At 39.3% G+C, this 63440-nt stretch overlaps 2 protein-coding genes and 1 non-coding gene across 3 annotated transcripts; all 3 read left to right on the top strand.

Moving 5' to 3' along the window:
* The first annotated feature begins 3238 nt into the window (after nucleotides 1–3238).
* On the top strand, nucleotides 3239–15154 carry LOC124414582 (glutamate receptor ionotropic, kainate 2-like). The gene is made up of 17 exons (XM_046895557.1): nucleotides 3239–3418; nucleotides 8210–8302; nucleotides 8713–8871; nucleotides 9208–9392; nucleotides 10169–10326; nucleotides 10530–10671; nucleotides 10746–11048; nucleotides 11167–11385; nucleotides 11465–11671; nucleotides 11751–11835; nucleotides 12283–12559; nucleotides 12724–12925; nucleotides 13241–13466; nucleotides 13796–13911; nucleotides 14453–14599; nucleotides 14702–14908; nucleotides 15064–15154. The coding sequence occupies exons 2-16, from the start codon at nucleotides 8230–8232 to the stop codon at nucleotides 14891–14893; spliced, it is 2691 nt and encodes an 896-aa protein (XP_046751513.1). The 5' UTR covers nucleotides 3239–3418; nucleotides 8210–8229; the 3' UTR covers nucleotides 14894–14908; nucleotides 15064–15154.
* On the top strand, nucleotides 8930–9001 carry Trnap-ugg. Its single transcript has one exon. It is a non-coding gene; the product is annotated as a tRNA-Pro (tRNA).
* Nucleotides 15155–17707: 2553 nt separating the features above from the next.
* LOC124414581 (glutamate receptor ionotropic, kainate 2-like) lies at nucleotides 17708–44996 on the top strand. Its single transcript, XM_046895556.1, has 17 exons — nucleotides 17708–17869; nucleotides 20839–20931; nucleotides 21226–21384; nucleotides 21517–21701; nucleotides 22478–22635; nucleotides 22851–22992; nucleotides 23052–23354; nucleotides 23535–23753; nucleotides 23832–24038; nucleotides 24122–24206; nucleotides 24654–24930; nucleotides 40567–40768; nucleotides 41016–41241; nucleotides 41460–41575; nucleotides 43779–43931; nucleotides 44023–44240; nucleotides 44563–44996. The coding sequence occupies exons 2-16, from the start codon at nucleotides 20859–20861 to the stop codon at nucleotides 44224–44226; spliced, it is 2709 nt and encodes a 902-aa protein (XP_046751512.1). The 5' UTR covers nucleotides 17708–17869; nucleotides 20839–20858; the 3' UTR covers nucleotides 44227–44240; nucleotides 44563–44996.
* Nucleotides 44997–63440: the final 18444 nt, after the last annotated feature.

The following is a 63440-nucleotide window of genomic DNA, read 5'->3' as shown; positions in this document are numbered from 1 at the left end:
TTCATTATAATAGAATAAATTTACTCGTTTAAGAATTACAGACTCTATAAATTATTACTAATTACGTAATGTACACTTAGTCTAATAATTAGTCTAATTCTCGACTAGTATGGAAGTACCTATAAATAACAAATAAATTCATCACGGCCGTGTGTTTCTCTGGCGAAAGATAATAATGATAAACAGGATTAAATAAACATGCGATAATTCCAAATCCATGATATATATTATATTGACTATTAAGTCTCGACAATTGTAAACTATAAAATATTGATATAAAGAAAAAAAGAACGAAAAAAAAAAAACAAAAAACAAACAAACAAACCATTTGTCAGTTACATGGCTATATTGTTAATTGTCTTGTAATTCTTTCCTGCCTAACTTTACTCCCTTGACCAGCAGAAGGTGAGATGATCGATCAATTCGTATACCCTCCATAAATGTTATTAGATATTTTGAAAAAAATGGTGGTTTAATTTTTTTCCCAAAATTTATTCAACAATCTGCCGATTTGTTTCGAAAAGTACTGATTCGATAGAATTACACAAAATTATCCAAAAAAGTTGTTCACGCTTGAACCTCACGGACCCGTTGGTGCCTCGCGACGTTAAGGGTACCCAGCCGCATGGTGGCGCGCTGTGCGCAAACGAGATCTAGCGGTTGCGCGCGCAGCACCCGCTTCACGCGCGCGCACGATTCACTTAGAATCGAGCGCTCGAGTAGGTAGGACGTACTGCTAAATCTCCTTATTCTGTCCGTGCGTGCGATTACCGCGTTCTTCCCGCGCTCGGTCGGGTGTCGAGTTCTTTCCATCTCACGTAGTTTTAAGGATTGCGTTTTTAGGGTTGGTTATAGGAACGGGGTCCACCTTTTGGTGACCTGAGGAGCCCGTTCCTAGGGGGAGCGTCGACGCGCTGACACACTTGTCGCCCAAGCACAAGAGCGTTGGATCCCCGAGACGTCGGGGGCGCTGTTTGCACGGCTGTCAGCCATTTTGGACGCTCCCCGTTACTCCACTTCCACGTAACAGTCGGAAGTGCGGCGTGTTGATGAGTTGTACGTACTTGGCAGGATGGATTAAGATTATTGAATGATCATTCAATTTAGATTAATTTTTTTAATAAGGAATGCGCCAGCCAATTTATTACTTTGTAGCCCGCCGAACTGATTTTTGTTGAATAAATACAGGACTTGCTTCGGCTTTTTCCTGAAATCATGAGGGTTTTTGTGCCGAAGGAAGCGTTTTCTTATCTCTCGCGAAATTCTGGACTTTATTTATTCACCCTCTCACTCACTTATCCCATCCCGATTAGCTTTGGAACCGAACTCTAGACAAGAACCAACCAGATGTTTTGAAATAAAATAAAATAAAAAAATTAACATTCACGGTCTTTCAGGTAAAAAAAATTTCACCCAGTTTCAAATCGATCATCATTCAAGCTCACAAAAACATCCACTAAGTTTAGATTTGACTATTGGAAGATTTCATACGCAGGAAAAATAATCTACCCAAGAAATTCCTTACGCGATATTGGAAACTTGCAGGTTTTAAACTCGTTTTAAATTACTTATCGGTGTGAAAGTGAAAAGTGAAAAATCTTGTTCGTAGTCAGCCACCCCTTAGCGTTGATTTCCACTCGAACAACGACAAGCATGTGCACCGGTTTGTCTGCGATAAGGCGTTGCTTCACACCTGCTTCGATTAGTTTTTTTTTAATCTTCAAATCACATGAAGGATGCTACAAAAAAAAAAATCAAAACCGCAAAATAAAATAATCTCTGTATAAATCATGCCAATCAAATGTTTGGTTGAAAATTTGCTGTCTTGTTCTCATTATACGCAAGAGAGGAAGTAAGAAAATACAAAATTCCAACCGTTGCCAATCTGGATGTTACAGAAGCCAAATGTACGGTAAATTCTGCATCAAGTTCAAGTCCAGTTGGACTAGAAAAATGGAATGTAGAGTAAAATGTGCTGCTTTACTGAGATAATCTCATATTAATTTTCTAATAGTGATACAGACTTTCTATGGAAAAACGTTACATGCTGTACAAATCGTTAAATGCAACGCTCTCAGAACTCGCGGGACAAAGTAATTTTATCTTGGTGCACGACTTGTAGCCGAGTGAAGAAATTTCCGCTCCATGTGCCAAAAATAGCAAATCAGCAACATCGAGTTATTTTTCTGTTTTTCCCTTTTCTCTCATTCATTCACTTATTCGCCTTTTGCCAGAAGGAACTGTAACACTACACGTACAATATAAATACGCAACTGCACACAGACACGAATGATTCGATGATTCATACTCGGAAAAATTTACTGAGTTTAGTGAGATTGTTTTTTCAAGATGTGCCGTCGTTTTAAAGACGCAATTAGTTCCGATGAAAGTGAAAGAAAAAAAATCATCCATTGGCTCGGGAATTTTTTACTACAACTGTAATGATTCTTTTCGTGATTTTTTCATTTAACTCTAGAAATATTTTTTTAACAATATGAAATTAAATTTTGCTGTATAAAATAAAATTCAAGATTCATATAGCAAACGACTTAGTATTTTTTGAAAAATTTGCCAAGTTTTAGAGGTGACTTTTAATACAAGTCGGAAACGAAGAAAGAATCTAAAGCAACATAAATAAATTTATAGATTCAAAAGTGATTCATTGAATTTCTGATTCGGAACGTACTCGCTGCAAAGTAGAAGGAAAAAGAAAAAGAATAATTGATCATCGATATTCTTACACGATTTTTTATCGGAAGCTGCAAAGCGAAAAGTCTTGGTAAAAATTTCGAATTGATGCTCAATCGTGAAATTGTCAGGTAAAACTGGGATCCGACATTGAAAACAAAAAAAAAAAATAAAGAATGTTATTCCGAAGCAGTCTGTAGTCGTGCCGTAAAAAAATAAATTCCTCTCTGAATAGGTGAAAATATTTTCAGACTATCAAAATTCAATGAATGATAGAAAAGAAGGAATTTTATTTTAATGAAAATTATGCACATGAGAAAAAATGGCGACAGGTTAAATCGGTGCTCACAGATTTGAGGGGACGCGTGACGGCGAAGTGGGTCAAAGGAGGAAAAACGTCTTTGAAACTGCAGGCCAAAAGTAGCAGCGGATCCATCTGTTGTTCCAGTATGCAGATCACGAGCTGAGTTCTAGTGGAGGGGGAGAAAAATCAAAGAAAGACCAGAATAAGAACGCAGATTCTGTGAGCGCCGGGCGTTTCGTGCTTTTGGCATTTCGACTTGATCTCTGAAAGCGCGCGGAGCTGTCGTCTATCTCCGTTTCACTTTGAAGGAAAGGCTTTAAAGCTCGTTTTGCACAGTAACCGGAAGTCGAGAGGGTGCTATTGTTCCTTTTATACGACCACGTATCCATAAGTATCGGCTTTCTTTTCTTTTTTTCGTCTGAATAGGTAAGATGGGAATTTGTGACGGCTTTGAAAAGCTGCTTTAAGCTCCAGATTAACGAGCGATATTTTTTGCAATGTGAATTTTCGCTTCTAAATAGAGAATGCATTTTCAAAAGCTTGTTGTATTTTCATTTTCTTTACTCTACTTCTGGTTTCAATCGGCTAAAACGTCTGGCCACGACGAATGATTGCCCCTAATCACAACTTGTCGATCGATGAAAAACGGTGCGCACGCAAGAAAATCATTTTCCGATTCCGATTGACTTCACCCCGGTTATCAGAATCGATCAGCGATCAAGTTCAAACGGTTTCGATCAAAACTCGATCGAGTTGAGTCGATCGGTATTCGGAGTTGTCAAAAATCTTCAAATGCAGTGTTCGACAAGTCTGAGTTGGAGTTAGATAAGCAAACGTGTGCCAGAATATTTATTCTCATCAGGAAAATCGAAATTTGAAACTTACACAAATTTTGATTCGTCACATCCGGTTATTATTAACCCCTTCATTGGCAGAGAGAATTCGACAAAAAGTGCCCAAAATGTCAGGAAAATTTTTTTTATCACGAAAACTTTTATGAACTTGAAATTCTAAAATTCAAAATGGCGGATCCAATAGTGCGATCGAAAGTGCAAAAAACGACTAAATTTTCACCTGAATCGAGTAAAGTTTTTGTTTTTTGTCCGCTATATTGACGCCGCTATGTTCAATTTCTAAATTTTGACTTCAAATTCGGATTCAGTGATCCCAAAAACACCAAGTGAGATTCGGATTTCATCAATTTTCTGAAAATCACATCACTCATGAATGTAGAAGATTCTACAAATGAAATTAGCCACGATCGATAAGAATTGTTTGACAAAAATGATCAAAAGTAATGAAATTATTCTGTCATTCCTAAAAAACAAATATTTTCCATTCAAATCAAAAGGTTTTTATTACAACAATTAAAAAAAAAAAATTCTACTAACCAAATCAACTTTAAATTCCACTAAGTTCTCAAACTTGTTTTCAACTTCATTTTTTTTTTTTTTGGGTAAATTTTTTTTCTCCATCTGACGTCAAACGAGGACAATCAAATCCAGATTTTTCCCGAACAATAAAATTTCCACCCAAAATCTTGAAGTCAAATACAAAAACAAAAGAGCTAAAAAAAAGTCATTCGACTGAAACGAATTAGTGAACATTGATTTTTCCACTTTAGGTTGAACAACTGTGCAGATCGAAATCGCATTTTGCGTTATATTAGAAACGTCGTCTCTTCTTTCCGACCGGAAGTGATTCCCCGTTTCGTCTGGCTTCAAATCTACCCCCGCAGTCTGAAACTAAAACGTATCTTACGGCACACGGTTTGTCTAGCATCAAATCGTTTGTACAGACTAAACACAAGTGAATTCTCTTTGCGCTGCGAGCTGTTTATTTTTAAACTCCACATCGTTTCGCAAACGTTTTGTTTAACGTATGCCGGCGAGATTTATCTCAATATTTCTATGCTCGACGATTTTTACTGCTTTTTCAAAAACGAAACTCGCGGTAGCCGTGGATCGTTTAGTTTCTTGATTCGTCCTCTGTATTTAACAGAAACAATTCATTTTCAAAATTTACTTGCTTCGGTGGAAAAAATTGCAAAGAATTTTACGGAAAATTCGAAATCGCGATTAATAGTTCAGCCAATTCCAAAAGCTTTGTTTCTGGTCATTCGATTCAATCAAATTAGGAACAGATAATCAATTACTGATGAATCTTCTCTTGATGAATTATACAAACAGACGAAGATGTTGATTTAAAATTGAATCGAACGAGGTTAATTAACGACTATGACAAGCTGATAGAGAGAAGAATTAAAAAAAGAAGAAGAAGAAAACTCGTCCACTGTACAAGTAAATTGTTAATTACAGTTCGAAATTTTTTTTTTTTTCTGCCGTTTACAACAGAACAACGATTTAAAAATCGAGTAATCACCGATAATTTTTAGTAAGTAAATGCAGTCGGTTAAAATTAATTGTACAATCAGATTCGGGATGAAAATTCATCAAAAAATCACATGATTCCTTTCTATGATAAACTATATATATAATATGTATGAAAAAAGTTTGATTGCAGTGTTAAAAACTGTAAAAAAATATGCGTGGCCTATTTTTTTTACTTTCATTTATTTCTCTCGTTTTGATGACACGAGGATTGACACCGATGACTTCGTCTACATTAATGTAAGACCGGAATTGAAAAACGTGACAAAGTGTGGCCGTGGCAGCGGAATTGGGTCGGCGTACGCCGCGACGTCGAGACGCCGTGCGTTGGTATAAATATACCATTCAGGGTCAACGTACGTCTCGAGATTCTTCTTTCTAACATCTGTATACATATATATATACATATATTGACGTTGCAAGGTGTCTATGTAACGAGGCTGAAATATTTGTGAATGGAGAAAATTCTCGAGCTAAAAAATTTCGCGTTCATTCTCAAATCGAAATTGATTAATAAATTACACTGTTCTGCAACGTAATCCTCCTTCAAGCAAAAATATGATCGAAATGATAGTATAAAAGTGCCGAATCTAGATCAGCTTTTCATATTATGCTATCACGTATATATTACGTGATATGATTTTTTTTTTTTTTTTAATGTTTAAAACTTAAGAATGCCCACTTTTAGAATATTTTTTTTAAAGAAAATGACAACGCTTAAATCAATTCGAGTTCAAGGGCTTTATTATTTATTGTTTCAGGAAGATTTTCAAAAATTTTCATTTCAAAATTAACGACAATATCGCGTCATGACGGATACAAGTAGTAAACGATATGCCCCATTCCGCCATTTTGTCAATGTTCCTCAAACTATAAATAATAAAGCCCTTTAACTGGAATTGCTTTAAGCGTTTAAATTTTCTTAAAAAAAAAATCTCCCAAAAAAGATATATGAACAATAAAAAAAAATCATATTACGTTATGATGTATATATTCTTGATGACATAAAATGGATATCTGATCTAGATTCGGCAGTTCTATACCTTCAATTCTATTGTATTAGTTAATCAGAATACGTATTGCAAAAAGAGATATAAAAATTTAACGAAATCGTTGTACGAATCGCTGAGGCTAAATTATTATTATTTATTTTTTTTTCTCAACAGTTATTTCGTGACGACAAAATCATCGTTTCAATCTCCTCCTTCACTTTCGAAATTGTGTATTAATTATTTGTGATGTGATTTGATTTTGATTTTTCTCGAAAATATGGGAGATTTTTTTTTTTTTTTTTTTTTTTTTACTCAGGGAAAAAGACAGACCTTAGAGAAAAACTAAAAGATGAGAAATGATGACAAACTTTTTTGTTCGTTTAACTTATGCTGTTCACGTTATCTTCAATTAGTTATGCTTTTGAGAGAAAATAGTTTTTTTGCAAGGAATAAAAAAAAATCTCGGTCTTTACTCGGTTCAGTACTCGGTTCATTAAATTTCAGGCGACACCCATTTCTGTTTTCTTTTTTTTTTTTCTTCTTCTTCTTCTGATTCTTTCATTTCTGATCAAAAATCCACTCACTGTTCGTTCGAAGCATCTTATAATTTTCCATAACGTTCTTTGAACATTTATTATTCATTAACAAAAGTCACTTCATAATCAATACATGCGGCATTTTTTTCTCAAAACTATTAAAGAACATAGAAAAAATTTATTCAACGCCAATATCCAAAGTGATGTTTTTCATGCATTTTTATTTTCACACGACATTTGACACAGTCGATAGTAAAAATTGTATGCGTCAGATAACACACGACGACAAAAAATATTTACATATAAATGTCGTTCTGTTTTTTTTTTTTTTTTTTTTTTCCTCCAAATTTCTATTGAGATAAATAAATTTCGATTCTACACATTAAATAATTACCTTAACGAAACTTTTATTTACAACTAAATAAGTTTGTTTTTGTCTTTTTTACGTTGATAAATTAGTCTTGAAGTTTTGGTCGATAGCTAATATGTCTGCCCATTTGTAAGAATAAGGAAAACGTTTTCGCCAATATGCGATGGACTTTATCTTTATTAACGTTATCAGGGGCAGTAATAATGAGAGCGTGATTGTGGATTACGTTTGTGGTTTGATACGAGAAAGTCTACACGAAAATAGAATAAATACAAAAGATATTGATTTTTAAACTTTTTTTATCAATTCAATTACACTTGTAGCTTACTATTAATTATTAATCTTTAATAAAACTGATTCAAATACAAAATTGAAGTTTGTTGAATTGTTATTTACATTAAATATTTGAGAAAATATGAAATCTTTCCTAAAATCCAAAATATCGTTACGATTTCTACACTAAAAAAAAAAAAAAAAAAAAAAAAAAAAAAAAAAAAAAAACCCATATCGAATAAAACTTTTTTTTTTATCTATTGGTTACGTAGAAAAATTCAAAATTTGATATCTAGACGCCAGAACTGAAACTTTGTATTGTCAGAGTGATTTCGTTGTAATAATAATAATAATAATAATAATAATAATAAACTGAATTTCCCACGCCTCGTTAAGTCGTTTGCTTAATGTTTGACTAAATGAGTATTTAATAGAGTGTTTCCAGATAAACAGAAACTAATTTTGCATTCAATTAACACCGGCAAAATATATATATATATATATATATATATATATAATGACCGATTTTTATATAATTATATATATATCAAGTGTAGTTTGATTGGTTTTAACAGTTTCACGTTGTGGAAATTCGTTTCTTGTCTTGATTATATAATTTTTTTTCTGCCATTATCACGCAGAATATTGATTTTCAGATAATCCTAATGATCTTAAAATGCTGATGAAGTTGATACTGATGGCATTCTTGCCATCAGGTATTTTCGGATTTGGAAAAACCGTTACAATAGGTAAGCCGATGATCCTTCCTCTCTGTCAGCCGTCTTATCAATATCTCAATATTTACAAATGTCTCTCCGTTACTTTCTGTAACTTTCTAAATGCCATCGGTTTCAGCGCGCGTGCGCTATGCTGCCACAAAGTGTAATTAGCGCGCCATCTTAATACGGACTGAAATACGTATAAGGCATAGAAATAATTGGTTAAAGAATAATTTTTCTTATTCAAAATCACTCATTTCAAACGAGTAATCGTGACTTTTGAATAAATAAATTAGCAAATTCGATTTTTTTCGCGATAAGAATACATTTCATGATTACACAATGCCAAGGTCAATATAACGAGATAAGATTTTATTTGAACCAACGAATCGTCGGCTGAATTTAATAATGATAAATTTGATCGACGATTTTTTCTCTAGGCGGATTGTTCGAGGAGGATGATTTGAGAGCAGCTGCGTTTAAGCTGTCCGTTAATGTGTTGAATAATGAGAGACACGGAAACACCGAGTTGCCCAAACAGTTCATCGAAACGCGGATAATTACCGTTAATAATGATTCCTATGATGTGGCACAACACAGTAAGAATTTTTTGATGAAATGAATTCAAATCATTTATTTCCAAAACAATTGACAAGCGGCTCAATGGTCTAGGGGTATGATTCTCGCTTTGGGTGCGAGAGGTCCCGGGTTCAAATCCCGGTTGAGCCCAACTTTTTTTCTTTTTTTTTTTGCTTCTGGTGTAATTTTTTATCAAATTTCTTGTTCAATGAAAAATTTATTTAACAAATTGACAAGGTTGGTTAATATTTATTTCTGTTGTCATGATTATACGATCGAACGTTTTACGGGATTTTCAACAAAATGTTGGATTAAATTGAAGAATGAATTTAATGAGAACTAGAATTGATTTTCAGTATGTGACCTAGCTGACGAAGGAGTGGTAGCGATTTTTGGTCCAAGTCACAAGATTACCTCCAGGCAAGTGCAGAGCATGTGCGACACGATGGAGATCCCTCATATCGAAGCGAGGTGGGATTCTCGACAGATACGGGGAAACGGACTGCTCAACATGTATCCGTATTCTTATACTTTGTCGGAGGTAAACTATTCGAGCATTCGAAAACGAGAGTGGATGGATTTTACGCAGTCTGACACCGTTTTAGCCGAATTTTTTTTCGAACGGAAAAGCTTTTGTTTGGTTCCTCATTTTTTTAACGTTGAAGAGTTGATTTATGCTGCTTTAGTTCCTACGAAATCGCGCGGCTTAATTCCGGAACGGATAAACTTGACGGAAAAAAGGTAGAGAAGAGAAAGAAAAAGAAAAATCGTCGAAAATGAATCCCGATCAGATTGTATGCTTAAGGCGATGAGTAACGACAGTTTGATAGCAAAATTGCACGCATTCGATTGCTGCTTGTAATTTAGTTTCAAACGTATCACGAAGCTTAAACCGTTGTAGTTCATGGGATGCGGATGCTTAACTCGAAGCGTAAAACGTTTTATTATCATGTGTAAGACATTTCTGTGTCCGATGCATGTACGTTACGCAGAATAAAAAATCGACGGTGATAAAAAAGTAGTTACGTTACTGTGGGAGCCTCTTCTTATTTGAGATCTCCAGATCCAAATATTATGACGTCGGCGTTGATCTCGTGTGATTTATCACCCTGCTCACTGTTGAGATGGTTTGAATCCTTATATCAAGGGTCAATATTTCCATCTCAAACGAATCTTTTTCATTGCTGCAGAAACTATAATTCAGTATAATTGTTGTTCATGTATTCATAGAAAAATGTTATTGAGAAATGAAAATGAAGAAGCATACATTCGCAAACGCGCCAACACAAACCATTTCATTCAAAAACGTCTGCACAGGTATACCTGCAACTTGCTAAGGATTTTGATTGGAAGGCATTCACGATACTCTACGAAAGCACCGAGAACCTAATTCGTATGCATGAACTTTTGAAAATGTGGGATCGCCGGGGATCCACAGTTACCGTGAGGCAGTTATCCGAAGGACCGAATTACAGGTGTAAATTCAATGCTCAAATTACTCGATTAAATTTCCTCTGAAAATTTCCAGAGACGGCAAAAGAAATCAGTCGATGCGGGGTTTGCTTTAGAACTGAAATAATTTCAAACTTTACATGCCCAACCTACGTCTTTTAGCAAAAATCGATGGTGGCGATACTTTTTTGATCGTTACTATAATGTAATAATCGTTTTTCCGCAGGCAAGTTCTAAAACAGATCAAGAAGTCTGGAGACCTGAACATAGTTCTGGACTGTTCGATTGCCATACTGTCAGAAGTTTTGAAACAGGCTCAACAAGTTGGCTTGATGTCGAACAGGCACAGCTACATTATCGCGTCGTTGGTAAATCATAAAAAAAAAAAAAAAAAAATTACAATCCATAGAAAGAAAATTTTCATCCACTTTCTCTCTTTCAGGACTTGTCGACCATCGATCTTGAGCCCTACCAATATGGCGAAACAAATTTTACCGGATTACGTTTGATAAACCCCGATGATCCAGTGGTCATTGAGACCTTTGACAAAAACGCACTGGAATGGGGCGTTGACAGTCCTTCTCTGATTTCGGTAGAGGCAGCTCTGGCTTACGACAGTGTCCAAGTATTTGGAAGAGCCCTGAGACAGCTGGACGAAGCCGTTGTAGCTGACACGAAATCTTTTTTATGTCACAACGTGACTAGCTGGGAGCATGGATCTAGTCTGATGAACATCATGAGATCGGTGAGGAAATGTTTTCTCTATATACGTGCTCTAGAGATTAAGTAGAAAATCATCGTTCAGGAAACTGAGTGAGAAAGGAATCAGGACTTAGTGGTTGAACAAAGTGGTTGGCTTTCAGATTGAGACTACAGGAATTACTGGGCTAATAAAGTTCGACTCATCTGGCTACCGCAGCGACTTCCATCTTGACGTTCTGAGCCTGGAACCAAACGGCCTGGAAAAGGTTGGATCGTGGAACAAGACGAAAGGGATGAGTTATCTTCCGAAGCCACTACTGCCAGAGGAAATCATCGAGATCAGTCTCCGCAACAAAACGTTCATCGTTCTCATAGCGATAGTAGGTGCCTTGAGCATGGAGATCCATTGACAGAATGCAGAATGTTGGATTCGATGATCAATCGATCAATTTTTCCCAGACTCCCCCGTACGGAATGCTTAAGAAGTCGCCGAAAAAGGAAGTTGGGAACGATATGTACGAGGGTTTTGGTATCGATATCATCGATCAGCTATCCAAACTTCTGGGCTTCAAATACATCTTTGAGGTCCAAACCGATAACGTTTATGGTTCGAAGAATACTATTACTGGAGAATGGAACGGCATGATAAAGAAGATCATGGAAGACGTTAGTTGGTTGAATAAATGTTGGATAGTCGATATAAAGAGCTTGCGAAACTGAAATACGGTATTGCTATCTGTCACAGAAGGCGGACCTTGCCATCACTGACCTCACAATCACGGCCGATCGTCAGGAAGCCGTAGACTTCACGATGCCGTTCATGAACTTGGGTAATTGCGAAGTTTTCGCATTATTTACTTCCAACTCACTCCCAGTTCTAGAGAATAAATCGGTCTGTGTGTTCTAGGGCTTTCACGTTCAGAAGGTTTCCTGATCAGTAGAAATAGACTCTGTAACAGTATTCAGTTACAATACTTTCCCATTTGTTCATCAATTTGCGACAAACTGACTATTGGTACATCTGAATTAGTCAGGGTACAGTAGGAAAAAAATTAAATCAATTCTTTGTAGAAACAATCGCATGCTGTTCCACGCCAAATATTACCTGAAATATGGTCAGAGACGATGGAAAAAGCAAAAGTATAAAGGGATGGTCTATGCATGTTATAAATCAGGAATGTAGGTTGGAGTGCATGTAAATATTAGAAATCAGTTGCGGAGCCCCTTATGCTCTTACGGGTAAATGTTTCACTGACAGTAAAGGTCTGTCCTCACAGGGATCAGCATTCTATTCACGAAACCAAAGGCCGAGGGATCCAGCCTCTTTTCTTTCTTGATGCCATTCTCGAATGCAGTTTGGATGTGTCTGCTGGGTACCTACCTCGTCGTCTCCTTGCTTTTCTTCGTCGCCGGTCGCTTGTGTCCGGCTGAATGGAACAACCCTTATCCCTGCATCGAGGAACCTGAGGAACTGGAGAACCAGTTCAGTCTGAAGAACGCCTTCTGGTTCACTATCGGTGCCATCATGCAGCAAGGATCGGAAATCGCTCCCATGTAAGTCCGGATGGAAGTTGAGAAGTTTCTAATTATATCCAGTAAAGTGCACACTGATGTTTCGTCGGAGTTTCTTGCGTTTGCTGAATGGTTCCAAACCATTTCCGGAAGAACTGAAAATCAGTAATTCGATCGGTCATTGTTCAATGTCTTTCCATTTTCAGAGGCATATCGACCCGCATGATGGCTGGTTTCTGGTGGTTCTTTACCCTGATCATAGTCTCCTCTTACACTGCTAACTTAGCGGTATTTTTGGTTATTGTATCGAAGCCACAACGTATTAAGACTGCCGCAGATCTGCTCAATAATTCGTATGGCATAAAATACGGAGCAAAAGTGAGTGGCTCTACCATCGATTTCTTTAAGGTAAGTCACTTTCGGTCATTTTCACTTAAAAACTTCGTGATCTGCGTGATACGATACAAAATATCAACTTTGGCAGTCATAGAGAAGTGCATAGTAAATATATCGGGTGAGACTAGTGATAAAGAAATTTTTTGAGTGAGCTGAGTTTTGCCGTGACATTTTAAATGTTCAAGCCTACTCAAAAATTTCTGTTTTTATCACTAGATTTTCCCATCCTGCAATCTCAAGACATCTCAGTATACATCCCCTCAGATGTTTCTCTGTTTACCTACGCATTTCTTGACACAGAATAATAAATCTCATTCTCAAAAACAGACCTCGAATGATCCGGTCTACTCAGCGTTGAAAGATTACATGCTAAAAAATCAGAAAGAAGTAATGCCAGGCACGAATGATGAGGGTGTGAATAAAGTTATGCATGAAAAATACGCCTTCTTCATGGAGTCCTCAACGATTAAGTACGAAGCGGAAAGGAAGTGCAACCTTACCCAGATCAATGGTCTACTCGACGCAAAGGGCTACGGTATAGCAATGAAGAAGAGTAAGTTCCATTTCCATTATTCTTTTACGTTGTATTATCACAACCTCATTCTTTCACATTTCCCTATTGCTGAATGAAATAGCGAACCTACAACCAATATTTGGGTAAAACGCACAGAAAATCCATCCTTGATCCAAATCACGTGCGTTACAACGAACGTGTTTCAACACTTTGGTAGCAGAATTTCTGGAAACGTTTTTCAAGTTTTGATATCTGTTTTGAACAACATTCTGATAATTATAATCTTAATTTTCAAAAAGGGAAACTCGAATTATCTTTCGACTGTACCATCGGCCCAGAAATTTATCGAACCAATTACTTGATTTCAGATTCAAAGTATCGAAACGCACTCAGCACTGGCATATTGAAACTGCAAGAAATGGGGGTCCTGAAGGATTTGGAGGACAAATGGTGGAAACAGAAAGGAGGAGGTGGTGCGTGTGATGTAAGGATATCGAAAGGCTGAAAAACAGCATTATTTATTTGAATTATAGGGTGAAGAGAAAAAACAGTTGAAAAATTTCCCGCAATGAATTGTTTCTGCCAATGATGGTTAACATGAACAAACCAACAGAATTTATATGTAAACAAATTTGAATAACATATGTGCAATATATCAACAATTTGAGTACAGGTTTCATAATGAGGACGTTTAAAGTAATTACTTTCAGGTGTTTTTCATCCGAATGAAATGTTTTGATCAGACCATTTCTCTGGCTAACACCAAACAGCACTTTCCTCACAAATGCATAGAAGCACTCAAAATCCGGAAACATCCCAATAACATCAATTGGGATAAAAGATATCAAACCCGTGCAATTTGGAACGATTTTTTTGATTGATTGATTGATGGGCCAGTCAATTAAAACGACACCCGATTCGTCAAATCCAATAGCTCAGGATAAATAGAGACACCCTGTATAGGAGCAACCAGTATCACGTTGAGTTTCGTTGTTTAAATGTTTAAATCCATTCAATGTCCACAGGAAAAGGAATCCTCAGATGGTCAGCCCTTGGGTGTGGATAACGTTGGAGGCGTCTTCGTCGTTCTGTTAGTCGGTGTAGCTTTGTCTGGAGTCTACACAGCTTGCGAACTGCTTTGGGCCGTGGGTTGCACATCGATAAGGGAGAACGTGAGAGTCTTTAAAAATCTTCAATTCCAATCGTGCTCCGGTTCCTCTTCCGGTTTAGCCAATTCGATAACCGACCTCCACCCTCGTCATTCCCTTGTCCAGGTTTCCTTCGTGGATGAGATTAAGGAGGAGCTGAAGTTCGTCGTGAAGTGCAGCGCCGCGACTAAGCCGGTTAGACAAAGGAAGACTAGCTCTCGTTCTCATGGGAGCCATGGAAAAGGCAGCAATGGATCCAGCACTCCACCCTACGGCTTCATGCCCACTGTTATCACTACTTCAGCGGAAGACGATTAGCGCGATAAACGTATGGTGAACAAGTATTCATACGCATGGAAATACTTAGTTTGGTCTTTGGTCTCCATTCAACGTCACTGAATCATCATCGAAACTGTATCAATCGATTCGATAACTGGCGAAATCTTGAACAATCGTATTATTTTTAATTTGTTTTTTATTCGTTACAGGGTACATGGCGGATGAACTGCGGGATTACTATGCATTCACTTGAAGAGTTTAAACTGTCTAAACTGGGTCATCACCGCAACATTGGAAATTGTTAATTACAGCTTCTGAGAAATATACTCGAGAAGTAGTCTCGGGTGAATGTAATATTTAATAAGCATAGTGTGTTGAAAATGTCATACTAAAATAATTCCTAATGAAATTTATTTTCGGCTTTCAAGCTCATTTTTCATAACTTTTCTACTTCTTTCATAATATTTTCAAATCTCGAAAAGTAGATTGTCGGCTGTAATATTTGATAAGCATATTGTATTGAAAATGCCATAATACTGAAATAATTTCTAATGAAATTTATTTTTAGCTTTGAAACTCATTTTTCGTTACTTTCTTACTTTTTCCATAATATTTTTAACTCCCACAATGTGGGACTACATCGGCCTCGTGATTGCTAAGTAGGCTGTCCCTGTTTTTAAAACCTCAAGCTCAACAAAATGAAACATGTTTCGAATTTTTCATTAGCAATTTATACATGTCGGATAATGCCATGAATTTCACTTGATTGCATAATTTTCGTACATGTTCGATACCTGAAAGTACAATGTAATATAGTTCGCACCGTGATAGGAAAAAACCTTCATCGAATTTCGATTCGAAGCTGAAGAGTTGCAGATGACTCGTTTTAAAATACCAGTTCGCAAAAAAGTAGAAAATTCTGTTACTGATCGGACGACCTACGCCTAAATTCATATTCACTCAGTGACAGGACTGTACATGCGGTTGCCTGCGAGCAGGCGCATCGAGGCCTCAGCTCGGTAGCGCGAGTGAAGTTTTCTGCGTTAATAATGAATCAGATGTTTTTCAAAAGCCATAGGTGTCTCACGTAGGCCAAAAAAAGAAATTGCAAAACCAGTTTTGAATGAAAGGAAGAGAAATTGGATTTCATTTTTCAAAACAAATCCGCCCTTGACTTTGAAGATAGATAAAAACTGCAGATTGAAATCAAGAAAATTCAGTTATTGGTTACTTTGAAAGAATCCCATTATTCTTCCTTTTGTTCAACACGGAGTCGTACTTGTTTTTAATCGGATGAAATGAAATAACTGAATGATACCAATTTGACAGAAGTGCTTCTCAATAAACTCTCCGTCAAGTTCAAGTCGAATACTTAGTCGTTACTAGATCTTATTGAGTACAACAGCTGTTTGTTGGATCATTTTCTCTTTTAGTTTTTCATAAATGAAGGCATTCCGTAATCGAAGGTAATAACGCTGTGCCAAACTAGTGATATCCACACTTTATATGTTATCAATGGCTTGCACAAGTCGCAGAATAAAATAGTTCATCACCTTGCGCACGAGTTGCAATCGAGCAAAGGAATTTCTGCTACATGTGATAAAAATAGCAACGAGTTTCCTCTCTCTCTCTCTCTCTCTCTCTCTCTCTCTCTCTCTCTCTCTCTCTCTCTCTCTCTCTCTCTCTCGAGTGTTATAGACATAAATATGCTCACCTATTTATCTATGTACCTATCTATCTATCTCTGTTTTTGGTGTCAATTTTCACTATGCAGATCGCTTCGAATGTATCGCGCAACGTCGTGCATGTTTCTAGCCATATCGGCCATATTTTAACTTATCATAAATTGCACCTGACCTACCACACTCAAAAAAAACCTTTTTCTTTTTTTGTTTAAATCAATGGGTCGACGCATTTTGTAGAAATTTTGTTCGTGGGAAGACTGCATTTTCTTGCAAGTACCAAAATTGATTAAAATATTGGTTCAAAATTGCAAATAAATTTCATTGTATAGACAATAGACTTATAAATACGAAATAAAGATTTTAATTTAGTCGATGTAATGAAATAATACTTTTTTATGGTGTTATTAAAATATTGGATACCCTCTGGTAGATTCGACTGAATCGATTCCTACAGCACGCTAAAACTATTCGGTGGATAAAGATTCGTAAAATTTATAAAATCATGAAAGCTATTAATGGATCATCGCTATCAAATAACATGTTACATCGTAGACATGCAAAAAAAATTTTGTTGAAGTGACAGAATCTATGGAATTGTGGTGCCAAACCTTTTATAGCAAACACCCTTGGCATATTTTATGTTCATCAAATTCATCGATTAATCACACCATGATTTTTCTCGTGCTTTTTTAATGTAAGCTTCAGTTTCTTTTAGTCACATCATCGAGCTAATGAAACGGTTTGCATTCTGTTTTTAATATTCTGTATCATTAAGTTTTTTCAGAAAATTTCTCGTGCGATTTTTAAACAAATTTAGCAGCGACGATTCTTCCTCAAAATTTTGTAGCATAAAGGAGGAAGAATTATTTAAAAACAGTTCGAAATTGCCGCATAAAAAAAAATTGATACATTCAAAAAATAAATCGTGGAGAATAAACAGAGCCTGCAAACGTCCGGTAGAGACGGATTTGGGGTCACCGTACGACGAAGTAGGTCTGTATAGGAAAAATGTCTTTTGCGGGCTGAAAGTAGAATCGAGTCCATCTGTTGTCCCATGGAGTGGATAAGGGGGCTGCGGCGAAGGAGGGGGAGTTCAAGAAGGTTCATAATAAGAACGCAGAGTCTATGCGCGCCGGGAGCTGCGCACTTTTGGCATTTCGGCTCGATCCCTCGAAGCGCGCGGAGCCATCGTCTAGATCCATTTTGCGCTAGGGAAGAGCTTAAAGCTCGTTTTACACAGTCGTCAAAAATCAAATGGGTGTTATTGTTTACTCGATATATTCACGCATCTACGCAATTTGGTCCCCTTTACTAATTTCCGTGTGAATAGGTAAGGCAGGAATTTGTCACGGTTTGAAAAAGCTTTTTTGACTCCCCGTTTAACGCGCGAGATATTTAGCAGTGTGATTTATCGTTTTTAAATTAATCTTGTTTTGCTGAATTGTATTTAACCGAGTAATGGAGCGCTTGCTTTTTTTCTTTATTTTTAAAAGCTTGTTGCGTTCTCGTTTCAACATTTGTTTTGTAGCCGTCTGCCCACAAATAATCACTCCGCTAATAATTTTAACCACTCCCAAACGATTATCGTTGCTCGGTGAAACACGATCAACACCTTAGTGAATATTTTTCCAACCCTGGCCGATCCAAGCCCAAAATTTAGTATCAAATCATTATTGAAAGAGTCCATAAAGTTAATCCTTCCGACGTGTCCCAATTAATACTGCGGGATTCGATCACCCGCGTCACGTTTATTTTTTAAACTCAACGAAATTCTTCGGCTTGGCGATGTTTTGTTCTTTCTTTCTTCTCGTTTTTGGCCATTTTCGAAAGCGGAAGTCGTCATTAGCCGCGGGCAATCAGGCAACCGGCTTCGGCCTCCGCTCGACTCTCATATCGCGCTCAGACGAACTGCGGCATCTTCTTTTAGAGCTTTAGCCATGCAGCCATTCACCGGCAGCGATCCGCCGAAACGTTCGCCACTTGACCCAAATTAGTTACTCTAAATACGACTCGAGTTCTGCATCGCCGCTTTTTTACATGCGGATTAACAAATAATCGATTCTCTATCTCATCCCTGATTCCAGGCTTCGATGGGGAATCGATCTCTCTCGTCATTTGATTAAGGCCCGAGTCTAATCGAGCGCATTTAAACTCCTTTTTTTCTTCTACTCAATCAAACAGTCACCGAGGCCGCAGAAATTTTGATTTGTGACAAAGATGATCGGAATAATGTTCAGAATCAAACGGCTGGGATTCAATTCAATTTGCAACTTTTTCATCTGTTTCGTATATTACAAGATGAAATTGATTTCAAACATCTTCTGGCTTATTTGCAAAAATTGTCAAAGAAATATTCGGTGAATTTTCAAGCGCAACTCTCAGGCAAACTTGAAATCATTCGACTGCCGAATTTTAACATTTTCGTTTCTGAATACTCAGCTCAAGAATATTGCGAGCAAATAATTTTTGGTTGTGAATTGTTTTAGCGAATTAACCTTGTGGATTTGGTAACGAACTGTAAATAATTTTCAGATCTTTGAATATTCGTGTTTTATGATATTATTGTTTTGTCGCAAAAACTTCTTCCCATCCAGTCTGAACATTTGAAGTTCTAAAAATTTCTATAATTCACCTTGAAATCAACAAGCTCCAAATTTCTCTCAATCATAACTCGAAAATTATGGATCGTTGAAAAAAATTTCTGCCTCAATTGAATTTTGAATTCCTGCTCCATCATTTTCCAAAAACCATTTTTCTTTCGTCTTCAAATTCTGCAGAATACTATTCCGCGGTATACGTCAAATGTACCGCAAACAACTGAAAAGAAGATTTTGATAAAATTTTTAATTCTACACGGTTTTATTTTTCATTAATTGCAAAGCAAAAAAAAAAATATCCAATCAAAAATTCTTGCCCAAAAATTGAAATAATGGTTTCGCAGTAAAACAACCAACAATGACAGTTTTGTTTTCAAGTTTTTCAATCAATCTAACATTTCTGTCTTTTCTCTCTCCTTCATTACGAAACAGAGTTTATTTCGGGGCGACGCGACGCTCAACGAAATAAAGCCCGAAAATAATCAATCGATCGTTAATTATGGAGATACTCAGGCGTGCGTGATCTGGGATGAGATCCGATATCTAAGTACCTGGGGTAAAGCAGTGTTTGCGGCGATTACGCAAAAGCAAAATTGTGTTGGCGTACGCAGCGACGTCAAGAGATCGTGGATATATAAATACACGTGTCAGAGTCGATATTCGTCTCGGTCGAGTCTCTTTTTCAACGCAAGTCTATAAAATTGTTGAAAAAATCGATAAGTGAACGAATTTCCGTACTTTTGAACGTGTGCCGAATTTTTTTTTTTTTCTTTCATTTCACGTAGCACCGGTTTTACTTTATTTCTGACTATACGAAATTAAATTTTCACCCAAATTGACGAACTAGGCGAACAGTGAAAAAAATAAATGAAGTAGAAAAAACGTAAAGCACGTAAAAAGTGAAGAGAAAAAAACGATATCGATCTGGACATTTTGGAAAACAACGACGAGTGATTTATATTAAGAGTTGAGTTTCAATTAGCAAAGTAAACGCGAACTCCGTGCGAACAAATAATCAAAGCATAAATCCACACATGAGAAAATATTGATGCAACGATCATGCTATCCGCTTTTCGTATTTTAATTTTCAGTCCCCGACGTGAATTTTTTTTCAAAAATATCATTCAACAAAAGTTTTCCCCTCTGATGGATAAATGATCAATTAATTTTCATTTATGTTTTTGTTAATTTTTCCACATTTTTTCTGCTCAAATTCATTTCCCTCCATCTGTTGTACGTATATTTATACTTAGTTCGTTAGAAGCGTATTTAGATTATTTGATTTCTTTTTTCTTGAATAGTTTCTATTCAAAACAAAACAAAACAAAAAAAAAGATAATATGTAGCTACAGAAATATACTCAGGATTTATCTAACAAGCATTCAAGATTTCGGTCAAAACTTGTGCATCCCTGAAACCTGCATGTGTTTACAAATTCGAAAAAATTTAACCTGATTCTTCATCTACGATTTCATTTTCTAACCCACATACGTGCAAAGGCATTTTATAATAAAAATGACGTGCAGGTTCGTCAGATTATCTGCACGATTTAGTTGTAACAATAATAATAATTAAACGCTGCATGAAAATCAAATTTGAAAAGCAACTAACATCAGTACTTTTTTATCATCGATTTTTAGATCAATTTTCTCATCGATATAATCGTTGCGTATAGTTACCACAAAAAAATATTCATTTTCAGATTATACCAATGATCTTAATATGCTCATCGAGTTGATATTGATGGCATTCTTGCCATCGGGCATTTTCGGATTCGGAAAAACGATTATCGTAGGTAAGCTGACTATCGTTCGTATCTACTTGACACAGTTCTCGTTGCTTATTGAGAAACATGTTTTTTTTTTTGTTTTTCCTTTTTTTCAAGACTGATAAAAAATTATGAGTTATTATTCATAAGCAAGTTCAGTTTCTTTCCGCGATAAAAATGCATCTCATGATTACGTAATTCCGAGGTCAGTGCTGCAAGATGAACGTTTTTTTGTTTTATTTGAACGTACGAAATAATCGACTAACTGGAATTCAAAGTTCGATCAAATGGGTGGCAAATTTTTCCAACGTTATTCCACAGGCGGATTATTTGAGGCGGATGATTTGACGGCAACTGCGTTCAGGCTCTCCAGCCAAGTGTTGAACAATGAAAGGCACGGAAACCCCGAGCTGCCGAATCAGTTTGTCGAGGCGCAGATAATCACCGTTAATAATGATCCCTATGACGTGTCAGAATACGGTGAGATATTTCATATTGAAAAAAAAAGTTAGAATCGAAATTTTGTGTAAAATTTTCTAGGCGAATGATTTCCACTTTCAATTACGAGACTTTCACTTTTAATTTTTTGCATTAATTTGACGCAATTTTCAGTCTGTGACTTGGCCAACACAGGAGTGGCAGCGATTTTTGGTCCAAGTCATAAAGTCACCGCCAGACACGTGCAGAGCATGTGCGACTTGATGGAGATCCCTCATATAGAAGCGAGGTGGGATTCTCGACAGATACGGGGAAACGGACTGCTCAACATGTATCCGTATTCTTATACTTTGTCGGAGGTAAACTATTCGAGCATTCGAAAACGAGAGTGGATGGATTTTACGCAGTCTGACACCGTTTTAGCCGAATTTTTTTTCGAACGGAAAAGCTTTTGTTTGGTTCCTCATTTTTTTAACGTTGAAGAGTTGATTTATGCTGCTTTAGTTCCTACGAAATCGCGCGGCTTAATTCCGGAACGGATAAACTTGACGGAAAAAAGGTAGAGAAGAGAAAGAAAAAGAAAAATCGTCGAAAATGAATCCCGATCAGATTGTATGCTTAAGGCGATGAGTAACGACAGTTTGATAGCAAAATTGCACGCATTCGATTGCTGCTTGTAATTTAGTTTCAAACGTATCACGAAGCTTAAACCGTTGTAGTTCATGGGATGCGGATGCTTAACTCGAAGCGTAAAACGTTTTATTATCATGTGTAAGACATTTCTGTGTCCGATGCATGTACGTTACGCAGAATAAAAAATCGACGGTGATAAAAAAGTAGTTACGTTACTGTGGGAGCCTCTTCTTATTTGAGATCTCCAGATCCAAATATTATGACGTCGGCGTTGATCTCGTGTGATTTATCACCCTGCTCACTGTTGAGATGGTTTGAATCCTTATATCAAGGGTCAATATTTCCATCTCAAACGAATCTTTTTCATTGCTGCAGAAACTATAATTCAGTATAATTGTTGTTCATGTATTCATAGAAAAATGTTATTGAGAAGTGAAAATGAAGAAGCATACATTCGCAGAAGCGACAATACAAATTATTTCATTCCAAAATGTCTACACAGATATATCTTCAACTTGCTAAGGATTTTGACTGGCAGACATTCACGATACTCTACGAAAGCACCGAGAATCTAATCCGAATGCACGAACTTTTGAAGAAATACGATCGCAGGGGATACACAGTGACTGTAAGGCAGCTACCTGAAGGACCGGATTACAGGTACGAATTTATTGTTCAAAATACCCGATTGAAATCCGTCCAAAGGTTGCGAGAAGGAATGAAAAAAAGTCAATTTGTTTGACGTATGTATTACAATTAACCTAATTTTGAACTGCTCATTCCTGAGCATGCCATTCAAAGAAAATTAGTTAAATATAAGAAAAGCCAGATTCGATATTTTTCAAATCATTACTGAAGTGACTGCTTTTCCACAGGGAAGTTTTGAGACAGATTAAAATGTCTGGAGACCCGAACATAGTTCTCGATTGTTCGATAGAAATACTGTCGGAAGTTTTGAAGCAGGCTCAACAAGTTGGCGTCATGTCGGACAGGCACAGCTACATTATTGCGTCGTTGGTAAATTATAAAAGAAATTTATAAAACTTGAAATTTTTTTTATCCCCGTTGTCTTTCAGGACTTATCAACCATCGACCTTGAGCCCTACCAATACGGTGGAACAAATTTGACCGGGTTACGTTTAATAGACCCCGATGATCCAGTGGTCATCGACACCTTTCAGAAACACGCACTGGAATGGGGTGTGGATAGTCCTTCCCAGATTACGGCAGAGGCAGCCCTAATTTATGACAGTGTGCAAGTTTTTGGAAGGGCCCTGAAACAGCTCGACGACGCCATTGTGGCCGACACGAAGCCTTCCTTATGTCAAAACATCGATAGCTGGGAGCACGGGTCCAGTTTGATGAACATCATGAGATCGGTAAGAGACTGTAGTTTCTGCATATTTCTTGCAAGAATAGGATTTGATCTCTCGTCCAGTTTCAATGACGAATCCCTGATCAGTGCGAAAAGGCCCTGAGACATCAGGATCCAATGAAAAGTGAAGACAAGAGTCCTGAACGTGGAACACGGAGAGCTCGAACAAGTTGTTTACTTTCAGATCGAGTCCACGGGAATGACTGGGCTGATAAAGTTCGACTCTTCCGGATACCGCAGCAACTTCAAACTGGACGTGGTAGGTCTGGACCTGAAAGGTCTGCACAAGATCGGGACGTGGAACAAGACGCAAGGGATTACTTACCTTCCGAAGCAGTCACCATTTGATGAAATAGTTGAGCTGAGTCTCCGCAACAAGACGTTCCTTGTCCTCATAGCCATAGTAGGTTCCCTGAATACGTCAATCCATGATCTGGACACAGCCATTGAGTTCAGAGATTGATTTATCAAATTGCCTTAGACGCCGCCCTACGGAATGCTGAAGGAATCAGCGAAGGAGGAAGTCGGAAACAACAGGTACGAGGGTTTCGGTATCGATATCATCGATCAGCTATCCAAACTTTTGGGCTTCAAATACATCTTTGAGGTCCAAACTGATAACGTTTATGGTTCGAAGGATACTGTTACTGGAGAATGGAATGGCATGATAAAGAAGATCATGGAAAATGTTAGTTTGTTGAATAAATGTTGGATAGTCGATATACCTAAAGAGCTTGCGAAACTGAAATACGGTATTGCTATCTGTCACAGAAGGCGGACCTTGCCATCACTGACCTCACAATCACGGCCGATCGTCAAGAAGTCGCAGACTTCACGATGCCGTTCATGAACTTGGGTAATGACGAAGTTTTCGCATTATTTACATCCAACTCACTCCTAGTTCTAGAGAATAAATCGGTCTGTGTGTTCTAGGGCTTTCACGTTTGGAAGGTTCCCTGATCAGTAGAACTAGACTCTGTAACAGTATTCAGTTACAATACTTTCCCATTTGTTTATCAATTTGGAAGAAACTGACTATTGGTACATCTGAATTAGTCAGGGTACAGTAGGAAAAAAAGTAAATTAATTCATTGTTGAAACAATGGCACGCTGTTCCATGCCAAATATTACTGGAAATATGGTCAGAGACGATGGAAACAGCGAAATCATAAAGGGATGGTCTACGCATGTTATAAATCAAGAATGCAGGGTGGAGTGCATGTAAATATTAAGGCTCAGTTGCGGAGCCCCTTATTCTTCTACAGGTGAATGTCTCACTGAGAGTGAAGGTTTGTCCTTACAGGGATCAGCATTCTATTCAGGAAACCAACGCCCATGGGATCCAGCCTCTTTTCTTTCTTGATGCCATTCTCGAATGAAGTTTGGATGTACCTGCTAGGCACCTACCTCGTCGTCTCCTTGCTTTTCTTCGTCGCCGGTCGCTTGTGTCCGGCTGAATGGAACAACCCTTATCCCTGCATCGAGGAACCTGAGGAACTGGAGAACCAGTTCAGTCTGAAGAACGCCTTCTGGTTCACTATCGGTGCCATCATGCAGCAAGGATCGGAAATCGCTCCCATGTAAGTCCGGATGGAAGTTGAGAAGTTTCTAATTACATCCAGTAAAGTGCACACTGATGTTTCGTCGGAGTTTCTTGCGTTTGCTGAATGGTTCCAAACCATTTCCGGAAGAACTGAAAATCAGTAATTCGATCGGTCATTGTTCAATGTCTTTCCATTTTCAGAGGCATGTCAACCCGCATGATGGCTGGTTCCTGGTGGTTCTTTACCCTGATCATAGTCTCCTCTTACACTGCTAACTTGGCGGTATTTTTAGTCGTTGAATCGAAACAAACGTTTATCAAGAACGCCGGCGATCTGCTCAACAATTCACACGGTATTAAGTACGGAGCAAAAGTGAGTGGCTCTACCGTCGATTTTTTTAAGGTGAGTCACTTTCGGTAGTTTTCTCTCAAAAACTTCTTGACCTGCGTGACACGATACAAAATACCAACTTTAGCAGTTATAGAGAAGTGCACAGTAGATATACCGGGTGAGACTAGTGACCAAGAAATTTTCTGATTGTGACTAAGCTGACTTTTGTAGTGACGTTTCAAATCTGTGAGCCTACTCGAAAATTTCTTTTTTTATCGTTGGATTCAGCCATCTTGCAATATCATAAAATCTAAGGTTCTTTCCCTGTTTTGCCACACATTTCTTCACACACCTTTTTCATAGTGAATCGCTTTCTCAAAAACAGGCCTCGACAGACCCGGTCTACTCAGCGTTGAACAACTACATGCAAAAAAATAAGAAGGAAGTAATGCCAGACACGAATGATGCGGGTGTGAATAAAGTTATGCATGAAAAATACGCCTTTTTCATGGAGTCGTCAACGATTATGTACGAAGCGGAAAGGAAGTGTAATATCACCCAGATCAACGGCTTACTCGACGCAAAGGGCTATGGTATTGCAATGAAGAAAAGTGAGTTCTACTTTTCGTTAATTCTGAGTGGTGCTTACACGATTTCCGACGATCTCTCGAACCATGCGATTCCTTACTTTTGGCTGTTTTCATCCCGTCGTTTTTTCCATACATCCAATGTCGGACGAAATATTGCACCTAAAACCAATCGCTAAGGTAAATCGAATCGAAAACCCTTCCTTGACTCTTGAATCTATCATTCTTCTCACGTGCATATGTATGAAGAGCTTCATAAAATCTTCTAAGGAGTGATTGCGAGATTCTTAGACTTATTGTTAAATCAATCAAATCAAGTATATGACGTGGTTACATGATATATCCAGCCGTCTGTTACGAGCCTTAAATTTATTGCACCTATCCGTGATTTTAGATTCACCGTACCGGAACGCCCTTAGTACTGGCATATTGAAACTCCAGGAAACGGGGGTCCTTAAGGAATTGGAAAATAAATGGTGGAAGCAGAAAAGAGGAGGCGGCGCATGTGAAGTAAGATTATCAAAAAGCTGAACAAAGGAACGTCAATTATAGTATTTCAGTCTTTACAATATTATCACGATATCACAAGAAAGACTTCCGTGCCCTTAAAACTTACTTCCTATTCCAAAAGCCATGAAAAAGCTAAAAAATCAAGTCACGATTATCTCTCTTCAAATTGATCAAATTTTCACAGGAAAAGAGCGGTGGAACCTCAGATGCGAAACCCTTGGGGGTGGCTAACGTGGGAGGCGTTTTCGTCGTTCTGGTAACCGGTGTGGCTTTGTCTTGCATCTACACAGCTTGCGAACTGCTTTGGGCAGTGGGTTGCACATCGATAAGGGAGAACGTGAGAGTCTTTAAAAATCTTTAATTCCAATCGTGCTCCGGTTCCTCTTCCGGTTTAGCCAATTCGATAACCGACCTCCACCCTCGTCATTCCCTTGTCCAGGTTTCCTTCGTGGATGAGATTAAGGAGGAGCTGAAGTTCGTCGTGAAGTGCAGCGCCACCACTAAGCCGGTCAGACGAAGGAAGACTAGCTCGCATTCTAATCAGAGCAACGGAGAGGACAGCAATGGAGCCAGCACTCCACCATACGGCTTTGTGCCCACTGTCATCACTACTTCACCAGACGACAAGTAGTCACATGTTTGGTGATAATGCAAGCGGTAAATTGACGGTGAACAAGTATTCAGACGTGGTTAAATTTGTACATGCATTTTGGTCTTTGTTCAACTTTATTGAATCCTTATTTGATCCCAAAAGGAAATGGCTAAGTTGACTGAGTGAATTTTCGACCACTTTTGTCTCATTTTGATTTTTTTTACCTCTTTTTTGCAGAGTACGAGGCAGATGAACTGCGGGCTTACCAAGAATCCATTTGGAAAATCAGAACTAGTCTATAATCGTTCGATTACGTGGTAGATATTGACGTCTGGATTTGAGAATAGATTGGACAGACATTCGGAAGACAGAAATTTACCATTTAAATGTTCGATAAATTGAACTGTAGATTGGGAGAATGAATTTCAAGGGAATTTATTGAATATCTGATAATTTTAGAGAAATTTTATAATGAAAAACTGAATCACGACTCGTGAGTTTTTTTTGTGCTTCTTAGTTCATCGCAAAGAGATTGTATAAAACTTTTACAATTATATAGAATATCACAGAGTTATTGAAAATTCATTTTCAACAATTCGGAACAATCTCATTTGCGAACGAAATGAGCAATCATGAATTAATATCTGATACACGATACGATCTTAGTATATCGAAAAACAAAAAACGAAAGAATAATTTGATCTTTTCAATATTAGTCAAGAAATAAAACCTCGTTCACGTACTGAGAATATTTTTTTCAATCAACTTAAAGTCGATCAATTTCACAGCCACTCGTTGTACTCTAATTTTGTAATTCTTTTAATCGCAAAAATTTTCTGTCAAGCTTCACGTCTGATTCATTATTGATATCCCGTATTAAAAATATCGCACCACAGTTGTTTCCAATTTGCTGCAAGATACTTTTGAAAGGAATTTTTGTAGTTCATTTTGTAAAATTCATGCGTGCACATTTATGGAAGTAAAATTGTGAATTACGGTTTTCGAAAAATAGCTGCCTCCTAATGTCACGTTAAATGGCATCGGCTCAAATGGATGTAAAATTAACATATTTTTTCAAATATATTTCCAGAAGCGATTAAGATTTTTCCAAAATTTTATCGTTTCGTTCATTTGCAAGGAAACAATTTCATGTTCATCACATCACACTTATCATCACAAATTGCGAGGGTTAATGAAATGTAAGCACCGGCAAGGTGTTTAAAATTTCCTGACCAATCCAACCGCTTTGGCTTATGAAAAGTTCGTAACATGAATTCTTTTCAACAACGTTAAAAGCATTCCGGTTCCCGAGAGTGAAGCGGAGCTTTTAATAACAAACCATAATTACAATAATAGCGGTGGCTCGTAAGTCAGCGTCTGATTACAGACGTTGATAACACACTAAAACCAGAATTACTTCCTCATTTATACACACGATTCATCGTAAAACGCGAGCAAAACCGCATGCGGTTCATAAGTAACGATCCTTTTCTCCTCGTCTTGTCCTTCTCTTTCTATCCTCTTCTCGATCCAAACCCGTGGATACACGAGTAGCTTGGTCGTAAACTGGCACAACTTACCATCGTTCTTTCACCCAACCTTACCTTATATTCGATTATATTTGGATTGCGTTGAAGCCGGATATACCTCTTAGCTCTGGGTCAGCAAAACAGCCGTTTCTCTACTCGTAATCACCCCTAAATATTGCGAAGCTTCGCTTGCTCAGATCCTCGATTTTCCGTTCATCAGTTCAATTTTCCCCAAGAATGCAATAACGTCTTCGAAAATGTCAAATTTCGTCAATTCAAACGGGGAACTCAAGATCGCAATGGTATAAACGATGGAAAGATTGAATAATGGAATGAAAGTGGGAGAGAGAAAGACGAAGAAAATTATAAATTTATGTAGAATGATTCAAAATTTTTGGAGATTTTGGAATTTTTATTGTATTAAAACTCATTGATGAGGTATTTTGAATAGTACTTGGTTTTTACCAGCCGCTGTGAAATTGTTTTGTTCACTGCGTTCACTACGAAGTCTCCTGTCGAAAAGTTCAAAACCCTTTCTAAACTTTTCTCAATAAAAAATCTACAGATTACTCGCGGGGTGGATAAAAAATAATTACTTACGGTTTTCTGGAGTACGGAAGACGAAAGAATTTTGCTTTACCAGCCTCCTTCACACCTTACCGATCGCTGTAATTTCAGCTACAGCACAAGCCATGGTTACCATCCAACGCTCAGTACCATTAGTCACCGGTTGAACAAAGAAATGTCCTTCAATTTTCTTCTACAACTACAAGTTTCGATAATGTAATAAAATTTCACTAAACACCGTGTTTATTTCTATACTCTTGATGCCTGAAATTACGTAAAGAACGAGAATAAGTGAAAAATATTCATTAAACTTCAACTTGAGGCTTACGCAAACATCGATGAAAAGATAGAATGCAGGTGAATTTTTTTTTACACAGTTCTGGAAACTTGAAGACAACTTGTTTCAAATTATCGATGGACAGTAATAAATCCCGTACGTGGTCAGACGCCCCTTACTCCTGATTTCCCCTCGTACGTTGACAGACATGTACGTCAAGTTGCTTGCGATTAGGCGCTTCGAGGCTGTGGCTTGATATCGGTAATGTAGTCCTCTACGTTATTTAATTAATTCAAAATGTTTGGAATGCTGAATTTTGAGTATCTGGTGAGATAAGTGTACGAACATGACGTAATAAAAAACTGAATACTGAGGTTTTATTGTTCGAAACAAATTTGTGCCCACGAAGTTAACGACAGTTAGAAACTGTAAATTGAAATCGGAAGCGTTCAGTGATTTTCGAAGAAACACATAATTGTTTTATTTTCTTAATACAAGAATTTTGTTATTTGAAATATTATGAGTTCAAACGATACACCAATTTAGATACAAAAAAGCCATCATAGTGATTCGCAGTGAATCCTCATCAATTTCAAGTAGAATCCTTCAACTCTATAACATCATATCCAGTACCTACCATGCAGTTATTTTCCGAATAGTTTCTTCTCTCTCATTTTTTCTCAAAAAATGAGAGAGTCCACATAACGCATGTCATGACGTAGGGCCAGGAAAAGAAATTGGATTTAATTTTTGAAAATAAATAAAGAACATTCAGTAATTAGTAATTTCGACGGGATCCCATTATTCTTCCTATTGCTCAACGAAAATTTGCTTTTAATCAAACGAAATGTAATAATTGAATGATTTCAATTCGACAGAAGCTGTCCGAGTGATTCTCAATAAGCTCTTCCTCAAGTTCAAGTCGAACACTTGAAATTTACGAAGTCGTATTGAGTACCACAGCTGTCTTCCGGATGTTTTCTCTCTCAGTTTTTCATAAATGAAGGCGTTGGGTAATTGAAGATGACAATACGTTGTCAAATCCGCCATATTCACACGATACATGTTATAAATGGCTAGGAGAAGTTGCAGAATGCAACAATTTATTACGATGTACGCAAGTTGCAGTTGAACGAAGGAATTTCCGTTGCTAATGTGCTAAAAATAGCAACAACGAGTTACTGCCCTCCCTGCCTCTCTCTCTCTTTCTCTCTCTCTCTCTCTCTCTCTCTCTCTCTCTCTCTCTCTCTCTCTCTCTATTCTATACTCTTCTATTCTCTCTTTCGCGAACCGTAAGTCTCGCAGTTTGTTCACGTGGATACGACCCTCCTGTCAAATACAATATGCAATCGCTACGTGCTGTTTTCAGGACTTCCTGCCAGACACAATTACCGCCATTGCAACACTTTACTACTATATAATAGTTACGCAATGAAATTAGCGGTCAAAATTTCATCGCCAATTTACCGAGAAAATTTTCGACGCAATATCAAAACAAGTTTCTTAACGATCCTGTCTAAACGTTCTACATTCTAAAGGCGAAGATGATATTTCAAAACGATCCAAACTCGATTAAAACGAAAAATAGACTCGTTCAAGCAAGAAAAAAAAAAAAAAAAACAAATCGAACCCGAAAAATAAACACGATTTGTAAATTTCCAGCAGACACGAATTTGAGGCCATCGTACTACGAAGTAGGCCTGTAAGAAAAAAATATCTTTGGCGAACTAGAAATAGAACGAATTCCATCTGTTGCCCACGTCAAGGATAAGGGGGCTGTTGCGAAGGGAGAGGGGAATAGAGTCGAGAAGGGCCAGAATAAGAACGCAGAGTCTATACGCGCCGGAAGCTGCGCACTTTTGGTACTTTGGCTCGATCCCTGGAAGCGCGCGGAGCCTCGTCTAGATCCATTTTGCGCTAGGGAAGGGCTTAAAGCTCGTTTTACACAGTCGCCAAAAGTCGAAAGGGTATTGTTTACTCGATATATTCACGCATATACGCAAATTGGCTTTATTTACTATTTTTCGTGCGGATAGGTAAGATGGGAGTTTGTCACAGTTTGGAAAAGCTTTTTTGACTCCACGTTCAACGCGCGAATTAATCTTGTCTCGAGCAATTGTATTTAACCGAGTCATGCGGTGCTGTGTTCTTCTTTATTCTTAAAAGCTCGTTGTGTTGTCATTTCTCTGTTTGCACGCTTTCGTAATTCAAAATTTGTGATTCGCGGTGAAAAGCGGTTGACACTTGAGTGAATTTTTTTGTCAAGCCGGCTCGATTTCACCCCGAAATTTAGGTTTGGATTAGAATTCATATTCCGTGTTTCATGTCGGATGCAGTTTAATTTTAACGATTAATTTTTAAAATAGAAAGAACGGCAAAATGGAGAAGCAAAAGTTAATCAAGCTCAATTATATGAAAATCAATTTTTCTCGAAAGTGAGTGAGATTTGGAACCCAAAAATTGAAATTAAAAACCATTGATGGTCGTTGAATTGCACAGAAATGAAACATTTTACCTACATTTATATAATCGCAAGCTAGTTTCAAGCAAATTGGAGGACATTTATTCATGTGGGAAATAATTTCTGTTTCAAAAACGATGAAAAAACGAAAAAAGCAGAGTGACGCTTTTGAAATTGCGGTAAATCAAATATTCTCGATTTGAATACCGAGCCTTTCAATTATGCGGTCAATATACGATCAACTTTAGTTGTAGTTTTTAAACATTGGTTTTTAAAAACAAATCGATGAGTGGAATAGATAATAGAAAACGTTCTTTCACACCATTCTGTCAAATATAAAAAATTGAGACTGCGATTTTCGAGTTTCCCGCAATAGTCGAAGCATTGTTTTCGTTCCTAGCCGGAAGTGCCTCGCTGTTTGTCTTTACGCTTATTTCTTTGCCCCTGAAAAGTAGTTTAAAACCGCATAAATCTAGTTTCAAATCATTTCTACAGACTAAACACGGACAGTCAATCCTATGAGCGTTTGCAGCTGTCACGCGATGTTCTGTCACCCACCTTATGTTTATTTTCGGAAGCCAACGTTTTTCTCATTCACAGTTTCCGGATGTCGCGTCCGCGTTAGATGTATTCACGCATTCATGCAAATTGGTCCCCTTTACTATTTTCCGTGTGAATAGGTAAGGCAGGAATTTGTCACGGTTTGAAAAAGTTTTTTTGACTCCCCGTTTAAAGCGCGAGATATTTAGCAGTGTGATTTATCGTTTTTGAATTAATCTTGTTTTTCTGAATTGTATTTAACCGAGTAATGGAGCGCTTGCTTATTTCTTTATTTTTGAAAGCTTGTTGCGTTCTCATTTCAACATTTGTTTTGTAGCCGTCTGCACACAAATAATCACTCCGCTAATAATTTTAACCACTCTCAAACGACTATCGTTGCTCGGTGAAACACGATCAACACCTTAGTGAATATTTTTCCAACCCTGGCCGATCCAAGCCCGAAATTTAGTATCAAATCATTTTTGAAAGAGTCCATAAAGTTAATCCTTCCGACGCGTCCCAATTAATACTGCGGGATTCGATCACCCGCGTCACGTTTATTTTTTAAACTCAACGAAATTCTTCGGCTTGGCGATGTTTTGTCCTTTCTTTCTTCTCGTTTTTGGCCATTTTCGAAAGCGGAAGTCGTCATTAGCCGCGGGCAATCAGGCAACCGGCTTCGGCCTCCGCTCGACTCTCATATCGCGCTCAGACGAACTGCGGCATCTTCTTTTAGAGCTTTAGCCATGCAGCCATTCACCGGCAGCGATCCGCCGAAACGTTCGCCACTTGACCCAAATTAGTTACTATGAATACGACTCGAGTTCTGCATCGCCGCTTTGTTACATGCGGATTTACAAATAATCGATTCTCTATCTCATCCCTGATTCCAGGCTTCGATGGGGAAACGATTCCTTTCGTCTTTCGATTACGGCCCTATTCTAGTCGAGCGCATCCAGACGCAGTTTCGTCTCCTGATCAACGAAACAATCACAGTTTCCGCGGAAATTCATCTGTAACACAGATTCTTAGAATAATTTTCCGAATCGAATATCTGAGATTTGAATAACCTGAGTCATCTCTTTCTGTTTTGTCTGTTGTGTACTGAGAGAAGAAATAGATAGAACATTTTTTTAATCTCATCCGCAATAATTCAGAAAATTTTCAACAAAAATGCAGTACTATTAAGCTGTCGCGTTTTGCCATTTCTTATCTGGAAATTCATCTCGATGAAATTTGGATCAAAAAATTTTCAAAGAAGTGATCGATGGTCTTTCGTTATTACGTGTATATTTCTCACGTTTATCATAATGAACCAAGAAGCCAACTGACAAACAGTCTTCCGTCATATTACACGATTTTAGATACCGTAACAATAGACATATAGCATCTACTGTAGCAAGCGAACTACAATTTATTCTTCGTATTTCCATCGTTCAAAAATCTAGTAAAAAATTAATTGAAAGTTAGCCGACTGCTACACAAGAAAGGAATTACCAGTTAACAAAGAATTTTAAAAGATCACGTCGAACTGTACAGTTAGATTTGAATAGTTTTCTCTTTATTCTTATTTTCACAATAAAAGACGTCTGGTTGAATATTCTTTTCATAGATTCTCACTTTATGGTCTCAGGATCGATAAAAAAGATATTTTGTTGCTTGTTTTTTCTTTTGGGACTTTATTTTTCATAGTAATCGATCGTAAAGTAGTGGCTGAGATATTTACGTAAAAACAAAATTGCGCTGGCGTGTAAAGCGACGTTGAGACTACGTGGATATATAAATACTCATATCAGGGTCGATGATCGTCTCGGCCGACTATTCATTTTGGCATGTGTAAAGTAATATAGTACAAGGCGTGTTGTACGCAAGGCGCATATGTAACAGGGTCGAAAAATTGGTGAATAAACGAATTCCCAGAATAGAAATTTTTTTTCATCGCTTCTGGGTTGCTTGAAATATGGAATTTCCTCTCATTCTGTATTCAGTTTTCAATAAATAATTATTCCTCTTCGTTTCACGATCATTGTTTGCGTTATCTCAAATTGACGAGAGTATAAGATAATAGTTTGAAAAGATGATTAATCATTTCGGTTGGTATTGAAGGTTGAAATAACAGTCTTTGTATTTCATTCATTTCTCTTCTCTTTCGAAAAACACCCATTCGCTCCTTTTAATTGACAGAATTCTGTAGAACTTTCCGACGAATGACTTTCAAGAGTCAGGATAGAAAGAAGAAGTTGAATCGATCGAATACGCTCGGATCACTTGCAAGTGCCTTTTAAAAGCGAATGAAATTCAGGAGTATAAACGCACGGAGCGGTATCGTGTATTGAATTTCGAACATAATCTGTTATATATATGTATATATACTGCTACCCCCCCCCCCCCCCCCCCCCCCCCCACCCACCCCACTGGCGTTCACTTTCTCCTAGACGTACGAAAATGAATTTATAGCAAATTGACGAAGGGAATACATAATTTGATGCAGAATAAGGAGAAATGAAAAGCAGCTAAAACGTGGGGTGTAAAAAACGATATTGATGTCAGGGTGCTTTGAAAAGCCCCGGAGAGTTATTTATGCTCAGAGTCGAGTTTCAATTAGTAAAGTAAACGCGAACTCCGTTTCAGCAAATAATCAAGGCATCACTTTCTTCAGGAATCATCATCGGCAGTTCTGCACACTACACGCCTAAATATTTACGCACTTTTCGTCTCCGCAAAAATATCTTCTTCGTATTTTTTTCCCTGGAAAACCTGGAATTTTCAGGGAATTTTTAATTTAGTTATGGAAAAAAATTAAACTATCAGTTTTCTATCGTGGGAATTGGAAATGATTTTTTGAGGTAACAGGATTGCTTATTTTATCGAGAAAACAAATTGGCTTCGAGTAAATTTTTTGTATTATTCGAGTTTTCTTTAATTCGAGTTGAATTTGAAACGAATACAGAGTTAATAAGCTGAACCAAGTAGAACTGGGAAAATGTCAGGGAAAACTGGTTTCAGGTCCGCGAAAAGTTGAAAAAATTATGAAACTTTTTCCCAAAAATTTGTGGCCAGCACTTCGTTATTTTTGCGAGATTTGAAACAGACGATTTCCTCAGGGAATCGAGAGATATTACGTTCAGCGTTTGGTTTACAGTTTTTTTAACAAACATTCGAGGTTTCAGCCAGTATTAATGCAGTATGTACTAAAAGCTTCATGTGAACTATCAGGCAAATGAAAGCAAAAACTAATCTTAAGTCATCCTCGTCTTCATGTTCTAACCAAATATTATTAATGCATTTGCAGTAACGACAAGTCGATACACGAGGGTTTAATCACTCATGAAATCTAGTAATACGCCTTTCTGTTGATCTTGTAAAATCCTCTAAAATTTGCTGAAATCTCTTAAAGCCCACTGAAATCCTCTGAAATATTTTGAAATTATTTCAAACTTCATGAAATCACTTGCAATCCTTTGAGATGCTTAGAAACCCCTTAAAATCGTCTGAAATCATTTGAAATTATTTCAAACCTCATGAAATCACTTTCAATCCTTTGAGATGCTTAGAAACCCCTTAAAATCGTCTGAAATCATTTGAAATCTATCACAATATTTTGAAATCCATTGAAATTATCTGAAATCTTTTGTAATCCTTTGAAATCCTTTGAAATTTCTGAAATCTTAAAAATATTTGAAATCATCTGAAGTCTCTGATAATCTTTTAAAATCCTCTAAAATCATTTGAAAACATCTGAAATTTTTTCTGATCTTTCAAAACCTCATAAAATCCCCGAAATCTCTGTAATATTTTGAAATCTTTTGAAATCCCTGAAATCTTTTGAAACCTTTATAGTCTTAAAATAAGGTATACATTAAATCCACGAGTGATTAACACCTCCTTTGTACATATAAGTCTTTTCAATTTCATAACTGGAACTATTTTGTGTAAATTAAATAAATAAATTGCTAAATATTATCAGGACAGTTGATGTAAAAAATAATTCTCACAATTATTAAATACACATTATTCTCAATTAACGATGTCAAAATCGAGTGCGATTGCACCGATATAATCACGATGCGAAATATTGATTTTCAGATGGTCTTAATGATCGTAAAATGCTGATCGTGTTGATCTCGATCGCATTCTTACCATCAGGTATTTTTGGATTCGGAAAAACGGTTACAGTAGGTAAGCAGATGATCGTTTGTCTCTGTTAATCGTCTAATTACGTCCTAACGCTGTGAGAATTTGTCTAATCAGTGAAAAATATTCATTCATACGCGTTTGGTGTTTCAAGATACGATCACGTGCTTATTTTTACCGGAAACGAAGCCAAGATGCAATCGATATTTTGGCTACTGCAAAACTGACAAGCCACGCCCTTAAAAGCACAATTTCCTCTTCGGGTTGACTTCCAACTCTGAAAACGCATGAAATCTGAGGAAATCGCGATAAGGATTAAAAATTGCAATTTATAGCTAAGAATATAACATGAATGAGATCATTTTTCACGCCATTTTCCTCCAGGTGGATTATTCGAGGGTGACGATTTGACGGCAACTGCATTTAGGCTGTCTGCCAATGTTTTGAACAATGAGAGACACGGAAATGACAAATTGCCCAAACAGTTTATCGACGCCCAGATAATTACTGTAAATAATGATACATACGACGTGTCGCAGGCCGGTAAGTTGAATTCGATGAAATTTCACGATTTATTCACACGAGCTTTACGTGACACACGATATTAAAACCGGTGCAATAAATTTATCTTCACGTCAAACGATCTTTAACGAAAATTCGATTGATGCCTACATGCCAAGTCCTAATTTCAGTCAATTTTCCTCTGAGTTTTGCGTAATTTTCAGTCTGCGACCTTGCGAACAAAGGATTGGCCGCAATTTTTGGTCCCCGTGACAAGTTCGCCGCAAAACACGTGCAAAGCATGTGTGACACGATGGAAATTCCTCACATTGTAGCGAGATGGGACCCTCGAAAAACACGGGGAAACGGTCTGCTCAACATGTATCCATATTCGCAGACCTTGTCGAGGGTAAATTGTCTCTTGAGTTACTCAAAAGGGGAGAATTTGGTCCCTTTTTCAACTCTTGCTAAGCAGGAATTCATTTTTGATATTTTTCTTTTTTAACTATTTGTTTAAGAACAAATATTCTTTATTATAATTCTTGCCTACGGCGTGATTTTAGAGTATGAATCGACGTCGGAAATGGTAAAAGAGAAAAACGTAAGTTAAATACAGATTCGGAGATCAGTTCAAAGCGATAAGACGCAACGGTATTATTATCGAAGCACGCGCTTTTGATTGCCGGTTATGATTCAGTTTATAACGTATTACTAAGCTTGAACTGCAGTTCATCGGATGCAGATGTTTGACTAGCTTGAAACGCTTCATTACCAAGCGCTGGTAAAAACTAGGCAGCAGCGGTAAAAAGTTAGTTACACGTTACCGAAGCAGCCTCTTATTATTCAAGATCTCCAGAAGCGAATATGTTGATACGTCGGCTTTAATTTTGTGTGGTATTCTCAGCCCGTTTTACAATTGAGATCCTTTGAATTCTTGAAGTTGAAAAATTGTCATTTCCATTTTAATTAGATCTTTGTGCACTGCTACAGAGATTAGACTCTTGTCAAATTATTATTCATTAAGTCAGTAAGGAAACTTATCAAGGAGTGAAAACGGCGAGGTGTATGTAGGTGAATATTCGTTTAAAAAAAATTACAATATTATAGTTTATTCAAACACGTCTCTGCGCAGATGTACCTTCAGCTTGCTGTGGATTTTGAATGGAAGACATTCACGATAATCTACGAAAACACCGAAAATCTTATTCGGATGCACGAACTTCTCAAGAGATGGGATCGCACGGGACACACAGTCACTGTAAGGCAGCTACCCGAGGGATCGAATTACAGGTGAACATCCTTTCTTCAAAATCCCAGGTTCAAATTGATGTCGAAACTTTCTGAAAGAACTGAAGAAAATCGAACCATTCGAAGTTTCTACCGCGACAGAAATAATTCGAACCTTAAGTTCTCGATCAATCCATCTTTTCGAGATATTATCACCTGAAAACTTTACCAGCGATACTTCTGTCACGGTTATACCGAAAGTGATCGATTTTTCGCAGGAAAGTTCTCAAACAGATCGAAAAGTCCGGAGACCCAAATGTGGTGGTGGATTGTTCGATTGACGTACTTCCGGATGTTTTGGAGCAGGCTCAACAAGTTGGCTTGATGTCGGACAGACACAACTTCATAATCGCGTCGTTGGTAAATTATAAGGTGAAGTTATAATCTGTAAGGATAAAATTATTGTTCACATTGTCTTTCAGGACCTGTCGACCATCGACCTCGAGCCCTACCAATATGGTGACACAAAGCTCTTCGGTTTACGTTTAATAGACCCCGATGATCCAGTGGTCATCGACATCTTTCAGAAACACGCACTGGAATGGGGTGTGGACAGTCCTTCCCAGATTACGGCAGAGGCAGCCCTAATTTATGACAGTGTGCAAGTTTTCGGAAGGGCCCTGAAACAGCTCGACGACGCTATCGTGGCCGACACGAAGCATTTCCTATGTCAAAACATCGGTAGCTGGGAGCACGGATCCAGTTTGATGAACATCATGAGATCGGTAAGAGACTGCAGTTTCTGCATATTTCTTGCAATAATAGGATTTGATCTCCCGTCCAGTTTCAATGAAGAATCCCTGATCAGTGCCGAAAAGGCCCTGAGACATCAGGATCCAATGAAAAGTGAAAACAAGAGTCCTGAATGTGGAACACGAAGAGCTCAAACAAGTTGTTTACTTTCAGATCGAGTCCACGGGAATGACTGGGCTGATAAAGTTCGACTCTTCCGGATACCGCAGCAACTTTAAGCTGGACTTGATGGGCCTAGATTCGAATGGTCTGCAGAAGATCGGGACATGGAACACGACATATGGGCTTAATTACATCCCGAAGCTGGGGTTGACTAATCACACGGTTGAGCCGAATGTCCGTAACAAAACGTTTATCATTCTCATAGCGATGGTAGGTGACTTAAACTGGGCGATTCAGGGAGTGGATGAGTCCCAATTCTTGTTGGAAAACAAATCAATCGTATTGTTGCAGACGCCACCGTATGGTATGCTGAAGGAATCGACGATGGTGGAAACCGGAAACAACAGGTACGAGGGTTTCGGTATCGACATCATCAAGCAGCTTTCAATACTTTTGGGCTTCAACTACACGTTCGAGGTCCAAATCGACGATGTTTACGGCTCGAAAGATCCTGTAACCAAAAAATGGAACGGCATGATAGAGAAGATCATGAAAGATGTTAGTTTTTTGATTAAATGCTGGTCGTAGTCGATCAACAGAGCATACGAGACCGAAATATTGTATCGTGATTCATTGCAGCAGGCAGACCTCGCCATTACTGATTTCACAATCACGGCCGAACGCCAAGAGGCCGTGGACTTCACTACGCCTTTTATGAATCTGGGTGGGTTTCTAAGTTTTAATGGTTCCTCAACGAGTGCAGCTTGATTTTTGAATGCTAGTTACTCCGCTTCTTCAACCAATCAGTCTTCAAACCCAGCCTTCCGTTTGTTGGCCCAAATTTGTCTAGTCACCAAAAAAAAAAAACCAAAAACTGGCCATTCTACCTTTGAATCAATTTCAGGAAACAATCACAAGCCAATTTCTGTCGAAAGTTTTTCGTAATACATCCGGAAGTTGGATAGAGACGGTGGGGGTAAAATATCGTGAAGGCGTAGCTGCAAGGCGAGACCATTAAGAGGCGATCTATGGGTGTTATAAATCGAAAATATGGGGAGCAAACAAAGCTGTTAGGGCTTGGGGATCGGGCCTGTAATTCTCCTGGAAGCAAATATGTCACTGACAGTAGGGACTCACCCTTACAGGGATCAGCGTTCTGTTCAGGAAACCGAAGGCGGTTGGATCCGGCCTCTTCGCTTTTCTGATGCCCTTCTCGAAGGAAGTTTGGATGTACTTGATGGGCACCTACCTCGTCGTCACCCTGTGTTTCTTCGTCGCCGCTCGCCTCTGTCCCAGCGAATGGAGCAACCCTTATCCCTGCATCGAGGAACCTGAGGAACTGGAGAACCAGTTCAGTCTTAAGAACGCCTTCTGGTTCACCATAGGCTCCATTATGCAACAGGGATCCGATGTGGCTCCCATGTAAGTCGAGGTTGAAGTCTAAGTAGTTTCGAAATATGTCCACTTGTCCGTGGACTACACTGATGCCTTTTTGTCTTCAGAGGCCTTGCAACGCGCATGATGGCCGGTTTCTGGGGGATATTCATCATGGTCATGGTCTCCTCTTACATTGCTAACTTGACGGTGTTCTTAGTCATTGAATCGAAGCCACCGCTCTTCAAGACCGCCGAAGAATTGCTCAACAATCCACACGGCATCAAATTCGGAGCAAAAGTGAGTGGCTCTACCATCGATTTCTTCAAGGTGAGCAATTTTTTGGTGCTTCATGAGATCCATAAGATGTTATAGATAGATGGTGTTACTATGTCTAGAAGTGCAATGAAATACACAGTATCAAAGAGAACAGAAAATTCTGGGTACAGTTTTCAAAGTGTACGAACCATGAACCTGAATTATGACTTTGAATTTAGTTTGACACGTTTGTTCTGCTAGTTTACAATATTTCTCACACAAACTTCTCTTCAAAATTGAATCAATGTTTCAATATCAGGCCTCGACACATCCCATCTTCAAAGAAATGACGAATTACATGACAAAGAATCAGAAGGAAGTAATGCCGTCATCGAATAATGAAGGAGTACGAAAAGTCATGAACGAGAATTACGCCTTCTTCATGGAGTCGTCAACGATTAATTACGAAACGGAAAGGAAGTGCAACATCACCCAAGTCGGAGGTCTGCTTGACGCAAAAGGCTACGGCATCGCCATGAAGAAACGTAAGCTCAACATCCGGTCCGTTATTGATCGATCATCTAATTTTCTGAAGAATGTAAGGATCCAAAAAAAAATTTTCACATAATCAACAAACCCTGCCTCAACTTCTATCAGATTCTTGGACTTAAATCAATCAAATCAAGTATACGACGTGGTTATATGATTCATCCAGCCATCTGTCTACGAGCCTTAAATTTATTGCACATATCCGTGATTTTAGATTCACCGTACCGGAACGCCCTCAGTACCGGCATATTGAAACTCCAGGAAATGGGGGTCCTTAAGGAATTGGAGGATAAATGGTGGAAGCATAAAAGAGGGGGCGGCGCGTGCGAGGTGAATATAACACCATATGCTTGAGCTCTGAAAAACAACGTGCTCGAAACGACTTTCCTGTACGCATAAATGGCAAGAATCAAGCAAAGCCTTTGGGTTGGTTGAAGCTTGTTTTTCACGAAATTGAGAGGCTTACGAAAGGAGTTTAGCTTCTAGATAATTATGTTCGGAGGACTAGATGAAATTAAATCTTGAACATGACACAGTATATTCCAAAGTTTCAGTAACTCTTTTCTGAGAGAAAGAAGTCCAGACTCGAAATCCGATGATCAGAGTCCTTGAAGTCCTTGCTTCTTCGGTTTTTGAACATGGAATACCGCCAACAGTCTATACCGCGATATTTTTACCACTGAATGTATCTGAATGAGCGATTATTAATTATCTTTTCACTCTCGTGCGGTGACGTTTACGCAAAGTTGCGAAGTGGTTCATGAACCGGAGTGACTCGACGATATATTTCCTGACGAAAGAAGGATATAACAAAGAAGAATCTTCCATGATATGAGCTTCTGGTACGCGAGGAGAATACGCTAGTCGCTTATTAATGAAAGCCTGATCTCGTGCGTGACAGAGCGGTATTTTACACGGCAAAGCGCGGCACGTTTTTTTGTCCTTTTACCGAACAAGAACTGAAGCGTATTACATTATGCCTACACCCGAGACTTCAAAGGGACCTGCCGCTTGCAACGTGTCGTTTAGTTAATTCCATCCTCTTGGCTCTTACCTGTAAACGTTATAGCTAAATACTCATACCAACAATGAGTGTTTACCTTAAGCACAGCTTCAGCATCGGCTTCGGTCTCCCAGCATCCGTGGTCTCGCCTTTAGCTTCGTATTCGGTGAGAGTGATGATTAGCCAGAATCACGTTATTTCAACTCGGTACTCTGCTAGCATAGTTTTTTTCTCCAGCCTTTAGGGGTACTAAACTTTTCTGTTGAAACTCGTGGAAATTTTATTTTTGTTTTTTGTTTTTCTGAGACACTTAAAACCATCCTGATATTCAGGTTAGTTGTATAACGATGTTGTTTTCATCAAACTATTTCACGAATTCGAAACTTGGTGTACTATTTACTGAGGTATACTGAACATAGCGACTACAAAGTAACGTGAACTGAGTAGTGGATTTAAAACTTTAATAATTAGCGACTAAATTAAGTTTCTAAATTAAACAAACTTGAAATTGGACTAAAAACTTCAGTTGAATGGTAAAATTTTTCTTTATTCGTGTAATACAATAGTTGAAATTACTCTTCAGCTGAACGAAAAATTTTCATTCAAGTGTTACAATTGTCTCATAAGTATAAACAATAGATTATACTTGAGGTTATTGTTCTGTATCGATAGTCAGCAAATACGATTAATTATGAAATGAGTTTTATAGTTAGCCTGTTAAAATTTTTCCCTGTAAACTAAACTGCAGCCCTTTTTTTTCAACCCTTACTCGTATATTAGGGAACAAAATTATCAGAGAAATGGACCTAGATTTTACTCGTGATTTTGGATAGTAAATTCAATAAAATTAATGAAAGGATTGATAAGGATCGAGTTGAAATGGCCTCCTTATTTCATTGTATTCCTTGACACTGTTGAATTCTGAACATGATGGACAGCATCGATCGCACACTGACCTTCCTTTCAAAAGGGGGTCGAAATGAGGGTAGAATGAAGTACCTCCGAGGCTGCTAATTTCGAAGTTCATCCCTAACGGGTCTCTCGACGTTATACCAACTCCGGGCGACGAAGTCATTTGAACCGTGCTAATTCATCCTAGTTGACAAAGTTTCTACCAAGTTAAATTGCGACAGTTATACACATTACACGCACCATGAATAATATTTTATTTTGCCAAATATGTGCCGTGGTGGCGGGCGTCAAAATACAGGGTCTTTATACCACACGCGGTCATCCTCAGTGAAAACCTCGAGTTGCCAGTCCGATGCCAAAAGTATTTCAAGATCAAACTGACGCGGAGCTTTTTCCACTCCACGAGGTTCTGACGTATAAATCCGGCGAACTTTCAGTCCAGATAAGAAATTCACGAGCCGAATAGCGAGACGATCGTTTTGTGATTATGATCTTGACTATACTATACTACACAAGAGTGCAGTCAGGATGTCGAAGAAAATGTGAGAGTGGGTACTTCGAACTCTGTTCCTTCGCCAAAGGGACGAAATCAAGAAAGAATGTGTTCAATTTCCGCAGAAAACGAAGGGTGCAACCTCAGTCTCGAAACGCTTGGGTTTGGAGAACGTTGGAGGTGTTTTCATCGTCCTGATAACCGGTGTGGCTTTGTCTGGGATCTACACGGTCTGCGAACTGCTTTGGGCGGTGGGCTGCACATCGATGAAGGAAAACGTGAGGGTGTTTTGAATTCTGTCGTTCCAATCATGCTCTGGTTTTTGCCAAATCGATGACTGACCTCCACCCTCGTCATCCCCTTGTCCAGGTTTCCTTCGTGGACGAGATCAAGGAGGAGCTGAAGTTCGCGGTGAAGTTTGGCATCTCGAGTAAACCGGTCAGAAGGAGGAAAACGATTACGCCTTCCAATCAGAGCAACGGAGATGACAGCAATGGAGTCAGCACTCCACCTTGCAGTTTGGTGCCACCGGTTATCACCGTAGCTCCGGAGGACGATCGATTCCATGTTTGATGATAACGGAAAAGGTGAATGCACGGTTTGGTATCCAATCAACGTCACTCACAAGGACGTCATCCCACGTCGATCTGCCCTGTTTGATTTCTTTGAAGGGTGGTTTCATCCCTTTAAAGCGTTTAATGGCGGATAAAAAAAAATACGTGTCGCTTGGTTTTTAGTCTACTAGCACATATTACAAAAGAAATCAAATCGGGGAGATTGACCTGAGATGCCTTCCTTGTCAGTTATCGTTGAATCTAGAGGATCAGTGTCTGGTGTAAATGCAGTTGACGATCTACGAATTTTCGTACAATCAAACTATTTCTATTCTACTTGTCATTTTTATTCTAGGTAGAAGGCGAAACATCTGCGGAGTTGCCACGATAACTGCTGTACTTCTGCACCATTCAATGTTGCGTGTGAGTTGATCTCTGGACTCAGGAATGCAATATCGGCAGTTTAGCACACCTTCGATATTTCATCTTCAAAGTGTTCCGCTTACACAGCAGTCGGACTCTTCGACGAATTATGAACGCTAAATAAAGTGTAAAATGAATTTCATTTCAACAAGGCACGCATTTGCACAGTCCAATATCACGCGAGTTAGTCTTAATTCTTCAAGATACGTAATAAATTTTAGTTTACTGATAATTTATTCCCTCATAACTATGAATACCTTAGTATAATCGTACGCACTTAAGACATGCGGAAAATAAACGTTTTCCAGTCAGCGGTTAATTTCACGTTATAAAGAGCTGCGTCGACTGGATGGATGCTGAATATGGTCAGCAAGTATTATGAGCAACGTGTAATTGCCAAAGCGCAATAAGCGTCTGATCGAATTCATCTTTGGTTTCTTGACATGCTTTTCAAATACTTCGCAACCCCCTTGAAACTGATAGACGAACAAATCTTATCGACGTAAGACAGACACCCATAATCGAAAGCCATATCACCTCCAAGGGGTAATAAAACGTGAGCACCGGAGATCGGTGTTTTAAATTTCCTGACCTATCCACCTATTCCTGCGTATGAAGAGGTCGTAAAACGAACTTTTTCAGAAGGTTGAAAGCGAGCCAGGCCGCGAAGGGGAAGCGGAGGTTCAATAAGGAATATAATAAATAACTTCGGTGGATCGTAAACCAGCGTCTGAGACCGCAGACGTTAATAATGCACTAAAGCCGAAAACACTCACTCGTAAATACGTTCGATGCTAAAACGGGACCAAAACTGCACGTGGTTTATAAGTCAAGATCATTCTCTCCTTGTCTCTCCTCTCTCTCTATCTCTCCTCTCTTCCAGCATCGCGGATACACGCGTAGCTCGATCGTAAACTGGTATTAAGTACCAGCGTACAACTTGCGCTGGTTCTTTCAGAGAACCTTGGCTTGTATTCAGTGCCCGGATTGTCTCGAGGCCGGATATATATCCTCAAGAGAATCAATCTTATCCATGGCTCAGCAAAACGGCCGCAGCTTCTTCACTCGCCCTTGAATAGCGCGCGATCCAACTCATTCAGAAGCTCGATCCTACGTTGAGCTATTCAATTCTGTCCGAAAGAAGAAGGAGAAAAAACCTTACAGAACACATGGAGGAATGGATGATTCCGTTGGGACAGAACGACGTTACGTTCAAGCAGATCCTCTGGATCGAGATGATGGATATGGTTGATGGTCGGGGAACGGTGACAACTTTGAAATGAGCTTTTCGATGAGCTGATATAAAAATTGTCAATAATCAGGAAGTGGATTAGATTGACGGAAATGATCTTAAGGTACGTGTACTAGTTATTCACACGTTTAGACGCAATTATTGACACTTTCATGTTCCAAAATTACAAATTGACGGCACAAATTGTGAATTTCTCGATGACTAAAACAAATCACCAGAGAATTAGAACCTACAAATTCATTTTTACGGCATGGGCATTGAAAAGTTCACTTTTTGTAGTAGTTTTCGTTCCGTAAAGTGAAACTTTATACGGTAGCGAACAAAGTTGCGGAATAAAGTCTTTATTCCGCAGTTTTGATGCGCAGTTCGAAGTGCGCATCCCAAACTGCCGAATGAAGTAGCTTCGTTGAACAAATCGCGACATAACCTCACTCTTCGTTTTGCTTTTCAATGCCCATACCGTAAAAAATATTGTATGTGGCATGACCGTAAATCGTTTTTTGGCTCGGATAATTTCAGTACTCGCTTCCGGCTTGCTTCCGGCTCGCCTTCAGCTTGTCCTGAAATCTTTATCCTTGTCAAAAAACAGGCGGTTTACGGGCATGCCACATAAATAGCTATTTTTTGCCATTCTAGAACTCAGGATCAGACAGATACAACCAAGACAGATCAATAATTACCTTAGTGTGGATATTAAAGAGTCTGAGAATTAGACATACTTTGTTTAGGTAGACAATAGACCCAATAAAAAGACACTCTGAAGTAGTTGATTCGCATTTCTTGAAAGGCGTCTGCCCACTTCAAGTCTTTCCTTTTCATTTATTACACCTCAAACTGTAGACACCTTAACTCAGATGATCAAGATAATTACTCCTGAAAAGTTTATACATGATGTGATTATAGTGTAGACGTTGAAATGGCTCAGAATTCGAAATCCTTTGTTTGGATAGACAACGAGACGCGATCTAAAGACACTCTGAAGTAATCGATTCTTATTCCTTGATAGACTTTCACCCTTTCAAAGTCGTTTGGTTCCATTCATTGGACCTGAAACTGAAAACACCTTAATTTAGGAAGTCAGTGTGATTTTATCCACAAAGCTTAATCCACCGCGTCAATATTCCCGCATATTAAATACGCCCAGGATTTTGAAACCGGAAAGCAGTGCACTACGGTGTCAATTTAACGATCGGTTTGCGGGATCGACGGTCGTTAAGTACAGCCTAGTGGACGATGCGGGGACTTTTGAACCGGTCGTTAGAAAATTTCACGCCAATCTCATGGTGGAATTGCTTCATCCTTATAGGGGGCATGCTTCGTGAAATCACTTAATACCCGGTAACGCGCATCATGTGATCAGTATGTTCTTCCAGCCGTCAAACCAGCGACGATCAAGCTTGGATTCACTCTTTCAAGGCCAACTGGAATTACTGATAGAGTATATTGGTCTTCTACAATGCCTCGAGATGGACTGCGGATGAAACCGAGTCATTGATCGCCGATAACTTTAGCCGGTTTATCGTCACGGTGGGATTATTCATGGTGGTCCAGATCTGGTGGATGATCGATGGGATCATCGAGCCAATCGTGCAAGTGCCATTTGGTGTTCGTGAATCAAACTATACCTAATTAATAATCTTAATTTTGTATGTAAATTTAACATTATAGAATAAAGGAAATTTATTATGAAGATACAAAAATTGTGTGATTCACGTATAAGTTTACTACGTACTATAAGCAGATTTACAGAAGTTAGCGATTCCCGGAATTACCGCTAATATAGAACACATAATTATTCTTTAATTTATGCCTAGTGAAATTTCCGAAGTTGTATCTTCAGGAAGGAATAATACGAGACCGAGAAAAATAATTTCATCAAGTAAAGACACGGCAGAGAAAAGCTCCAGGTTAATTTATAATGAAAAGTATTCGATCGGTTTTCGCTTACTTCAACAGATAGAAATCTCGCAGAGTTCTTTGATTAAAATTATCTATCCGCGTTCATCCGTGTGCGTTATTCCTGCTTGCATTCGGATTTATTAGGGTCTCAACGAAACGGCTCCCTTAACTTGCCGTTTTCCAACTGGATCCTGCTATTTATTAACATGATGGAATTTTCGATACGCAAAAAACGCGCAGTGAACTCAAATTCAAGTTTTGAATAATGGCGTATTTACCACGTGAAAGAACGATGATTCTAATCGGTGATAAAATCAGACTGAATTCATTCTTATTGAACGGAATTTATTTGGTTCTTTTTTCTTTTTTTTTAATTTGTGTCGAGCCATGGAAATGTAGAATTGAGAAGAAACCCTTCGGTTCGAAAAGCTTTAATCGAAAACTGTCCATCATAACTGCGGAAAATTTCGAATCAGAAATAGCGTAGGACCAGCAGCAGAGGAATGACGACGAAACTTCTCAGTTTTTCGGCTCTAACTTTTGAGCTATCACTCAGAGCGTATTAGGACTGCACTCAGTTGATTCCTCTCGAGAAATTAAGTCAAAATAGTGCCTCGAAAGATTGATAGTAGCACTTTTCAGAATCGTCAGAATTTTCGCCAAGAATCCAAAGGGGTGAGCATTACTTTTTTGGTCATTTTCGGAGCCGAAAATCTTTCGTCTTGGAATCGACTTGCATGATGATTTCTAGACGAATTCGACCCCCAGGTACTCAGACAAGACATGAAAAATAGCCTAGGACCAGCAGCACAGAAATGACGATGAAAATCTGCAGTTTTTCGGCTGTAACTTTGCAGGTGTTGCTCGCAGCGTATCGGGACTGCGATTAATCGATTCCTCTCGCAAAATCACGTCGGAATAGTACCCTAAAGAATTAATTGCAGCACTTTTCAAAGTCGTCGAAATTTTCGCCAAAAATGCAAAGGGGTTAGCCTTGGATTTTTTTTGGCCGAAAAATCTTTTGTCTGGAAATCGATCCGTATGACGCTTTTTAGACTAATTCGACGCCCAGGAACTCAGAAAACACATGAAAAATAGCCTAGGACCAGCAGCACAGAAATGACGATGAAAATCTGCAGTTTTTCGGCTGTAACTTTGCAGGTGTTGCTCGCAGCGTATCGGGACTGCGATTAATCGATTCCTCTCGCAAAATCACGTCGGAATAGTACCCTAAAGAATTAATTGCAGCACTTTTCAAAGTCGTCGGAATTTTCGCCAAAAATGCAAAGGGGTTAGCCTTGGATTTTTTTTGGCCGAAAAATCTTTTGTCTGGGAATCGATCCGTATGACGCTTTTTAGACTAATTCGACGCCCAGGAACTCAGAAAACACATGAAAAATAGCCTAGGACCAGCAGCACAGAAATGACGATGAAAATCTGCAGTTTTTCGGCTGTAACTTTGCAGGTGTTGCTCGCAGCGTATCGGGACTGCGATTGATCGATTCCTCTCGCAAAATCACGTCGGAATAGTACCCTAAAGAATTAATTGCAGCACTTTTCAAAGTCGTCGAAATTTTCGCCAAAAATGCAAAGGGGTTAGCCTTGGATTTTTTTTGGCCGAAAAATCTTTTGTCTGGGAATCGATCCGTATGACGCTTTTTAGACTAATTCGACGCCCAGGAACTCAGAAAACACATGAAAAATAGCCTAGGACCAGCAGCACAGAAATGACGATGAAAATCTGCAGTTTTTCGGCTGTAACTTTGCAGGTGTTGCTCGCAGCGTATCGGGACTGCGATTAATCGATTCCTCTCGCAAAATCACGTCGGAATGGTACCCTAAAGAATTAATTGCAGCACTTTTCAAAGTCGTCGAAATTTTCGCCAAAAATGCAAAGGGGTTAGCCTTGAATTTTTTTTGGCCAAAAAATCTTTTGTCTGGGAATCGATCCGTATGACGCTTTTTAGACTAATTCGACGCCCAGGAACTCAGAAAACACATGAAAAATAGCCTAGGACCAGCAGCACAGAAATGACGATGAAAATCTGCAGTTTTTCGGCTGTAACTTTGCAGGTGTTGCTCGCAGCGTATCGGGACTGCGATTAATCGATTCCTCTCGCAAAATCACGTCGGAATAGTACCCTAAAGAATTAATTGCAGCACTTTTCAAAGTCGTCGAAATTTTCGCCAAAAATGCAAAGGGGTTAGCCTTGGATTTTTTTTGGCCGAAAAATCTTTTGTCTGAAAATCGATCCGTATGACGCTTTTTAGACTAATTCGACGCCCAGGAACTCAGAAAACACATGAAAAATAGCCTAGGACCAGCAGCACAGAAATGACGATGAAAATCTGCAGTTTTTCGGCTGTAACTTTGCAGGTGTTGCTCGCAGCGTATCGGGACTGCGATTAATCGATTCCTCTCGCAAAATCACGTCGGAATAGTACCCTAAAGAATTAATTGCAGCACTTTTCAAAGTCGTCGAAATTTTCGCCAAAAATGCAAAGGGGTTAGCATTGGATTTTTTTTGGCCGAAAAATCTTTTGTCTGGAAATCGATCCGTATGACGCTTTTTAGACTAATTCGACGCCCAGGAACTCAGAAAACACATGAAAAATAGCCTAGGACCAGCAGCACAGAAATGACGATGAAAATCTGCAGTTTTTCGGCTGTAACTTTGCAGGTGTTGCTCGCAGCGTATCGGGACTGCGATTAATCGATTCCTCTCGCAAAATCACGTCGGAATAGTACCCTAAAGAATTAATTGCAGCACTTTTCAAAGTCGTCGAAATTTTCGCCAAAAATGCAAAGGGGTTAGCCTTGGATTTTTTTTGGCCGAAAAATCTTTTGTCTGGGAATCGATCCGTATGACGCTTTTTAGACTAATTCGACGCCCAGGAACTCAGAAAACACATGAAAAATAGCCTAGGACCAGCAGCACAGAAATGACGATGAAAATCTGCAGTTTTTCGGCTGTAACTTTGCAGGTGTTGCTCGCAGCGTATCGGGACTGCGATTAATCGATTCCTCTCGCAAAATCACGTCGGAATAGTACCCTAAAGAATTAATTGCAGCACTTTTCAAAGTCGTCGAAATTTTCGCCAAAAATGCAAAGGGGTTAGCATTGGATTTTTTTTGGCCGAAAAATCTTTTGTCTGGAAATCGATCCGTATGACGCTTTTTAGACTAATTCGACGCCCAGGAACTCAGAAAACACATGAAAAATAGCCTAGGACCAGCAGCACAGAAATGACGATGAAAATCTGCAGTTTTTCGGCTGTAACTTTGCAGGTGTTGCTCGCAGCGTATCGGGACTGCGATTAATCGATTCCTCTCGCAAAATCACGTCGGAATAGTACCCTAAAGAATTAATTGCAGCACTTTTCAAAGTCGTCGAAATTTTCGCCAAAAATGCAAAGGGGTTAGCCTTGGATTTTTTTTGGCCGAAAAATCTTTTGTCTGGGAATCGATCCGTATGACGCTTTTTAGACTAATTCGACGCCCAGGAACTCAGAAAACACATGAAAAATAGCCTAGGACCAGCAGCACAGAAATGACGATGAAAATCTGCAGTTTTTCGGCTGTAACTTTGCAGGTGTTGCTCGCAGCGTATCGGGACTGCGATTGATCGATTCCTCTCGCAAAATCACGTCGGAATAGTACCCTGAAGAATTAATTGCAGCACTTTTCAAAGTCGTCGAAATTTTCGCCAAAAATGCAAAGGGGTTAGCCTTGGATTTTTTTTGGCCGAAAAATCTTTTGTCTGGGAATCGATCCGTATGACGCTTTTTAGACTAATTCGACGCCCAGGAACTCAGAAAACACATGAAAAATAGCCTAGGACCAGCAGCACAGAAATGACGATGAAAATCTGCAGTTTTTCGGCTGTAACTTTGCAGGTGTTGCTCGCAGCGTATCGGGACTGCGATTAATCGATTCCTCTCGCAAAATCACGTCGGAATAGTACCCTAAAGAATTAATTGCAGCACTTTTCAAAGTCGTCGAAATTTTCGCCAAAAATGCAAAGGGGTTAGCCTTGAATTTTTTTTGGCCAAAAAATCTTTTGTCTGGGAATCGATCCGTATGACGCTTTTTAGACTAATTCGACGCCCAGGAACTCAGAAAACACATGAAAAATAGCCTAGGACCAGCAGCACAGAAATGACGATGAAAATCTGCAGTTTTTCGGCTGTAACTTTGCAGGTGTTGCTCGCAGCGTATCGGGACTGCGATTAATCGATTCCTCTCGCAAAATCACGTCGGAATAGTACCCTAAAGAATTAATTGCAGCACTTTTCAAAGTCGTCGAAATTTTCGCCAAAAATGCAAAGGGGTTAGCATTGGATTTTTTTTGGCCGAAAAATCTTTTGTCTGGAAATCGATCCGTATGACGCTTTTTAGACTAATTCGACGCCCAGGAACTCAGAAAACACATGAAAAATAGCCTAGGACCAGCAGCACAGAAATGACGATGAAAATCTGCAGTTTTTCGGCTGTAACTTTGCAGGTGTTGCTCGCAGCGTATCGGGACTGCGATTAATCGATTCCTCTCGCAAAATCACGTCGGAATAGTACCCTAAAGAATTAATTGCAGCACTTTTCAAAGTCGTCGAAATTTTCGCCAAAAATGCAAAGGGGTTAGCCTTGGATTTTTTTTGGCCGAAAAATCTTTTGTCTGGAAATCGATCCGTATGACGCTTTTTAGACTAATTCGACGCCCAGGAACTCAGAAAACACATGAAAAATAGCCTAGGACCAGCAGCACAGAAATGACGATGAAAATCTGCAGTTTTTCGGCTGTAACTTTGCAGGTGTTGCTCGCAGCGTATCGGGACTGCGATTAATCGATTCCTCTCGCAAAATCACGTCGGAATAGTACCCTAAAGAATTAATTGCAGCACTTTTCAAAGTCGTCGAAATTTTCGCCAAAAATGCAAAGGGGTTAGCCTTGGATTTTTTTTGGCCGAAAAATCTTTTGTCTGGGAATCGATCCGTATGACGCTTTTTAGACTAATTCGACGCCCAGGAACTCAGAAAACACATGAAAAATAGCCTAGGACCAGCAGCACAGAAATGACGATGAAAATCTGCAGTTTTTCGGCTGTAACTTTGCAGGTGTTGCTCGCAGCGTATCGGGACTGCGATTGATCGATTCCTCTCGCAAAATCACGTCGGAATAGTACCCTGAAGAATTAATTGCAGCACTTTTCAAAGTCGTCGAAATTTTCGCCAAAAATGCAAAGGGGTTAGCCTTGGATTTTTTTTGGCCGAAAAATCTTTTGTCTGGGAATCGATCCGTATGACGCTTTTTAGACTAATTCGACGCCCAGGAACTCAGAAAACACATGAAAAATAGCCTAGGACCAGCAGCACAGAAATGACGATGAAAATCTGCAGTTTTTCGGCTGTAACTTTGCAGGTGTTGCTCGCAGCGTATCGGGACTGCGATTAATCGATTCCTCTCGCAAAATCACGTCGGAATAGTACCCTAAAGAATTAATTGCAGCACTTTTCAAAGTCGTCGAAATTTTCGCCAAAAATGCAAAGGGGTTAGCCTTGAATTTTTTTTGGCCAAAAAATCTTTTGTCTGGGAATCGATCCGTATGACGCTTTTTAGACTAATTCGACGCCCAGGAACTCAGAAAACACATGAAAAATAGCCTAGGACCAGCAGCACAGAAATGACGATGAAAATCTGCAGTTTTTCGGCTGTAACTTTGCAGGTGTTGCTCGCAGCGTATCGGGACTGCGATTAATCGATTCCTCTCGCAAAATCACGTCGGAATAGTACCCTAAAGAATTAATTGCAGCACTTTTCAAAGTCGTCGAAATTTTCGCCAAAAATGCAAAGGGGTTAGCATTGGATTTTTTTTGGCCGAAAAATCTTTTGTCTGGAAATCGATCCGTATGACGCTTTTTAGACTAATTCGACGCCCAGGAACTCAGAAAACACATGAAAAATAGCCTAGGACCAGCAGCACAGAAATGACGATGAAAATCTGCAGTTTTTCGGCTGTAACTTTGCAGGTGTTGCTCGCAGCGTATCGGGACTGCGATTAATCGATTCCTCTCGCAAAATCACGTCGGAATAGTACCCTAAAGAATTAATTGCAGCACTTTTCAAAGTCGTCGAAATTTTCGCCAAAAATGCAAAGGGGTTAGCCTTGGATTTTTTTTGGCCGAAAAATCTTTTGTCTGGAAATCGATCCGTATGACGCTTTTTAGACTAATTCGACGCCCAGGAACTCAGAAAACACATGAAAAATAGCCTAGGACCAGCAGCACAGAAATGACGATGAAAATCTGCAGTTTTTCGGCTGTAACTTTGCAGGTGTTGCTCGCAGCGTATCGGGACTGCGATTAATCGATTCCTCTCGCAAAATCACGTCGGAATAGTACCCTAAAGAATTAATTGCAGCACTTTTCAAAGTCGTCGAAATTTTCGCCAAAAATGCAAAGGGGTTAGCCTTGGATTTTTTTTGGCCGAAAAATCTTTTGTCTGGGAATCGATCCGTATGACGCTTTTTAGACTAATTCGACGCCCAGGAACTCAGAAAACACATGAAAAATAGCCTAGGACCAGCAGCACAGAAATGACGATGAAAATCTGCAGTTTTTCGGCTGTAACTTTGCAGGTGTTGCTCGCAGCGTATCGGGACTGCGATTAATCATTTCCTCTCGCAAAATCACGTCGGAATAGTACCCTAAAGAATTAATTGCAGCACTTTTCAAAGTCGTCGAAATTTTCGCCAAAAATGCAAAGGGGTTAGCATTGGATTTTTTTTGGCCGAAAAATCTTTTGTCTGGAAATCGATCCGTATGACGCTTTTTAGACTAATTCGACGCCCAGGAACTCAGAAAACACATGAAAAATAGCCTAGGACCAGCAGCACAGAAATGACGATGAAAATCTGCAGTTTTTCGGCTGTAACTTTGCAGGTGTTGCTCGCAGCGTATCGGGACTGCGATTAATCGATTCCTCTCGCAAAATCACGTCGGAATAGTACCCTAAAGAATTAATTGCAGCACTTTTCAAAGTTGTCGAAATTTTCGCCAAAAATGCAAAGGGGTTAGCCTTGGATTTTTTTTGGCCGAAAAATCTTTTGTCTGGAAATCGATCCGTATGACGCTTTTTAGACTAATTCGACGCCCAGGAACTCAGAAAACACATGAAAAATAGCCTAGGACCAGCAGCACAGAAATGACGATGAAAATCTGCAGTTTTTCGGCTGTAACTTTGCAGGTGTTGCTCGCAGCGTATCGGGACTGCGATTGATCGATTCCTCTCGCAAAATCACGTCGGAATAGTACCCTGAAGAATTAATTGCAGCACTTTTCAAAGTCGTCGAAATTTTCGCCAAAAATGCAAAGGGGTTAGCCTTGGATTTTTTTTGGCCGAAAAATCTTTTGTCTGGGAATCGATCCGTATGACGCTTTTTAGACTAATTCGATGCCCAGGAACTCAGAAAACACATGAAAAATAGCCTAGGACCAGCAGCACAGAAATGACGATGAAAATCTGCAGTTTTTCGGCTGTAACTTTGCAGGTGTTGCTCGCAGCGTATCGGGACTGCGATTAATCGATTCCTCTCGCAAAATCACGTCGGAATAGTACCCTAAAGAATTAATTGCAGCACTTTTCAAAGTCGTCGAAATTTTCGCCAAAAATGCAAAGGGGTTAGCCTTGAATTTTTTTTGGCCAAAAAATCGTTTGTCTGGGAATCGATCCGTATGACGCTTTTTAGACTAATTCGACGCCCAGGAACTCAGAAAACACATGAAAAATAGCCTAGGACCAGCAGCACAGAAATGACGATGAAAATCTGCAGTTTTTCGGCTGTAACTTTGCAGGTGTTGCTCGCAGCGTATCGGGACTGCGATTAATCGATTCCTCTCGCAAAATCACGTCGGAATAGTACCCTAAAGAATTAATTGCAGCACTTTTCAAAGTCGTCGAAATTTTCGCCAAAACTGCAAAGGGGTTAGCCTTGGATTTTTTTTGGCCGAAAAATCTTTTGTCTGGAAATCGATCCGTATGACGCTTTTTAGACTAATTCGACGCCCAGGAACTCAGAAAACACATGAAAAATAGCCTAGGACCAGCAGCACAGAAATGACGATGAAAATCTGCAGTTTTTCGGCTGTAACTTTGCAGGTGTTGCTCGCAGCGTATCGGGACTGCGATTAATCGATTCCTCTCGCAAAATCACGTCGGAATAGTACCCTAAAGAATTAATTGCAGCACTTTTCAGAGTCGTCGAAATTTTCGCCAAAAATGCAAAGGGGTTAGCCTTGGATTTTTTTTGGCCGAAAAATCTTTTGTCTGGGAATCGATCCGTATGACGCTTTTTAGACTAATTCGACGCCCAGGAACTCAGAAAACACATGAAAAATAGCCTAGGACCAGCAGCACAGAAATGACGATGAAAATCTGCAGTTTTTCGGCTGTAACTTTGCAGGTGTTGCTCGCAGCGTATCGGGACTGCGATTGATCGATTCCTCTCGCAAAATCACGTCGGAATAGTACCCTGAAGAATTAATTGCAGCACTTTTCAAAGTCGTCGAAATTTTCGCCAAAAATGCAAAGGGGTTAGCCTTGGATTTTTTTTGGCCGAAAAATCTTTTGTCTGGGAATCGATCCGTATGACGCTTTTTAGACTAATTCGACGCCCAGGAACTCAGAAAACACATGAAAAATAGCCTAGGACCAGCAGCACAGAAATGACGATGAAAATCTGCAGTTTTTCGGCTGTAACTTTGCAGGTGTTGCTCGCAGCGTATCGGGACTGCGATTAATCGATTCCTCTCGCAAAATCACGTCGGAATAGTACCCTAAAAAATTAATTGCAGCACTTTTCAAAGTCGTCGAAATTTTCGCCAAAAATGCAAAGGGGTTAGCCTTGAATTTTTTTTGGCCAAAAAATCGTTTGTCTGGGAATCGATCCGTATGACGCTTTTTAGACTAATTCGACGCCCAGGAACTCAGAAAACACATGAAAAATAGCCTAGGACCAGCAGCACAGAAATGACGATGAAAATCTGCAGTTTTTCGGCTGTAACTTTGCAGGTGTTGCTCGCAGCGTATCGGGACTGCGATTAATCGATTCCTCTCGCAAAATCACGTCGGAATAGTACCCTAAAGAATTAATTGCAGCACTTTTCAAAGTCGTCGAAATTTTCGCCAAAAATGCAAAGGGGTTAGCCTTGGATTTTTTTTGGCCGAAAAATCTTTTGTCTGGGAATCGATCCGTATGACGCTTTTTAGACTAATTCGACGCCCAGGAACTCAGAAAACACATGAAAAATAGCCTAGGACCAGCAGCACAGAAATGACGATGAAAATCTGCAGTTTTTCGGCTGTAACTTTGCAGGTGTTGCTCGCAGCGTATCGGGACTGCGATTCATCGATTCCTCTCGCAAAATCACGTCGGAATAGTACCCTAAAGAATTAATTGCAGCACTTTTCAAAGTCGTCGAAATTTTCGCCAAAAATGCAAAGGGGTTAGCCTTGGATTTTTTTTGGCCGAAAAATCTTTCGTCTGGGAATCGATCCGTATGACGCTTTTGAGACTAATTCGACGCCCAGGAACTCAGAAAACACATGAAAAATAGCCTAGGACCAGCAGCACAGAAATGACGATGAAAATCTGCAGTTTTTCGGCTGTAACTTTGCAGGTGTTGCTCGCAGCGTATCGGGACTGCGATTAATCGATTCCTCTCGCAAAATCACGTCGGAATAGTACCCTAAAGAATTAATTGCAGCACTTTTCAAAGTCGTCGAAATTTTCGCCAAAAATGCAAAGGGGTTAGCCTTGGATTTTTTTTGGCCGAAAAATCTTTTGTCTGGAAATCGATCCGTATGACGCTTTTTAGACTAATTCGACGCCCAGGAACTCAGAAAACACATGAAAAATAGCCTAGGACCAGCAGCACAGAAATGACGATGAAAATCTGCAGTTTTTCGGCTGTAACTTTGCAGGTGTTGCTCGCAGCGTATCGGGACTGCGATTAATCGATTCCTCTCGCAAAATCACGTCGGAATAGTACCCTAAAGAATTAATTGCAGCACTTTTCAGAGTCGTCGAAATTTTCGCCAAAAATGCAAAGGGGTTAGCCTTGGATTTTTTTTGGCCGAAAAATCTTTTGTCTGGGAATCGATCCGTATGACGCTTTTTAGACTAATTCGACGCCCAGGAACTCAGAAAACACATGAAAAATAGCCTAGGACCAGCAGCACAGAAATGACGATGAAAATCTGCAGTTTTTCGGCTGTAACTTTGCAGGTGTTGCTCGCAGCGTATCGGGACTGCGATTAATCGATTCCTCTCGCAAAATCACGTCGGAATAGTACCCTAAAGAATCAATTGCAGCACTTTTCAAAGTCGTCGAAATTTTCGCCAAAAATGCAAAGGGGTTAGCCTTGAATTTTTTTTGGCCAAAAAATCTTTTGTCTGGGAATCGATCCGTATGACGCTTTTTAGACTAATTCGACGCCCAGGAACTCAGAAAACACATGAAAAATAGCCTAGGACCAGCAGCACAGAAATGACGATGAAAATCTGCAGTTTTTCGGCTGTAACTTTGCAGGTGTTGCTCGCAGCGTATCGGGACTGCGATTGATCGATTCCTCTCGCAAAATCACGTCGGAATAGTACCCTAAAGAATTAATTGCAGCACTTTTCAAAGTCGTCGAAATTTTCGCCAAAAATGCAAAGGGGTTAGCCTTGGATTTTTTTTGGCCGAAAAATCTTTTGTCTGGGAATCGATCCGTATGACGCTTTTTAGACTAATTCGACGCCCAGGAACTCAGAAAACACATGAAAAATAGCCTAGGACCAGCAGCACAGAAATGACGATGAAAATCTGCAGTTTTTCGGCTGTAACTTTGCAGGTGTTGCTCGCAGCGTATCGGGACTGCGATTGATCGATTCCTCTCGCAAAATCACGTCGGAATAGTACCCTAAAGAATTAATTGCAGCACTTTTCAAAGTCGTCGAAATTTTCGCCAAAAATGCAAAGGGGTTAGCCTTGGATTTTTTTTGGCCGAAAAATCTTTTGTCTGGGAATCGATCCGTATGACGCTTTTTAGACTAATTCGACGCCCAGGAACTCAGAAAACACATGAAAAATAGCCTAGGACCAGCAGCACAGAAATGACGATGAAAATCTGCAGTTTTTCGGCTGTAACTTTGCAGGTGTTGCTCGCAGCGTATCGGGACTGCGATTGATCGATTCCTCTCGCAAAATCACGTCGGAATAGTACCCTAAAGAATTAATTGCAGCACTTTTCAAAGTCGTCGAAATTTTCGCCAAAAATGCAAAGGGGTTAGCCTTGGATTTTTTTTGGCCGAAAAACCTTTTGTCTGGGAATCGATCCGTATGACGCTTTTTAGACTAATTCGACGCCCAGGAACTCAGAAAACACATGAAAAATAGCCTAGGACCAGCAGCACAGAAATGACGATGAAAATCTGCAGTTTTTCGGCTGTAACTTTGCAGGTGTTGCTCGCAGCGTATCGGGACTGCGATTGATCGATTCCTCTCGCAAAATCACGTCGGAATAGTACCCTAAAGAATTAATTGCAGCACTTTTCAAAGTCGTCGAAATTTTCGCCAAAAATGCAAAGGGGTTAGCCTTGGATTTTTTTTGGCCGAAAAATCTTTTGTCTGGGAATCGATCCGTATGACGCTTTTTAGACTAATTCGACGCCCAGGAACTCAGAAAACACATGAAAAATAGCCTAGGACCAGCAGCACAGAAATGACGATGAAAATCTGCAGTTTTTCGGCTGTAACTTTGCAGGTGTTGCTCGCAGCGTATCGGGACTGCGATTGATCGATTCCTCTCGCAAAATCACGTCGGAATAGTACCCTAAAGAATTAATTGCAGCACTTTTCAAAGTCGTCGAAATTTTCGCCAAAAATGCAAAGGGGTTAGCCTTGGATTTTTTTTGGCCGAAAAATCTTTTGTCTGGGAATCGATCCGTATGACGCTTTTTAGACTAATTCGACGCCCAGGAACTCAGAAAACACATGAAAAATAGCCTAGGACCAGCAGCACAGAAATGACGATGAAAATCTGCAGTTTTTCGGCTGTAACTTTGCAGGTGTTGCTCGCAGCGTATCGGGACTGCGATTAATCGATTCCTCTCGCAAAATCACGTCGGAATAGTACCCTAAAGAATTAATTGCAGCACTTTTCAAAGTCGTCGAAATTTTCGCCAAAAATGCAAAGGGGTTAGCCTTGGATTTTTTTTGGCCGAAAAATCTTTCGTCTGGGAATCGATCCGTATGACGCTTTTGAGACTAATTCGACGCCCAGGAACTCAGAAAACACATAAAAAATAGCCTAGGACCAGCAGCACAGAAATGACGATGAAAATCTGCAGTTTTTTGGCTGTAACTTTGCAGGTGTTGCTCGCAGCGTATCGGGACTGCGATTAATCGATTCCTCTCGCAAAATCACGTCGGAATAGTACCCTAAAGAATTAATTGCAGCACTTTTCAAAGTCGTCGAAATTTTCGCCAAAAATGCAAAGGGGTTAGCCTTGGATTTTTTTTGGCCGAAAAATCTTTTGTCTGGGAATCGATCCGTATGACGCTTTTGAGACTAATTCGACGCCCAGGAACTCAGAAAACACATGAAAAATAGCCTAGGACCAGCAGCACAGAAATGACGATGAAAATCTGCAGTTTTTCGGCTGTAACTTTGCAGGTGTTGCTCGCAGCGTATCGGGACTGCGATTAATCGATTCCTCTCGCAAAATCACGTCGGAATAGTACCCTAAAGAATTAATTGCAGCACTTTTCAAAGTCGTCGAAATTTTCGCCAAAAATGCAAAGGGGTTAGCCTTGAATTTTTTTTGGCCAAAAAATCTTTCGTCTGGGAATCGATCCGTATGACGCTTTTTAGACTAATTTGACGCCCAGGAACTCAGAAAACACATGAAAAATAGCCTAGGACCAGCAGCACAGAAATGACGATGAAAATCTGCAGTTTTTCGGCTGTAACTTTGCAGGTGTTGCTCGCAGCGTATCGGGACTGCGATTAATCGATTCCTCTCGCAAAATCACGTCGGAATAGTACCCTAAAGAATTAATTGCAGCACTTTTCAAAGTCGTCGAAATTTTCGCCAAAAATGCAAAGGGGTTAGCCTTGGATTTTTTTTGGCCGAAAAATCTTTTGTCTGGGAATCGATCCGTATGACGCTTTTTAGACTAATTCGACGCCCAGAAACTCAGAAAACACATGAAAAATAGCCTAGGACCAGCAGCACAGAAATGACGATGAAAATCTGCAGTTTTTCGGCTGTAACTTTGCAGGTGTTGCTCGCAGCGTATCGGGACTGCGATTAATCGATTCCTCTCGCAAAATCACGTCGGAATAGTACCCTAAAGAATTAATTGCAGCACTTTTCAAAGTCGTCGAAATTTTCGCCAAAAATGCAAAGGGGTTAGCCTTGGATTTTTTTTGGCCGAAAAATCTTTTGTCTGGGAATCGATCCGTATGACGCTTTTTAGACTAATTCGACGCCCAGGAACTCAGAAAACACATGAAAAATAGCCTAGGACCAGCAGCACAGAAATGACGATGAAAATCTGCAGTTTTTCGGCTGTAACTTTGCAGGTGTTGCTCGCAGCGTATCGGGACTGCGATTAATCGATTCCTCTCGCAAAATCACGTCGAAATAGTACCCTAAAGAATTAATTGCAGCACTTTTCAAAGTCGTCGAAATTTTCGCCAAAAATGCAAAGGGGTTAGCCTTGGATTTTTTTTGACCGAAAAATCTTTTGTCTGGGAATCGATCCGTATGACGCTTTTTAGACTAATTCGACGCCCAGGAACTCAGAAAACACATGAAAAATAGCCTAGGACCAGCAGCACAGAAATGACGATGAAAATCTGCAGTTTTTCGGCTGTAACTTTGCAGGTGTTGCTCGCAGCGTATCGGGACTGCGATTAATCGATTCCTCTCGCAAAATCACGTCGGAATAGTACCCTAAAGAATTAATTGCAGCACTTTTCAAAGTCGTCGAAATTTTCGCCAAAAATGCAAAGGGGTTAGCCTTGGATTTTTTTTGGCCGAAAAATCTTTTGTCCGGAAATCGATCCGTATGACGCTTTTTAGACTAATTCGACGCCCAGGAACTCAGAAAACACATGAAAAATAGCCTAGGACCAGCAGCACAGAAATGACGATGAAAATCTGCAGTTTTTAGGCTGTAACTTTGCAGGTGTTGCTCGCAGCGTATCGGGACTGCGATTGATCGATTCCTCTCGCAAAATCACGTCGGAATAGTACCCTAAAGAATTAATTGCAGCACTTTTCAAAGTCGTCGAAATTTTCGCCAAAAATGCAAAGGGGTTAGCCTTGGATTTTTTTTGGCCGAAAAATCTTTTGTCTGGGAATCGATCCGTATGACGCTTTTTAGACTAATTCGACGCCCAGGAACTCAGAAAACACATGAAAAATAGCCTAGGACCAGCAGCACAGAAATGACGATGAAAATCTGCAGTTTTTCGGCTGTAACTTTGCAGGTGTTGCTCGCAGCGTATCGGGACTGCGATTAATCGATTCCTCTCGCAAAATCACGTCGGAATAGTACCCTAAAGAATTAATTGCAGCACTTTTCAAAGTCGTCGAAATTTTCGCCAAAAATGCAAAGGGGTTAGCCTTGGATTTTTTTTGGCCGAAAAATCTTTTGTCTGGGAATCGATCCGTATGACGCTTTTTAGACTAATTCGACGCCCAGGAACTCAGAAAACACATGAAAAATAGCCTAGGACCAGCAGCACAGAAATGACGATGAAAATCTGCAGTTTTTCGGCTGTAACTTTGCAGGTGTTGCTCGCAGCGTATCGGGACTGCGATTGATCGATTCCTCTCGCAAAATCACGTCGGAATAGTACCCTAAAGAATTAATTGCAGCACTTTTCAAAGTCGTCGAAATTTTCGCCAAAAATGCAAAGGGGTTAGCCTTGGATTTTTTTTGGCCGAAAAATCTTTTGTCTGGGAATCGATCCGTATGACGCTTTTTAGACTAATTCGACGCCCAGGAACTCAGAAAACACATGAAAAATAGCCTAGGACCAGCAGCACAGAAATGACGATGAAAATCTGCAGTTTTTCGGCTGTAACTTTGCAGGTGTTGCTCGCAGCGTATCGGGACTGCGATTGATCGATTCCTCTCGCAAAATCACGTCGGAATAGTACCCTAAAGAATTAATTGCAGCACTTTTCAAAGTCGTCGAAATTTTCGCCAAAAATGCAAAGGGGTTAGCCTTGGATTTTTTTTGGCCGAAAAATCTTTTGTCTGGGAATCGATCCGTATGACGCTTTTTAGACTAATTCGACGCCCAGGAACTCAGAAAACACATGAAAAATAGCCTAGGACCAGCAGCACAGAAATGACGATGAAAATCTGCAGTTTTTCGGCTGTAACTTTGCAGGTGTTGCTCGCAGCGTATCGGGACTGCGACTAATCGATTCCTCTCGCAAAATCACGTCGGAATAGTACCCTAAAGAATTAATTGCAGCACTTTTCAAAGTCGTCGAAATTTTCGCCAAAAATGCAAAGGGGTTAGCCTTGGATTTTTTTTGGCCGAAAAATCTTTTGTCTGGGAATCGATCCGTATGACGCTTTTTAGACTAATTCGACG

This window comes from Diprion similis, chromosome 14 (assembly GCF_021155765.1).
Source record: "Diprion similis isolate iyDipSimi1 chromosome 14, iyDipSimi1.1, whole genome shotgun sequence".
NCBI classification, from domain to species: domain Eukaryota; kingdom Metazoa; phylum Arthropoda; class Insecta; order Hymenoptera; family Diprionidae; genus Diprion; species Diprion similis.
This window is presented reverse-complemented; position numbering and strand designations above follow the sequence as displayed.

What these genes read in the sequence shown, in the direction of transcription:
- LOC124414582 (XM_046895557.1), top strand. Translation starts at nt 8,230, where the DNA reads ATGCTGATGAAGTTGATACTGATGGCATTCTTGCCATCAGGTATTTTC. An exon ending in GCTACATTATCGCGTCGTTG is followed by an intron (nt 10,672 to 10,745) that starts GTAAATCATAAA and finishes TCTCTCTTTCAG; the next exon opens with GACTTGTCGACCATCGATCT. An exon ending in CGGTATAGCAATGAAGAAGA is followed by an intron (nt 13,467 to 13,795) that starts GTAAGTTCCATT and finishes ACTTGATTTCAG; the next exon opens with ATTCAAAGTATCGAAACGCA.
- LOC124414581 (XM_046895556.1), top strand. Translation starts at nt 20,859, where the DNA reads ATGCTCATCGAGTTGATATTGATGGCATTCTTGCCATCGGGCATTTTC. An exon ending in TGATGAACATCATGAGATCG is followed by an intron (nt 23,355 to 23,534) that starts GTAAGAGACTGT and finishes GTTTACTTTCAG; the next exon opens with ATCGAGTCCACGGGAATGAC. An exon ending in GAGGGGGCGGCGCGTGCGAG is followed by an intron (nt 41,576 to 43,778) that starts GTGAATATAACA and finishes CAATTTCCGCAG; the next exon opens with AAAACGAAGGGTGCAACCTC.